This window comes from Vigna unguiculata, chromosome 8 (genome assembly GCF_037176805.1).
Source record: "Vigna unguiculata cultivar grain cowpea cultivar isolate G323 ecotype 2 chromosome 8, ASM3717680v1, whole genome shotgun sequence".
Lineage (NCBI taxonomy): Eukaryota > Viridiplantae > Streptophyta > Magnoliopsida > Fabales > Fabaceae > Vigna > Vigna unguiculata.
This window is the reverse complement of record NC_140799.1, coordinates 31,883,059-31,951,778: the sequence shown is the minus strand read 5'-3', so window position 1 is coordinate 31,951,778 and position 68,720 is coordinate 31,883,059. Positions and strand designations below refer to the sequence as shown.

General features: G+C 30.7%; 3 protein-coding genes, 1 long non-coding RNA gene and 1 other non-coding gene across 5 annotated transcripts; 2 read left to right on the top strand and 3 right to left on the bottom strand.

Moving 5' to 3' along the window:
- The first annotated feature begins 19,231 nt into the window (after positions 1 to 19,231).
- On the top strand, positions 19,232 to 22,213 carry LOC114193186 (glutamyl-tRNA reductase 1, chloroplastic-like). Its single transcript, XM_028082901.2, has 3 exons — positions 19,232 to 19,606; positions 20,322 to 20,563; positions 20,767 to 22,213. Exons 1-3 carry the CDS (start codon positions 19,360 to 19,362, stop codon positions 21,892 to 21,894), a joined length of 1,617 nt encoding a protein of 538 aa, XP_027938702.1. The 5' UTR covers positions 19,232 to 19,359; the 3' UTR covers positions 21,895 to 22,213.
- A 7,137-nt stretch (positions 22,214 to 29,350) lies between these two features.
- LOC114193461 (E3 ubiquitin-protein ligase WAV3-like) lies at positions 29,351 to 31,622 on the bottom strand. The gene is made up of 2 exons (XM_028083272.2): positions 31,431 to 31,622; positions 29,351 to 31,351 (listed from the first exon to the last, which is right to left on the bottom strand). The coding sequence occupies exons 1-2, from the start codon at positions 31,620 to 31,622 to the stop codon at positions 29,606 to 29,608; spliced, it is 1,938 nt and encodes a 645-aa protein (XP_027939073.2). The 3' UTR covers positions 29,351 to 29,605.
- LOC146884403 (uncharacterized) lies at positions 31,393 to 33,249 on the top strand. The gene is made up of 2 exons (XR_014983973.1): positions 31,393 to 31,640; positions 32,790 to 33,249. It is a non-coding gene; the product is annotated as an uncharacterized LOC146884403 (long non-coding RNA).
- An 18,366-nt stretch (positions 33,250 to 51,615) lies between these two features.
- Positions 51,616 to 51,688, bottom strand: TRNAK-CUU (transfer RNA lysine (anticodon CUU)). The gene has a single exon. It is a non-coding gene; the product is annotated as a tRNA-Lys (tRNA).
- An 8,029-nt stretch (positions 51,689 to 59,717) lies between these two features.
- Positions 59,718 to 60,864, bottom strand: LOC114193878 (uncharacterized protein At5g65660-like). Its single transcript, XM_028083847.2, has 2 exons — positions 60,567 to 60,864; positions 59,718 to 60,328 (listed from the first exon to the last, which is right to left on the bottom strand). The coding sequence occupies exons 1-2, from the start codon at positions 60,798 to 60,800 to the stop codon at positions 60,167 to 60,169; spliced, it is 396 nt and encodes a 131-aa protein (XP_027939648.1). The 5' UTR covers positions 60,801 to 60,864; the 3' UTR covers positions 59,718 to 60,166.
- Positions 60,865 to 68,720: the final 7,856 nt, after the last annotated feature.

Here is a 68,720-nt window from a genome sequence, read left to right as displayed (position 1 = left end):
TAATTCTTTTACTCTTTTTTCATACTACCGATGATACTGGTACTCTTGTCAGAAATTCAATATTGAACATATGAGTATCAAGTTCAAGGATTTTCGAAAATGAAAATTTGTATTGTTCAGATTTTAGAAAGTTTGTATTTCATGTGTTATGTTGTCTAAATTTTGGACATTTGTGTGATATATATTGCGTCAAGTGTATTTTATTTTCTCATTTGAGATTTGATATATGTTTTCCTTTGTATAAAAACAAGAGGAACAGATATTAACAATCATTGTATAAATCTCTGAACAATTTGTAAATATTAATCACTTTTTAATATATTAATCACTATTTAATCAATTTTTCATATATTTAAGAAAAAATCATTTGAACCCATTCGGCATTGATCTTTAATCTTTGATTGCATATTTGATTTCACTTCTTTCATTACATTCTACCTAAAGACTTATATGAAATATTGATAAAATTTTGTCAAATATAAGAAATGTTGATTTAAATTTATGCACTAAAGTCAAGAAAAATTGGTTCAATTCAAGTAAAATCAATAAAAAATGTGAGAATGAAGTTCAAGAGTTTCTACAATTTTCTGGACAGAATGTGACAAATACTAATGTTTATATACACGTTATTCACTAGTACAATAAGGGCTTTTTGCCCCGGTTATTTTCCTCATTTTACTTCGGGTTTGGAACCGAGGCATATTGGGGTGACGCCAAAAGGTACTCCTTTTTGGCCTCGGTTGTTACCCGGAGCCGTAGAGTTCTTTTTCTGCCTCAGGTCCACGAGAATCGAAGCCATATGGTAAAAATTTTTTTTAATTAAATTTTTTGCAGCACACTCCTCTGTAACCTGCTTCCTCGCGCACCACTCATGGAAGCAGCAGCACCATGCTCGAGCAAGCCGCCACCATCACAAAGCAACCTGCACGCGGACCAAACTCTCTGGCCACCATAGATTCGGGCAGCCACCATGCTTGCAACTCGCCTGAACCAGCGCATCCACTGCGACGAACGACGGAAACGATTTCTTCATCTCAGCGGCGACGATCTGGAGGTTCGCCGGAACCAGAACATGGTGAAGGTGACGCATTTCGACGCCGTTTCGACTCTCAGCTTGGGCAAGGAGGAAGGGTTGCTGTACTCCGAGTCATGGGACAAGACGGTGAAGGTGTGGCGCGTGGCAGATTTCAAGTGCTTGGAGTCGATCAACGCGCACGACGATGCAGTGAACGCGGTGGTGGCGATGTTCGGAGGGTGCATGTTGACGGGGTCCGCGGATGGGACGGTGAAGATGTGGAGAAGGGTGATTGATGAGAAGGGGAAGAAGCTGAAGCATGTGTTGGACTGGGTTTTGCTGAAGCAGGAGAGGATGCAGCGGTGCGCGAGGAAGAAGTAGAGGGGTTCACGTTTTTTTGCCCTAATTAAACTATATGGCCTCGGTTCAATTAATAACCGAGGCATATAGCCCTATTTGGCCCCAGTTCAGTGCCACCCGAGGCCAAAGACGTAATGGCTAGTGGCATTTTTGAAATTTTTAGCCACATTTTTGGCTTCAGGTCTGTTCAACCGAAGCATATAAGCACCTTTTGGCACCGATTTTTTTTTAACCGAAGCCTATAACCCCTTTTGGCTTCGGGTTTTTCTTGAACCGAGACATAAAAGTTGCCTGGAATTGCAAAAATGCCACCGCGCCATTATATGCTTCGGTTCCTTGCCAACCGAGGCCTATAAGGTGAGGTAAAAATGCAATTCTGCACTAGTGATTGTTTGAATGTGTTAGGATCGAGCGTTTATCAATAGGCTAATAGGCAAAAAGCTATACACCTATTAGTCAGGGCGTAACTCTTTTTACTTAAGAGTGTAACACAAGCCCAAGCGCCACGATTTATTTGATTGTGACCCAGTCCACTTGGCCTCTGTCACGGGATAATTGTGCAACCCTCGAACTCGTGACCTTAACTCTGATACCGATTGTAAAGATCGAGTGTTTATCACTAGGTCAAAAGCTATAGCTATTAGTTAGGAGGACGCAACTTTTTTTACTTAAGAGTGTAACACAAGTCCAAACACCACAATTTATTCGATTGTGACCCGACCCACTTGCCCTCTGTCATTGGATAATTGATGCCACTTGCAACAGAATGAAAGAAGTTTAGTTTGAGTTTATACATGAATATTTTATATGTGGTGATTTCCGAAAGAGTTACATAATGTGTGAACTTAACATGGTGAATTATTAAACATTTCAAGTGTGTCCCTGTACTAACATTTTTGTGAGGTTAGACATTAGAATTTTCAATATACACATCTATATTATACCTTAATAAATGATTCGGAGAAGCATTTGAACTATAAAATTTTCACATGTTTGTCAACAGTATTAAGATTTATTAACATTTAAGGAAAAAATAGGTGGAATGATAAATGTATTATCCACCCATCACTGTGAAGTTGAATGGAAGAAGATATTGTGTTTGATAGGTATGAAATCGAGAAAATATATGTTATTCCTAATGGGTTCATATTATACAAAATACATTTCCAAGCAATGCACAAGTGTCCAACATGGTGGTATCATCTATAACTATATATAAAGGGGATTCCCTCTTTTGTGTCCACATTTCATAATTCCAACTTTACCCTTTATAATTTAATTATTTATTAAATTTTTAAAAATTAACGGTTACTTTTACAAGTTTTTATAAAATTATTTACTTATCTCCTTTTTCTTTTTTTCTCTTACTATTCATCAACAATTATTTTTCTCTTATTTTCTCCGTACATTTTATTTTATTTTTTATAAATATACTTTTATTTTGTTTATTAAATTAATAACATTACAATATCATCAATTATTAATATAATTCAAAAAATGCGTACACACAGGCGCGATAGCGCCTGTGTTTACACTAGTGATACTTAATGTCATTTTGAATTCAAAAGATCTAAGTTTTCTATAAAATTTCGCGTACACCACAATCTAGCGGATATATATATATATATATATATATATATATATATATATATATATATATATATATATATATATATATATATATATATATATATATATATATATATATATATATATATATATATATATATATATATAACAAAATGTAACATATAAAATATTTTTAATATCAATTTTGATTTTCTAACTCTAAAATAATAACTAATTTCTAAAATTCAATGATATTTCTAAAAATAAAAATATATCCTAAAAACTAATTTAAATAAAAAAATATTAAGTAAATATTTTCAACAATGAGTCCAATAAGAAATTTTAGAAGAGATCGAGCAAACCATTGAAACGGGTGTGAACGAAGTTGAAGTTGATCATCATGATGTTATCTTAAAATCACTAGAAAGTGTTATCAACCTTGATTTCAATATGAGCGAGTTGAATTCTCCGTATTTATCATTGGATCAGTTAAATCAAACTCAATGTACGCTCTTCACGCTTTGTCTCATCTCATATTACAAAATGGTCAATCGATAATCACACGCGAACGAATCGAAAATAATCATCAAATGACTTACGTGATTTTCTTATGAAAATAAAGTCTCAAAATTATTGATCCGATAATTTTTCCTTTTCAAATACAGATTTAAATGAGATACAAACTTAAATAAGTGCGACTTAAGCAAATGTCTAATATATATATATATATATATATATATATATATATATATATATATATATATATATATATATATATATATATATATATATATATATATATATATATATATATATATATATATATATATATATCATTTTCAATATTTTTTATAAACAAACTAATTTGCATATTTTAGAATTGAAACACAAGTAGAGATTGAAAATAAAAAGAATTGGAAATGAAAGATTAATTTACAGATTTAAGATTAAAACAATTTCTATTGTCATAGTTCTCTTAAGATTCAAATCTATGTTTTAAAAGTTAATTGGTTTAGTAAGTCAATTTAATAAAACAAACGTCATTGAACCAAAAATATAAATTAAATCAAAATATCATCAATCTAGTATGTGTCCAATTATTAAATTAAGATTTAATTTTTTTCTAATTTAAATTCTAAAATTAAAAAATCAAATTGAAATCATAAAATAAAAATTCAAAATTAGAGAGAAGAAGAAAAAAACTTAAGTGTAAACAATGAGAATAAAACTCAATTTTGATTCCATGATATTAATTAAATATAAACACGGTATACAGTAATCCAACACTCAATTAAGCCAACTACAAGAAGATTGTCATCATTCATTTGAACCAAGCTCTATGATTAAAGTCCTACCTTCTCTTTCAATGCTATGATAATCATATATGGTGAAATTAAATATTACAATCAAATGTTCAAAATTCTCATTTTGATATGCTAATCTGCTTCACTTAATATAATTAAAAAGAAATTATTCGGGAAAAAAGATAAATTAATTGTTAAATTAAACGAAATGTGAAAATTCATATGATCACTTTACTACATACAAAAAATCATCATTATTTATTAATTTAGGTTGGACTTACTAAATTACGATTTAATTTCATAATTATTTTTCCTTGAATGAATGATGTATGTCACTTTTAACTCATTTTAAATTTTGAATTTATTTTAATTTAATTGTGTATACATATTTTTATAACTTTTAATTACTATGTTTTTGGAGCATGTTTTGGAGAGGTTTTTTATTTATTTATTAATTTCAGTTGCTTTATATATAAAAAAAATGTATATTCACTAAGTCAATTTTTTCTGGACATATGTGAACTTTGGTTTTAAAAAAAAAAAAAAATTGTTTTATGATTATGAAGATTTGTAACTTATCATTATTTTTCATTATTTTTTCCCTTTCACTTTCTTACGTGTTCTTTTTCATATACACAAGATTTTTTTTTTTGTTTAAAATAAAAAATCTTAAACTAATTTCCCTTGACAACTTATCTATCACTTGAGTTATTAACTATTAACAAATTTTAATGCTATTAGGATATTGTTTTGAAAAAGAACGTTTCTGATGAAAATAAATTGAGAAAGTAATAAAAATGCAATTTTTTTTTTCATTTTAATAAATAAAAATATCTTATCCCTGTCTTTACTTACTATAGCATATTTCTTCTTTTTGCAAGTAATTCTCATATGGATATTTATATTCCTATATTCTCATGGTCTGAAATTTGGCTAGAAGTTTCAACTCTTACTAACTGAAAAAGGAAAGTTGTTAAGACCCAGCAGCCTCACTAAGCCCAATTTACTAGTAAACGGGCTACAGGCTTTTCTTTCTACACCCCATAACTTCTAATTATACCCCATAATTTCCAAATCGCAAGTCTTTGGAAAAGTGACTCCTGGATTATCTGATTTGAAAATCTTTCGGAACATGGTTAGAGGAACACATGAAATGTATTCTGAAACAAGTTTTCTTGAACTTTTAAAATATCTTACGGAATAAAATTTTTAGTATAAAATTTTCGAAACAAAGTTTGTTAAAAACATTTAATACATTTCAAAACAAGTTTAGTTTATTGAAAGTATAGCTTTTACTAAATTGGATTTTTGTTATGAGTGCAACCAAATCAAAGTGGTCAAAAGAGTATTACAATAATGTTTTTCACCCTTTTAACGATAATTATGAATTCATCATTATATCATTTGGTTATTTAATGGTCTTTCACCTCCCATGCAACTATGAATAATTTACTTAGGTCTCACCTTTAGTGTTGGCTTCTTTTTTTTAATGAGATCTTAATCGATAGTAATGGAGAATTATTGGACAGAGTAGCATATTTTGGAAGACCTTAACAATAGTGAATAACAATAACATGTTGATTCTCTTTATATGCAAGAAACACATTTAACTTATCAACATAGTGACCAAATAAAGTATACTTCACTTGAAAACTATTGTACAAAAATTGCACTGGTTGGAAATTTACAATAACAATTACAATAACAAATTAGAACAAAGGAAAACAATTATCTTACCTATCAGCTTCTATAGAAATAACATTTTTCTTGGTCTTCTTACGAGCTTTTTTAAGTTCTCTTTCAATTTCAACATTAGTCAAAATTCCAATTATATCTACATAAAAAGGTAAACAATTACACATTTGACATTTGATATTATATAATATTTAATGTAAATTGAATATTAAAGGGTAATAGTTATACTTATCAACTAAATAGTCGGTGTCAAATTTGGGAGCATTGATGGTAGAAAAATGAATGTATTTAGCATTTGTTTTGGGAACTAAGTTATAACTAGCTAAAACGAACTTTCGCTCCAATTTGAAAATTTATTTGACAACTGTGATTGATTGTTTTATAAGAACCATCAATACATGAAATAATGAATGATTGAATGGAGTAAACCTTAACCTCACTAATTTTAGATTGAAATTTATATATCAGTGTGCGACTTATAGAAGCATGGATTAAGAAACTTTGCATTAACATTTTCATATATCATATTCTAAGTTATAACAATTTTGAAGACTAAATATTTTTTGAACAATTTGTATTGTACTACCTCTTTGTCTTGAAGAACAATTTTATTGTACTACCTTTTAGTGTAATCTTAAACAAACCATAACCTCACAACTCGGACAATGATATTTCAGTTTTCTTTCTTCGGGTTCTCTTTTGCTATGGAATAAAATTACTTATGTAAAATATACATTGTGAATTAGTGAATGTAACATGTTAAACTTTAAAATAGAAGACGTCCACAATATATATATATATATATATATATATATATATATATATATATATATATATATATATAAATGATGTAGAAAAGATTAACACAGTGGCCAGGTAGATTGATCCTTTGAATTTGAATATGATTTTTGAATTCCTATATGCCTTGTTTAGTCAACGATTTGTCGAAAAAATAACAAAATTAGGCATGTCAACAATACATTAACAAACTTCTTAATATGTATATATTAGTTAAAAAGAAAAAATATAACTCAAAATACAAATTCGACAATGAAGACAACATAAAATGCAGATTTCATTATAGTATAAAGCAACGAGCATACAATGCAGCAAGATATACTGAGTAATTTCTTGAAAATAGAAACAACATGTAGAGATTAATAAAGTAAAAATATAAATGTGAACAAAAAAAATGTAAAACCCTTTTCTCATTACATTACACATGCAGAGATGTTTCGTAAAAAAGGTAAAAGTTGCTGAGAGTAGAATAAACTGAAACCCTAATAAACGTAACCCAAAGAAAAAACAAAGTGCGAGAAAAGTTAAAAAGAAACAGACTAGACATAGAGTTAGAACACAAATCTAAGGTTAAATGTGAGTGGAAGAGAGGAAGAACTCCAAATATGATAATAAGTCAGATTTCAGATAAAAAGGAAGAATTTTTTTTAGAGAGGAAGAAAAAAAAAGTGCAGAGAGCTCAACCATACTTTATGATTTTAATATGTATCTATTACTAAACATACTTTATGATTTTTTTGAATTAGTATGTTTTTTATTAAATAAATATAGTTATTAATTTTTTACAATGATATATTTATTGACTTTAAGTATATATTTTTAAAATTTTGAGTTGTTTATCTATTGTTTTAAAAGTTAAATGCGTCAACGATACATTTATTTATTTTGTAAGGTCCACTTATATTCTGTTTCTTTTATTTAAGGGTTGCCCCAATATATTGGGTCTAAGGGCTGGTCCAAAGGGGGAATTCAAACCTAATCAGCCTTAATCCTAACCATTCTGCTCACTTCCCAAAAAAACAGATTTCCCTTGTTCCTCCCTTGAGCTGCTGCCATCCCTCTGCTAGGGTTTGCACTATCTTGATCAAGCAAGCTCAACCTCATTCTCGTACTCCACGTAAGTCAACCTCGAGCTCATGTATCACCTCTCTAGGCATATTTCCGTTTTTACCGTTAGGGTTTCGTAGTAACTCGTTCTTATTCTGTTTTACCGATTATTTTCAGCTCTTTAGCCCATCCTTAGAATAGTTGTGCTCATTGTGTGTGTACTGGAGTATTCCGCTAGCTTATTTTCCAAGTAAGGGAAGCTAGGGTTTCTCACATTTTATAATTTGTGGCCAATTTTTGATCTATCTCGAGTTGGTATGAAGTGTGTACTGTTGTGATTGCATAAAAATGCTTTGCTTTATGTTTTGAACTTGAATGTATGGCTGCTGTAGGTACGAATAGTGGCGAGAACTGATAGTCTCGCCCAAGCGAGCTAGCATCGCCTAAGCGAGACTGGCAAAGGCTCGCCCAGACCTTCTATGCGAGCTGTCGCTCAAGCGGGCCATCTTTGTTTTGGGCGAGAGAATGCCTCGCTCAGGCGAGGAGCTCTCGCCTAAGCGAGCTAGCGTGAATGGCCACTGTTCCAGATTGTTGAGCTCTCGCCTAGGCGAAGGGAGCTCGCCTGAGCGAGAGTCCCTCTCGCCTGAGCGAGACCCTTCAGCCTGAGCAAGGAGCTGGGCAAAGGTACTGTAATTTTTGTTGTTTTCTCTGTTCTTTGATGATTGGCAATTGTTTGAATTGACTTGTTATATTAAAAGCATGAGGAGAATGATTATGCATGAGTGGTATGATGCATGGGTTGTAAATGGTAGGTGTGGTATGATCTTGGCATGTGATTTTATATGAGATGGTTAGTAATTAAAGTGGCACGGTATTGACATGACCTACAATTCTATACTCATGGTTTGGGAAGGATGAGTTGGTATGGATTCAACATGGAAAATGAATGAGGACTGGTTATAAAGGTTGGCATGTGATTTACGTGCATGATAAATATGACTTGATTGATTGAGTATGTTTGGCATGTGGTCAGTACGTAATTCCTTGAAATCTCTAGGTGAGATTTCAGGGTGGTGCTTCAGTGGTCGGGACGTAATTCCATGACCCCTGTTAGTGGGAGTTCATGGTGGTGCCCCATCTATATAATTTGGTAAGGATTCAAGGTAAGGTTGCATCCTGACGCTCTAAGGAGTCAGTTAGTCTCACATAGAGCGGACTGACTCTTGTGGTGTGAGTAGCAGGAGGCCTGAAACTCATTAAGGGCTAACCTTGTGTGTGGGGGATTGAGACATTGTAACACTTGTAACACTTAGCTCGGGGGTGAGCAAGGTAATTCACCACAAGTGCAAGCATCCGTTGAATTTGACTAAATTATATGTAATCCAGATAAGTCGAGTCTGAGTCCAGTGTATATTTTGAGAAGTCATAACATGATTGGTTGATATATATACTGTTTGGATAGTGTAATAGTATGTGATTGCATGATAAACTATTTTCTACTCTAGCTTACCCTTTTGTTTGTTTGTTATATGTTCTGTTGTGTGGTTTTCTCTTTTTGCAATGATCATCAACTTGTTGATGTGAGCATATGTGAGAACTCCCTGTAATCATTAGGGTGATGGAGGTTCCGCTGCATAGTCTGCTTGGGTTGGATTTAAGTTTATTTGGGCTTTTCTTTAGGGCTATGACCCATGTACTCCTTGTTTTTGGGCTTTAATTCTAAATATTGTTGATTTATATCTTTATACTTTGTAATCGGCATCGTGGTGTGCCCCTTTCCTATTCGAGTTTCTCTTGGATAATTGTGAGGAGTAGTGTCTACACTCCAGGACTTTGTTTCTAATCCTATTCCGCATGACATTCCTTTAATTAGCATTATTAATTAAATGAGGTATTACATATTTTATTTGTAGATAAATTATTTTAATCATAGTTTTTAATTTCTATTATTATATTTTTCATGTTGCGATTAATTTTATTTTATATCGTAGTTTCAATTGAATTTAAATTTGCCTACAAAAAATGAATAGTAAAATATATTTGAGACATTTGTTATATTAACACTACAAGAACATATTAGCTTCAAAAAATATAGTTGGTCATTGTAACTGTAAGGCCCATTTATTCTGCTCCTTTATTTTAAGGGCTGTCCTACAACAGTTGGGCCTAAAGGCTGGCCCATAGGATAAAAGCCATTTCGTGTTGCCCTAGTTCACACTTCTACTTTTTTTTCAGAAAAACCTAGAACTATGTCGTCCCCCTCCGCTGCCGTAAAGAGCTTTGCTAGGGTTTGCTTTCCCGTCTCGAACGAGTCCGCTCAAAGCTCTAGTAGTGATTTCTGCTCCATGTAAGTGATTCTAAACTTACTATAGTTACTCTCTAAAGCTTTTCTTCGTATTCCACCGTTTAGGGTTTGAAAATAATCATATTTTCCTACTGTTCCGTTGTTCTGCCAGTTTGCAAGTCCATCGCTCAAGCTGTTGTGCTTCGAGGTCCCGTGTCGAAGCCTCGTGTAACCATTTCCAGGTAGGGAAGCTAAGACCTTGCTCATATGTCCCGTTTTCCTTGTTGTTTGGCTGTGTTTCGAGTTTGTGTGGTTGGTATGATGCTATGTTGGTTTTGGACACATGAAACTGTTGTATGAATTTGTTATGTGGGCTGGTGTGAGGGACTGTTGCAGGAAAACAGTGGCGAGACCTGCTAATCTCGCCCAAGCGAGCCAGTCTCGCCTAGGCGAGATGAACAGGGACTCGCCCAAACCCTCCTTACGCGAAAGGTCGCCCAGGCGACCCACTCTTTATTTTGAGCGAGCGAGTATCTCGCTCAGGCGAGAGGGGTCTCGCCTAAGCGAGATCCCGCGTGGGTTTCCTGATGTTCTTTTGAGCCCTCGCATAGGCAGTGCGCTGTTTGGAGGCTTGTTTGTCCTTGGATGATTGGTATTTATTTGGGTATAAATTTTATGATGTGAAACATGTATATAATGGACTGTTATGTATGCGTGGCATGAATCATGGTTTGTAGATGATGGGTTTGGTGTGAAAATTGGCATGTGAACTAAATGAGATGGGTATTATTAATGTGGCATGATAATGAGATGAGTTGAATCCTATGCGCATGGATGGGGTATGATGATCTGGAATGGGCTAGATCTGGAAACGTGAAAGGTATTGGCTTTAAAGGTCGACATAATGAATATATCCTTGCATGGTGAATACTATTTGACTGTGTGATCGTGTGTGGTCTGTGTCAGTGTATAATTCCTTGGGGTCTCTAGGTGAGACTTTCAGGGTCGCGCTTCAGTGGTTGGGACGTAATTTCATGGCCCCTGTTAGTGGGTGTCCATGGTGGTGTCCCATCTATATAACTAGGTAAGGATTCAAGGTAAGGTTGCATTCTGACACTCTAAGGAGTCAGTTAGTCTCACCTAGAGCGGACTGACTCTTGTGGTGAGGGTAGCAGGAGGCCTGAAATTCTCTAAGGGCTAACCTTATGGTGAGGGAAATTGATTTATTGTAACACTGTAACACATAGCTCGGGGGTAACAGCTCGGGGGTGAGCAGAGGTATCCACCACAAGTGCAAGCATCCGCTGAATCCGACTAAGTTATACGTATCTGGATGAGTCGAGTCGTGTCATAGTGTATTGTCTAAGAAGTCATAACATGCTTGGTTGATATGAGTGTATGATGGTGCAAATATAACTGAACGTATGGATGAAATCTTTTGTTCTCTAGCTTACCCTACTTTCTTTGTTGTGTGTTCTGCTGTGTGGTACTCTCTTTTGCGATGATCATCAACTTGTTGGTGTGAGCAGATGCGAGGAACACCCGTGGGCAACAGGGAGGTGGTGATTCCGCTGCATAGTCCGCGTGGACTGGTTTATATTTCCGTTATGAGTTTCTTTAGGGCAATGACACATGTATTTACGTATGCTTCATTACCCTATTCTCATCTGTTGGATATCTTTTATCTGGTTTTTCATTGGCATCGTGGTGTGCGTAGTTTTGTAGGGGTTGTGTTAAGAACCCTAGGATTGCGTTGTTTGTAGTATCTTTGTGTGACGTTTCTTTTAGTTTCGCTTAATGATTAAATGGGACGTTACAGTAACGACGCTCATAGCATTAGCTAAAGCGAATCAAAGTGGGACAATAGCAAAATTTGTATTGGCCTGGCCAATGCAACAAGAGAAAAAGAATTAAAAATGAAATATATCTCTTAAGTAATAATGTGAAGTTAGTTGGTAAGCGACTGAACTCCAAGCTTCCATTGTTGATTAATGTGAATTAATAAACCCCATTGATGGACTATTATTTTTAATGGGTACTGTTGAAGGTTTTTTGTTAGTAGACTTGTTGGTTGATGGTGAAGATTCTTTCGTGGAGTTGAAGCCTTGAATGGAAATGTGAGTTACTTATTTTAATAAATCTAAAACTTTTATATTATTTGATTTTGGTTTTTCATCTTTGTTTTATGCTTGAAATCAGTTCTTCCCGTGATTGGAATTGGTGAGTATTGGGGTGAAGCAGAGACAATTGGACTAGACGTGAAACTTGTGTTGGCAGTACACTAAAGGTAAGTTTTTATGTTCGGATTAATAGTCAAAAATGGTTTTTGAATGGTATAATTTGTTTTGAATGTGTTATTTCTTGTTGTCTAAAATAGGTTTTGAATGTGTTGTTTCTTGGTTCTCTGGAACGTTTTTGCTATTGTTTTATGTATAAGGTAAAAGAAAGGATTGAGTTTGACTCTATGAGAGTGTCATTTGAGAATGATATAGGAATGAAGTATAAGGATAGTGGTATAAGAAACTCTATAACACATGTTTGTGTATGAGATTGTAATTCTCTTAGATGAGGTGTGAAATGAAGGAAGGGGTTGTGCTAAGATTGGTGTAGTTGTATGCATATTGTTGGAGAATAAGGATATAAGGATTATAACATATACACATGTATTCAAATATGTTGGTATATGTCATTCATGTCTATGAAATGAAAATTATAAACATATATCTATGGAGATGAAAATTGAGAATGAAAATTATAAATATATATATAAACAATTCTTGAATGTTGGAAATAAGTTGGTGGAGGAAGAGTTGATGTCGAGTTTATGGCATTGGTGACTTAGTTGCCAACATTCAATATGGTGTCACATATCTTACCCAACCTTCCTTATTAGCCCACACAGTTTAACAAACAGAGGAACATGCGCATCATATTGAAAGGCTTCTAGAAGAGGTAAGACAAGTCAATCTGAAAGTTGAAGCAAATGCAGAGGACTTGGCTAAAACAAAAAGAAAATATGCCATGATGGAAGACAAATGAAGTTGATGCCCCAACAATTAGCCTTCGTCTTGGAAAGACAAGCTACAAATACTTTCACAAGTACCCATCAAGTGCATCCTCGTTAAGATGAAGACTTGGATGATCAGTCATTTCCTTGAACATGACTTCTGTTTATAAGGTATCATGTAGAGATGGCAAATAAACTCGTCCCCGTGGATATTGTCCGAACCCGTCCCCGTTTTGACGGGGAATCCCCGCATTGACTGTGTATGGGTATGGGGAATCCCCGATTTTTTCAATTGGGTATGGGGATGGGGATGGGGATGAATATATCCCCGCCATAATACTCGTCCCCGCCATATTTCCATCATCGTTTAAATTATTAAAATATTCATAATTAATTAAGTAACCCTATATATTCTTTTTATTTTTTATTTCTTCTAAATATTTGGTTGGTCATGAAACTCATTCGCATCTCCAATATATTTTTTATCTTATCATAATCTTTATGTAATTATGTTAAAATGATGTATGTCAATTAAAAAAAAAATTATGTCTAACATTTGAATATTTCTATTATTTTTTAATATTTTTATTTATTGTATATTTTCCTTTCACATGAGAATGTTTAATACTCTTAATTTAAGTGTTTAATAGCATAAACATTTCATTTACTTGGTAATATAAAAAAAATCTTTACTTATTATTATTAATTTTTATTTCATTTCAAGAACTCTTTTATTTCACTAAAACAATTTTTGTTATTTCTCAACCATTGAGTATATATGTTGATATTTGAAAAGTCTTCTTAGATCTCTAAGATATTTTTCGTCTTATCATACCCTTAATTATACATTTGTTTTTCTTTGTGCAATTCTTTCCAATAGTCTCCAAATTGTTTATAAGACACACATTTGTTAATTTTTTATTATTTTTATTTTTGTTTATTTTCATCATGTAGAATACTATTTCGATAATTTTTATCTAATTATTTTTTATTTTCTAACTCATTACAATCATACTTTAATTTTTTCACTATAATTGTATAAATAATTTTTATTTACTACAATATAAAAATTTAATGTAATTGTCATGAATATTTTTTTATCACCATCCAACATATATTGGAGTTTAAAAGATACAATATCTATGATAAAATTTTATTATGTTTATTATTTGTTCTTTGCGTCATTGTTTTAATCAACCATTGAGTATATATGTTGATATTTGAAAAGTTTTCTTACATCTTTAAGATATTTTTCATCTTATCATACCCATAATTATATATTTGTTTTCTTTTGTGTGATTCCTTCCAATAGTCTCCAAATTGTTTATAAGACACACATTTGTTAATTTTTTAATAATTTTTTTTGTTTATTTTCATCATGTAGAATACTATTTCGATAAATTTTATCTAATTATTTTTTATTTTCTAACTCATTACAATCATACTTTAAGTTTTTCACTATAATTGTATAAATAATTTTTATTTACTACAATATAAAAATTTAATGTAATTGTCATGAATATTTTTTATCACCATCCAACATATATTGAAGTTTAAAAGATACAAGATCTATTATAAAATTTTATTATGTTTATTATTTGTTCTTTGCGTTGTTTCTTTATCAACCATTGAGTATATACGTTGATATTTGAAAAGTTTTCTTAGATCTCTAAGATATTTTTCATCTTATACCCTTAATTATATATTTGTTTCTTTTTGTGTGATTCCTTCCAATAGTCTCCAAATTGTTTATAAGACACACATTTGATAATTTCTTAATATTTTTATTTTTTGTTTATTTTCATCATGTAGAATACTATTTTGATAAATTTTATCTAATTATTTTTTATTTTTTAACTAATTACAATCATACTTTAATTTTTTCAATATAATTGTATAAATAATTTTTATTTACTATAATATAAAAATTTAATGTAATTGCCATGAATATTTTTTTACCACCATCCAACATATATTGTGGTTCAAAAGATACAAGATCTATGTTAAAATTTTATTATTATGTTTATTATTTGTTCTTTACGTCATTTTGATCAAGTGATGTATTATAACTTTTATTAGTGTATAAAATATAGATTCATTATAATTTAAAAAATTGAAGTAAACAAACATTTAAAAAATATTTTAATTTAAATATTTTTTCCTTTTATATTTTTTTAAAAATATTTTTTCCTTTTATAGTTTTTTTAAAAAATATTTTTAAAGTTTATCAACTAGGTTTCATTAATATTTGCAAATTTAATAAATGTTTTTGTTCTCATTAAATTTTATTTGGTATTCTAATCTAAAATGTAAACAATTATAATTTATTTCAAAGTATTTGATATCAAAGAAACAACTATACTCCTAATATTGAATATTTGATAATATTATGTTTCCTTTACCGTAATTTTTATTATTTTATAAAAATTAGTTAAAATTAATATTAAAGTAGTAAGTAAATGGGTACGGGTATGGGTACGAGATTATACCCGTTACCCGGTGGGGATGGGGATGAGACAAAAGTTTGATACCCGTTGGATTTAGATATGGAGATGAGGATGAATTTTTTTTACAAGGATGGGTATGGGATAGTGAAATCTGTCCCGTCTTATCTCGTTGTCATCCCTAGTATCATGAGACGTCACCACCGACGACCAGAACGACACTACTGCTTTAATTTTTTATTTTATTATATTTTATATTACAGTTGATCTTAACGAGGATTGAGCTGACTCTAAATTAAACATTATTTTGTTGTATAATCGGTGTTATAAATGGTTGAACTAACGCTATTGGTGTCTGTATCTAGTCGATTATCATTTTCATAACTTCCATAGATTTTCGCTTCGAAAAGAGTTGCAATGCTGCTTAAAATTCCTTCTTGACTTCCTCTAATTTATTGTTTTCTTAAAATGTAATTAGAATGCTACTTAGAAATAAGTAGTTAAACATAAACATGTTAAAAAAATATAGCAAAAAATGTATTCTTTTTAATTTTTTTAGAGTATAATATTTAATTAATAAAGTAAGTTTGAAAAATATGACAGAGAAAAAAAGTACAATATAAAATTCAAAATAAATAAATATGAAAAAAAAAATTTATGTTAAAACATTTGAGAAAATTTGCTCAATATTAGACATGCAACAAAAATTTCATATGCAAAAGTTTACAGTTCTTGTACTTAAACTAAAAACATTTTCCACTCAAATTATAGATATAGTTTTAAAATATTGTCTGCAAATCGTACTCATCATTCCCTTACTTCATCAGCACATTGGAAAACGCAACTTACGTTAGTTAATGACATTCAAATTTTGTATTACGTTCAAAATTTAAGTAAGAGTCAAAATTTTACATTGAATAAAAAGTAAAAGAAATTAAATATTATATAAAAGTTAAAATTTATAAATTTATTGTTTTAAAATTTTATATTAAAGAAAATATTATCTTAAAATTTTAAATTAAGAATGATATCGATCTTTTAATGCCTACAAATCCATTGCAAAAAGTCCCAACACTCTTTTATAGTCATAATTTTTTTTTCCTTTGATAAATTGTCGTTGTCATCAGTCATGCAGAAGAGAATGAAAGAAAATACAGGAGAAAAAGAAAACTCGTTTCCAGAAGATATTATTTGAATTTCAGAGAGTTTATTTTAGAAATTCATTTCATAATGGTTTTTGAAAATTCTCATTACACAACTTTCTTTTTCTTTTTTTTTTTAAGAATTTTGTTCCTAAAATACCATTTCAGAAATCTTGTTATTCAAATTTTGGAAAACTTGTTTCAAAAATTTCAGAAAGTTTCCAGAACATATATTACGAAAATATTTTTTCAAACAATAAAATATCATTTTAAAATTTTAAGGGAGTGCACGAAGAAATTGTGGATTGGAAGAAGTAAAAGCCTTCTGCTTTTTTCCAAATTTACTGTTTTAAAAATGACCATATTGAAACTTACTGTTTTACCTTTTCGTCGATGTCATATCTCCAATTGTTATAACAACAGATATTTAATTAATGTTATCCTAAAAAAATAATTAATGTGAACTAAAATTTAAATTTATTTCAAAAGTAAAATAATTCTTTTTTCAATTTAAATTTTTTAAATATATTTATTCAAAATTATAAATAAAAGAAAACGATTTGTTTTGACATTTATAAAAATGGTAAAAAAAAAGAATTAATTTGTTTGTGAGATCCGAGGGATGTGTAATTTAATCACTATATTTTTTATATAAATATTTTTTTATAGATAATCAAATAATTCTATTTTCTTTTTTGGTGTATACATCTAATATTCTTATTTTTCTTTTAATTATATATTTTAAAAGAAAAGTGAAATTATAACAATATATAAAATACAGATTTAATATTTTTATTTTACCCTTAATTATATTTTAAAATTAAAAAAATAAAAAATAAACTATCCAACTACTAAAAGGTCTACCATGTGACCATTCATTATTAATTTCCATTATTAATATTTTTCGTGTATATGTAATTTTTTTTTCAATGACTTTTTTTAGTTCAAAGTAAATGATGTGATATAAAGTTTCTTTCACTATTAAATGAATAATAATATTTATAGAATAATTTTAAAAATTATTTATCTATGAGTATATCTTTTAATTACATAATATTATTTTTAAGGATATAAAAGAGGAATAATATAAAAAGAAAAACTTGAATGTGAGACTAAGAGATATAATAAGATATATTATCTATGACAATCGAGATCGACCAATACCAGTTTTAGAAAACTTTAAAATTTCTATGAAACTTACTAACACTAACCAATCACCTATTAATATGAGAGAAACCGTATTTGGATTTTTTTTAAGTCAAATTTTGTAAATCTATTATCTGTTGAAAATCTATATATTATTTATTGAAAATGATATTTTACATTACTTTCATAAAAATGTATAGATGAATTATTTTGTAATTTAATTTAAAAATAAAATATAATTTTATAATACTTTAAGAAAAAAAAAACATTTGATAAAAAGATATAAACACATTTATTCTACCATGTGTGAAATATGTGAAACATTATTAGTAATATCTTACATGAAGAAATAATCGACATTGCTAGCCACCAATTTGAGACCAAAGTTGTGGCAAACACAAACCTGAAATCTAAGGAACCAATTCCTGCCACATAACCACTTACCCTTATCTCTTCTCTCTTCAAACATTTCCCAAATCATTGTTCAGAATATTCCCTTGTCCTCTCAAACACTCATGCACAATTATTATTATTACTGTTACCAAACCAACATCAAATTTCTTAACTTCCTCAAATATGCATGTAATACGTAATTTTCATTTCACGTCAATTTCAAAAATATCATTAAATTAAACCGCATCTTAAAAAACTAAACCATATCGAATAACTTTTTCATCGCTTTACGCAAACTAAAAGACCACAACCCTTGATTTGCACCAGGAGAATGGGTCACAAGATTCAAATCAAATAGTTTTTTTTTTTTTTTTCATTTTTAATTATGTTCATCAAGTTCTCAATTTCTTTTTCCATGCATTATTTTGTTGTTTCACTCGAAATTTATAAGTGATTCTTTGAATTTCAACTTAAAATATTAGTGAGCAAGTACGATATAGAGTGGATTGAGAATTCTAACATAAATTTAAATTTTACATCGAGTAAAAATAAAAATATTAAATATCATATAATAATGAAAAGACCAATAATTTACCGAAGATTCAAATATAAATTTTTTACATTCATTATTTTAATATATTATCTAACGTCCAAGTCTTTTAATAACATTTATTGTTATTAATGATTGAATTTAGGAAAATTCATAAACTTTGTAAGATTATTCTACTTCTTTTATAAGTTTATACTTTTTAATATGTTTTAATGAAACATAAAACATGCATTAAAGATTTTACAAGTTGGTAACCTAATTACTGCGCTGAAAATGTTGAAAAAATGAGTCAACTTGAAAGATCCCATTAAACCTAAAGATGAAACTTTTGAACTAAAAATCAAAATAAGGCAAAGAGGTTTGAGAGGGTGAGATTAGAAGGGAGTGTGGATAAAACGTGTGTTGTATGAGCCAATCAGAACTCAGAGAAATCACTCCTTCAAATCCTTCCAAATCCTTTTCCTTCTTCCACATCTCTTGCATCATTTCCACATAGGCCAAACCCAAAACCATAATACACACAAAAAAGGAGAGGTTTTTCTTTCACCAACAACTAACTCCACCTAACTTCTCTCTTGGAACTTCATTTTCTACTCACAGTTTCAATGGCTGTTTCAACCAGTTTCTCCGGTGCAAAGTTGGAAACTTTGCTGCTAAAATGCACTTCCTCCAATGCCACCACCACCATCTCCACCACCCATTTCTCACTTGCCAAAAACAGAAAGACTCTTGTTCAGACTCACAGAGGGGCCATTCGGTGTGAGGTTTCTGCTTCTGATGTTTCTGTTGATCCCACTAGCAAACCTTCCACTCTCTCTGCTCTTGAGCAACTTAAAACCTCTGCAGCTGATAGTGAGTTACTTAAAACCTCTGCATATATTCATTCTCGAAATCATGGTCATATGTTTTCTTAAGAATGCTGTTATAGAAATAAACAAATGTGTTATACTCTGATTGTTCCGTTGCATAGTCTTTCTTTTCTTAATTAAACCATGTTTCTGTTATGTGGTTAAACGGTAAGGGTGCTATGTTTTTCCCTTATCCAACATTCTTATTCTAAACTACAATTTGTTCCTTTTTCTGTTAATTTATTATTGGTTTGTCTTCCTACCTTGATATGATGAGTTCAATACGATGATGGGAATAACCAAAGTAATGAATTTTGTTTTCAACAGTAATATGTAGTATTTGAATGATATAAGCAACATATCTTTTACCTATAAAGTGTGAGAAAAGTCTAATGAAATGAGTCAGAATATGACAGGTTCAATTTCTGACTAGTCGAATTAAGAAACTCATAGGAAAATGAAATTGTCCCTTAATTATTACTATACTTCTTCGAAGAATCAATTTCTCAACTTTTGGTTCGGTAAATCAATCATTTGATATATGAATTATGAACTCCGGATTATTCCAATCCCAAGTAAATAAAGAAAGAAGATTGGTTTGTTTTAGGAAAAATGAGGAATGGCTCATTGGTCTTTCGTGGCTATGATCATGTGAAACTAGCAACTTTAGAACAGTTTATGTGATTAATTGAAGTGATTTATGCAAATAATTTGAACAGGGTATACAAAGGAAAAGAGCAGCATCATGGTCATTGGACTGAGTGTGCATACTACACCAGTGGAAATGCGCGAAAAGCTTGCCATACCAGAAGCAGAATGGCCTAGAGCCATAGCAGAACTTTGCAGTCTGAATCATATTGAAGAAGCAGCTGTTCTGAGCACCTGCAACAGAATGGAGATATATGTTGTTGCTCTGTCCAAGCACCGTGGAGTCAAAGAAGTCACCGAATGGATGTCCAAAGTAGGTCTTCTCTCAACTTTTATTCCATTTGTAAAACATTTTACTTCTCAATCTAAACTTCACTTTAGTCCTTCAATATGGAAAATGTCATTTATGTTTGTTCTTCTCTTCACTTCCTTTTCCACTATCATTAAGATACATGAATGTTCTTTTAATGTCAGTTATTAAGATCATGATTGGATGAATTTTGTGTCCTTTTGCAGACAAGTGGGATCCCAGTTGCAGATCTTAGCCAGCATCAGTTTCTGCTTTACAACAAAGATGCCACACAGCACATTTTCGAAGTATCTGCAGGTCTTGATTCGCTTGTGTTGGGAGAAGGTCAAATTCTTGCTCAGGTGAAGCAAGTTGTGAAGGTTGGACAAGGAGTGAATGGCTTTGGGAGGAACATCAGTGGGCTATTCAAGCATGCAATCACTGTAGGAAAGAGGGTTAGAACTGAGACAAACATTGCTGCTGGTGCAGTTTCTGTGAGCTCAGCAGCTGTTGAACTGGCCCTGATGAAGCTACCAGAAGCCTCTCATGCAAATGCAAGGATGTTGATCATTGGAGCAGGGAAAATGGGAAAGCTAGTGATCAAGCATTTGGTGGCAAAAGGGTGCACAAAGATGGTAGTTGTGAATAGAAGTGAGGAGAGAGTTGCGGCAATCCGAGAAGAACTGAAGGATATTGAGATAATCTATAAACCACTCTCAGAAATGATGGCATGTATTGGTGAGGCAGATGTAGCTTTCACCAGCACAGCATCAGAGACTCCATTGTTCTTGAAGGATGATGTTAAGGATCTTCCTCCTGCCACTGATGAAGTTGGAGGCCGTAGATTTTTCATTGATATCTCAGTTCCTAGGAATGTTGGGTCATGTGTCTCAGACCTTGAGTTTGTGAGAGTGTTCAATGTTGATGACCTTAAGGAGGTTGTGGCGGCTAATAAAGAAGACAGGCTAAGAAAAGCCATGGAAGCTCAAGCAATCATCAGTGAAGAATCTAAGCAATTTGAGGCTTGGAGGGACTCATTGGAAACTGTTCCTACCATTAAAAAGTTGAGGGCATATGCTGAGAGAATAAGAATGGCTGAGCTTGAAAAGTGCCTTGGTAAGATGGGTGATGATATCCCCAAGAAGACACAAAGAGCAGTGGATGATCTTAGCAGAGGCATAGTGAATAAGATGCTTCATGGACCAATGCAACATTTGAGGTGTGATGGTAGTGATAGCAGAACTCTAAATGAGACCCTTGAGAACATGCATGCTTTGAATAGAATGTTCAACCTTGAGACTGAAGTATCAGTTTTGGAGCAGAAGATTCGAGCCAAGGTGGAGCAAAAGCCATAGATATAGTGTGCGAGATCTTGTACCTATTTTTCATTCACAACACTCATTTATTTACCATATTTAGGATTAAGAATCGTGCAATCTACGTTGCATGATGTTGAAAAGCAAAAAAGTCTTGTGTCTCAGTGTCCGTGTCTACTTGACCCAACTCCTGTTTCAACGTTGAGGTCGGTGTTTACAAGGTTTTCTTCATAGTTCTTTGCCTCTGTGCCTAAAATCTGTTCATTACACATAATAGAGGGATTGTGTACTATATTATTATGTTGAGCTTTGTATCTATCACGAATAATTTAAGACTAAAATTTGTCTTCTGTTATTATTCTTCTGTCTTTACATAACGCAAGATTGATTTTTGCTGTTCTTTATGCTAGTTTTTTTTCTGAACTCTGCTTGGTCTAATTCGTGTGTTTTCTAGATCAAGATTGGATAAAAATGTTTATCTCTACTGTATTAACGAGTCTAAATTGTTTGGAACGTATAATATATGTCACAAATTTCTTAAATTCTTATAAGGAAGATAATTTAACTTTTCTCAGTTTTCTTTACTAGTGTTTATGATCAATTTCCTCCTCACAACCCTAAATGTATAATATTATAGTAGATTGAGTATTTTTACGAAATCAGAAGCTCATAGACCTCTTGGGCCTGTCAATATTAGAGGTATTTTTCTTCTGCACCCGTCTTATTACTAAATGCACCCCTATATTAACTGAAAAAGACTAAAATATCCTCTCTCACTTCATTACACTATCGCTGTCACTGTCGTCATCACCAATGCACCATTTTGCAAAAGATCAAGTTGAGAGGGAGAATTACAAAAAAAATAAGAAGGAGAGGAAGAACACGTTGGTGAAAAATCGTTTTGAAAAACTTGTTTGAGAAAGCTCTCTCTGAAAAACTTGTTCTAAAAGGTATTACATTCATTCTAGAAAGCTTGTTTCCGGACATGCCATTTTGAAAATTCCATTCTAAAAGTCATCTAAAATTTAAAAAAAAAAATTATTCTGAAAAATTTACAAAATAGAGAATCACTTTTACAAAAAGTAAAATGATATTTTGAATAGGGTTAAATATGTTTTTCTCCTTTAACTTTAAGTGAATTTTTGAATTAGTTCATTTTGAAACTTTGGACCGATTTAGTTTTTTATTTTTCGAAATACGTGAATTTAGTCATTTTAATTAAATTTTAACATTTCAAGCACGTTTCATATAGTATTTGAGTTAATATCAAAGCAAAAATGTGTCAAACAGTACAAACAACTCAAATACAATCATAAAATGTGTACAAAACATCAAATAAACCTACCAAAATTTGATTAAAAGGACTAAATCCACGTATTTCAAAAGATGAATGACTAAATTGGTCCAAAGTTTCGAAATGAACTAAATCAAAAATTCACTGAAAGTTAAGGGACCAAAAACATATTTAACCCTTTTGAATATTATTAGAGTGCACCAAGAAATTATAGGGGTGCAGGAAGAAAGAGCCAGTGGTCTTGTGCATCTTAATCCCGATATATAGGTACAAGTCTCACTATCATTTCCTTGGTAGAAGAGTTAAGTCCATGAAAATGTTAAACTTTGTTATGGTAAAAAGTGTCTTATTGACCTATTCCATGAAAAGAGCTCATTTTAAAGAGGAAGGTGCATACTATGTTTGATAGTTCGTACATGGAAAGATGTCTCTTAAGGTATTTATTTAATCTTAATTATGTTTAGTGTACTAAATGATTTCATCTTATCTATCATTTCATATTGTTCTTCTTAAATTAAACATTTTTAACTGATATTGTCGATATTCATCAAGAAATAATTCTATGCTTACATTATAACAAAATGTCTCATTAACAACCAAGTGACAAAAAATTGTTACTCACTGTATCTTATATGGTTGCTTACATTATAAGAAAATGTCTCATTAACAACCAATTTTAATGACTAAAAGTTGTTACTCACTATAGTGAGCAATTTAGATACTAATTTACAAAATAAAAAATTATAGGTTACTAAAATAGTCACTATTATGAATAAAAAATTATAATTGATCGCTAAATTGTTTATTTATTAATTAGAGACTAATTTAGAAACCAATTCTTTTTATAGAAAAATCATAGTAGTGCTTTCTATCACGATTACAAAATGAATGTATATGATAATAGTCCCATTTCACCCTAGGTTCAAGGTTATCCGTAAAGAAAGTTATTCAAGTTGCATGAACCATTACTTGAGTGAATGATCTAGTGTATTCTGTCATGCATAATTCCATTTTTATTTTCCCAATTGATTAGAGAACCTAGAAGAATAATAAGACCCACCTTTAAAAATAATAAACCCACAAAGAACATAAACAAGTAGGAATGCAAAGAAACCAAATGTGTTTGCCACAACCAATGTTCTCCCAAGAGTAGCAATGAATCAGAAAAGTGAGATACCCATTTGCAACGAACCTGACACGAACTATGAATACATGAACTTGGAACTACGAACACATGAACTACGAACTATAAATACACGAACTATGAATACATAAACTTGGAACTACGAACACATGAACTACGAACTATAAATGCACGAACTACGAAAACACAAACTTGCAACACACAAACGAGAGCCACTAAACCTACAATTGCACAACACATAACATATTTGGATGAAAGAGGAAAAGTGGGAAATTAACATGAAAGTGAAAAAAAAAATGATAGCCATTACCAATTTGAAGTTGCAATTGATCGATGAAGATTAAAAGGAGAAATGGAAGCAAACAAAATTAGGAGCTACGGTTGAGCAGTTGAGAGATTGGGAAACTGGAAACCAACGAAAGATTTTTTGTTGAGATTAAGAGAAGGCAAACCAAAAATTTTTAACTAAGACCAAGAAATGAAGTAGAATAAAGTAGAGATGAAGCAGAAAGTGTGTATTATGTTAGGTTGCGAGCATGAGATGAGAATGGGCTTTATCAGTGAGAAAACATGGACTGTGAAAAAGTCATTCAGAAATAAAATTTTCAATGGTTCATTCAGAAAATCTATGACACTTATTAAGGTTTAAAAGAACTCTATAAATTACTTGAGGTTATTCTAACCTCTCTTAATGAATCTCGATTAAAATTTAGAATTTTTGTAGTTTAGTAATTTGATCTTAATATATTTGTCCTCCCTAATTATATGAGCACAAGTATTTTAAAATTCAATATATATATAATTTTTTTTATTTTATCAACAAATTCAAACAAAATATGTTTTTTTTTACTACAACTTAAAAAAAAATATTAAAGAGAAAGTTGTGATAAAAAAATTATTTTCAATTTACTAAGATTTAGAAAATTTGTTTTGATTTACATCAAGTTTTTTAATTTATTTTTAATTTCTTGCTAGACTCATTTTTGTTTCTTCACTAAGGTTATCTACCATTCGCAATCTTAGAACTACATATGTTATTAGTTACATCTTAAATATCATGACATGAAACCAATTACTCTCTAAATAGAAGTTTTTAATAACGATAATGATAATATGACTTTTATTTTTTGACTTCTATTTTTTATTTTCTGATGTAGTTTAGTGTGACTCATTGATTAATGTACCACTATTTTTTCCTCTAAAAGAATCAATGGTCCACACTAAACCATATCAAAGAATAAAGAATGAGAGTCAAAAAATGGGAATCATATTATAATTTTCTTTTAAATAACTCAATTTCACATATAGAACATTGTCCCAACTAATTACAAGAAAATGAAAAAAAAACTAGAGATTTTGAAGGGAAAGTGATGGTTTTGTTGGATTATTGATAATATCTAATAGTCAGTTGTGACAAGAATGAACAAAGGAAAAAATAAAACTTTTCTTTTTTTAATTTTCAAAAAATGTCTTATCTATTAAAACAGTTTAAGAGAAACATTTTAAACTTCAATAAACTATACCAACGTCATTTTCCATTTTTATTTAAGTAACGTCAAAACAAACATCCCTTGAAATAAATAGATATCCAAATCCTAAAGTATATAACAATTTATTTTTAATAATTTGAAATAAAAAAAAATAGAGTAAAATATCTTTGGAAAAAAAAGTTACGAGAATGTCCAAAGGTGGATCCAAAATTTATAGGTCTAGGAATTGAGCCTAATGTTATTTGCTTTTAAGATTTTATTCTTTAAACTCTTTAAGAGGACGGATAAGGATGAATGAGATTAGAGCTTATTTATGCAGATGAATTTGAGTGAAATGTTCTCATCCTTTCATAGATGAAGAGACGAAGAGGGAAAAATAGCTTAGCAATACACATTTATCTATAAATATCCTCAAATTTTTTTAAATTCAACCTTAGTAAGTATGCTTTTACTTATTAATAATAATAATAATAATAATAATAATAATAATAATAGTAATATTAATTATATTAATAATAATGATGATAATAATATAATAATAATATTAAAACTAATAATAATATTAATAATAATAATAGTAATAATAATAATACTAAAACTAATAAAAATAATAATTATTATTATTACATTTTATTTTATTTTATATTAATTTTAACCATGGGGTAAAATTGTAATTTACTAATTTTATCTATTAAAACATTATTTTATATTTATCACATTTATCAAATCACTCACAAACTTTATCTTCAAATCTCTTCACTCTCACCTCTCCATCTTTTAAAACAAACTACCTCACTTTTTTTTTCAACATCCCTTCAAATCCATCCATCCGCTCTCTCTCAATTCCATCTTTGGAAACAAGCACACCCTAATGTTGTGTTCGTTTCTACCGATTTGTTTGGAATGATTAAGAACGACAAATATGTGAGTGTATATCATGTTCGCTTCAACAAATTTGGGAGAGAGAAAGAGAGAGCGCGAATTTGCATGATACACTCCTCATTCCATCTCACCAATGTAGAGGATATTTGGATATTTGTGAGAATAAATTGATTTTTTACCATAATGTCCTTGCATGTATTTATAGGAGAAACTCAATTCCATACATTAATTAACATGATTAACAAGGAGGCATCGATTACATAAGTGGTCCTTGATTTCTATATATATAAGTTAACATGGAACCGGTTACTCTTAGTTTCTAATAATAATCTCATACTTTGAAGTGGTGTTGTTCTTACTCAAAGATTTGAAAAGTTATACCAAAAGCTATGGATTCTTTGTTTTATGGGTGTTTATGATACTTCAATCATGCATTTAAGATGGGCCCCTCATTCTCTCACTAAGGATGAGAATTAACCTTAATTTTTTTCTAGACTAATATATATATATATATATATATATATATATATATATATATATATATATATGAAAATGATATTTTAATTCACTTTATTTTATCCATTTATATATATATATATATATATATATATATATATATATATATATATATATATATATATATATATATGAAAATGATATTTTAATCCACTTTTTTTGATCCATTTTTAATTTACTACTTCAATCACCATTAGATAATCTATTTTGATTCTTTTTAGTGATGTGATGTGATGATCTAATGATGATTGAAGTGGTAGGTTAAAAGTGGATAAAATAAAATGGGTTAAAGTATCATTGTCATATATATATATATTGTCATATATATATAATTCTAAATAATAATAATTATTACAACAACAATAATAATATATTAATTTTTTAAATATAAGGGAAAATAGTAATTTTAAATTTTAATTCATTAAATTCTTTATATATATCATATCAATCAAATCACTTACAAACTTCATCTTAAAATTCACCCATTTTCAGTTCTAAATCTATTCAAAGAAATAACAAATTCATCCATATCGATTTAAATAAACACAACCTTAGTCTTATAAGAAATATGATTTAATTAACTGAGCTTGTAATCTAGAAGATATATATTTTAGTAAAAAATAAAAAGAAATATATTTTAATTTGTAACTGAAATATTATATTCTTATTTGTAATATACATGATTTATTGACCAGTTTAGGACACTCTATATTTGTTTATTTACTATCAAAACAAACACCCCTTTTATATTTATTGACCAGTTTAGCGCACACTCTATATTTTGTTTATTTACCGTCAAAACAAACATCCCTTGAAAAGATGTCAAAACCCTAAAGTATACAATGGTTTATTTGTAAGAATTTGAAATTAGGAAAGGAACTCAAATATCTTAAGAACAAACCTTTTCTATGAAATAACTTGTCTCAGCCACATGAATCAAACCTTTATTATATTGTCAAAAATTGTAAAATGCAAATCATTTGTGGCACATAGTTTCTTTTTAGCACACATGAAACTCTCTATTTGATACAATAAAGCGGTGGCCACATACTATATGACTCCAATTAGAGTACATATTTGCAGAGGGATGGCCAGCCAGCTAGCATAGAAGATACATGCTTATGCTAACAGATTTTGATGGATTGGACAACTGAGACATTGCTGTGTTGGGTTCCACATCTCTGAAAATCATGCATAGCTACTTCTTATCACCTTCCAATTATATAACTTTCTCTTTTTCTATCTATCTATAATTATTTCTTATTCAACACCATCTTTACACAAACGTGGGCATCAACAAGTTAAAGATTATTATTACATATGTTGGTGTTAGGTTTTAAGAAGGGTTTCATTCGGAAAAAACAAAATAAATAAGATTTGAGATGAACCACATAAGACATTAACACTATTCTTAATCCAAAATTTTAAGATAATAAATTTATAAATTTATAAATTTTTATTTTTATATAATATTTTACTTTTTCATCTTTAATTAATTAATGTAAAACTTAAATTCATATTTAAATTCCTAATCGCTGATGACAGAGGCCGGTGGAAGAGAACGTTTTTGAATTGAATTGTGATGACATATGATATCAATAATCAAGAATAACCCTTTAGACTCAATTTCTCGATTTTTCATCAAATTTAGCTATATATCTATGTGACCATGTCAATTGTGAGGGATTTTGCTGTTATATACGTCAGAATTAACATAGAACTAACATATCTAGAGTGGTTTTTTCAATGGCTTTTTTCTTCAACATATTTGGCTAAGACATTAAATAGACTAAAGATCAAAGTAAAAATCAAAAAGAGGAGAATGTTAAACTGGGCCAGCTGTGGAATTCTACTTCCCAATTATGTCTAATGATTGCAATGTAATTTTTAATCGAAAATGGTTGAGATAAGGAGTTTCACAAAAAAAGTTTGGAAAAGCATCCAATTATTATCATTATCATTATTCAATGTAATCATTTGTTCATCATTATTCGTCCAACCCTCTTCATTTTATGTGCTCATTTTATGTGCTGTCCTACACAATATTATTATTCAACCAAAAAATCAATTTAAGCTTTTTAGTCCGATTCTTCATCATTAGCCCCACTACAAAAATGTTCATTCCCCAAAATCCTAACTCTTACTCCCCTCATAAAAAAAAAAAAAAAATAGGACAACAGAAAACATTATCTTGTTCCAGCATTTACATGTCAATTCACATGTCTATACGAGTGTGCTAGCTTCAGAGTTTCGTAACATGTGCTTGCTATAAACTACACATACTAGATTCCACACCCTTTCTTTTGCAATGCATGGAAAGGGTAACACCCTATGTTACATAATTCTAGTAAAAGCTACACTTATTACACAAACTTAACTTTATTTTGTACATTTTCAGGGACCAACGTTATCTGGCATTGTTTATTAAAACCTAGCATTCTCGAAGCCGTGCAAGTCGCTAACTTTGTTCAACGATTTCTTCATCCTAGCCATTTTAGCCAGCTTCTCAGCGGCTCTCCAAGCCGATGTCGGCGTCAACATTTCGCCTCCGTCATCCACCAACCTTACCTCCCTCTCGCTCTCTCCACTCCGCCCCGTCCCCACCGTCTCCCGGTGCTGTCTTCTCCACTGAAGCTCTACAAGCTCCGCGTCCAAGCCGCGCACGTACTCCTCAGCGGAGCCGAACTGCACTAGAAGCGCGCGAGCCGAAGCAAGCAAATGATGAGCGCTCGAAAACTCATTATGTTTCACCATCCTCCTTGACTCGGCTACGGCTCGGTTCGTTATAAACACGTTCCTCAGCCGCTCAACCCTGCCGCCGCAGGGAGAAGAACTCTTCGGCGGCACCACCGTAAATGGGTGTTCTGCACTGTGCACGAATTTTTGAGACGCTGGGTCTTTGCTGAAACACCGCACTGTCAACACGTGATGGTTTCCTAATGCTGACGTTGGCACTCTGACCTCCACCAACAACTCCTTCTCTTCTTCGCCGTATAAATCACCAAGCCGGGTTGAGTTTACGCTTAGCGCGGTGGGTCCTCCGCTGCATGAATAAACGGCTCGAATTTCAGCCGGCGCAGAGAAGCCAAGCTGAATTCTTAAATCCTGCACCGCCAAACTCAATGTTCTGTTAATGTATTCGATAAAATCATCCTCAAACGGTTCGGGTGTTAAACCGGTCTTTTTTATGTCGAACCCAAACGAATAAACCGGAACTTCAACACAATCGAACCCGAGAGAGGACACGTAGTTCAAGCATCTCCGTTGATTACTGTTCTTGCAGTTGTCATTACCGTTAGATAGATGCAAAATCCTCGCTAGAGGATTTTTCTCTCTGCGATCTTCGAGAACCTTCCCCGCTTTCTTAAGCACTTCTTCACGACCTGATCCTTGGCCACACACGACCTCGACCTGATCCACCACGCGCCGAGCCGTGCGTTGTCCCTGAGCCGTCATTCTGCGCAGAGGTAACAACCGCTCCGAATCAGCCGACGAAGCCACGACGGCAAGCCGGTCAGCCGCCCCGAGAGAGGATATCACCAGTCGCATCACGCGCTTTAACACGTGAAGCTTTGCCCCGTTCATACCGTTGCCAACGTCAAGCACCGCCACGAGATCCATCGCCTGCCGTCGTCGCAACGGCGGCGACGGTGCCGGAGCCTTGACTCGTAAAACCAAAGCACGAGTTTCGAAGCTTTGCGAAACTGATATGACCGCGCACTCCTGCATGAGCTTGACTCGTACAGTTTTTGTCTCAGCGTAGTGTCGCAACGAGGATTGAGGTTTCGGAAGGACAGAAAAGCCAGGGAAGTCTGGTACATCGTCGTTTTCTTCTTCATCCTGGTGCGTGCTTTCATCGGCTTCAGGAATTGGAAGGATTTGCGTGAAGCACGTGAGAGAAGAAGGTAGAGGCTCGTCGTCGTCGTAGGAAGGTAGCGATTTGGAGGAAAGAGGAGCGAGTTGTTTGTGGTTTGGGGTTCGAACGGTGGGAAGGACGGCGTCGTTTTGGTGGAGCGGAACGTCGTTCCACGTGGCATGACAGACGGGGCAGACGTGGGAGCGTGCATGGGAAAGAACGCAAGGGAAATGAAACGCGTGACCGCACTCTGCAGTGTAAATGGCAGTTCCCTGTCCCGTCTTCACGCTATTCGAACAGATTCCGCAATTACTCTGTTATCTCAAGGTAACAGTAATTAGTGTTAGAAATGAAAAGGAAAAGAGCGGAAGATAAATAAAGAAGGATCCTTACTCTGAATTTGAAGGTGTTTTTGAAGAGGGAGAGAGGGGAAGAGGGAGGGTGGTGGTGCAATGACGGCGAGGAGAGGAAGTTGAATCTGGCGCAGGTTCCGGGAGAAGGAGAGGGGCTGTGGGTGGTGCTTTTGGAGTGTAGTGTGGATTCTGAGTGGCTAGTGCAAAAGGCTCTTCTCCAAGCGGTTCCCATGTTTATGCGAGATCCAAGGTACAATGCTCTTTGCTCGGCCTTTCTTCACTTGCCTTCCATTTCTGTCTATGCCTTTTTATATTTTAAAATGGACAATGATTTATTTATTTTTTTATTTTCATCCTTTATCCTTTATTATAATTTTTCTTGTAAAATATTCTTTGCATATATTTTTATTTGGCATTTTTTATTAAAATTAAATTAGTATGGGCATATTTTAAAAAATGATAACTTTTAGATATATAAAATTGTTAAAGTCAATCCGATTGATTCAAATGGTTGGTTCATTATGATAACTTTTGGATTAACTTAAATTATATTTTGTTTTTTTAATTTAATTTATATAATTATTAGAAATTTCATTTATATAATTAAAATATTTACTTACTTTATTAAATATTATTATAAAGAGTATATTCTAAAATTAAATAATCATTTTATAATTTGATAAATGAATTAAAAATATTATTAAATAATTAATCTATAATTTATAATAATGTATAAAGAGAATTCTCTCTTTTGTGTTCATATTTAAAAATATCAATTTTACCTTTTAAAATATAATTATTTTATTAAATTTTTGAAAATTGACTGTTATTTTTACAAGTTTTTATAAAATTGTTTATTTCTCTTTTTTATTTATCAACGGTTATTCTTCTTTTTCTGATATATTTCACTTTATTTTTAATAAATATAATTTTATTTTATATATTAACTTAATAACATTACAATATCATTCCCTACTGATGTAATTATACATATTTAAAAAATACATATACACATACATGATAGCGTCTGTATTTATGCTAGTAAAAGTTAAACTCTTTTTTTCAACTCAACTTAATTTAAATTCGTGCTAAGTTATTTTGACTTATGAATTGAAATCATTTAGATGAAATCTCCTCTTACCAACAAGATTTTTTAGAAGAATTTGTGTTCCATGTATGAAATTGTTTACAAAAACACATAACTTTCGAATTATCTTAGTGAAAATTAGAAAACAATTTCCTGATAAATTACTGGAATTGTTAGAGAGACACATAGCTTTCAATTTATCTTAGTCAAAATTGGAAGTTTGAGAGATGCATAACTTTACTTTAAGCAAATTTCATTGAAGTCAAGGAAGGAGAATGTCAATTTTTATTTATTTATTTTTTTAAATTGAAGGGTGGATACTTGCAGGCACTTCGATACTCAAGTCAGTAATACTTCTAGTTTAGGTGTGAGTAAAAGATGAATGCAAAGATAGGTTCCTTACCTTGGACACTGAACCTTTTTTTATATTACCTGAGTCTAATCTTGACTTCATTAACTTTGTAATATTCCTTTTGTAAATACTAATAAACTCCATGAATGACCTACCATAACAATTATTGTCGTTACATTCCCTTATGCTGCCAATATTCTTGAATGCACTCTTATAGTTCTATATTTCATTTGTGATGTACGCTTGTATGCCTGAGTCCATATGAACTAGGATGTACGTATGTATGCCTAAGTTCATATGTATTAGGATGTACATCTGTGTGCCTGAATCCATATGTACTAGGATGTTTGTATGCTTGAGCTCATATGTATTGGGATGTACGTTTGTATGTCTTAGTCAATATGTAATGGGATTTACGCCTGTATGTCTAAGCCCATATTTACTTACACATGACTTAGGCTGAGATGTATGTTTGTGTGCTTGAGGGATATACGCTATGAAGCCTAGACACGGACACGGACACGAGAAAATGTCTAAATTAAAAAAAAATGTAGAACATGGACACGGTTCATTGATAACCATAAAATTGATAAGAGGTCTTCTTTGAGGGTCGCTCCACCCATCGCTAACAATTGTCACACCTTTTTGCTTCCATGAATTTTCTACATGAGCTCTATTTCTTTTTCAAGTAATGGACCTCTCAATTTATTATATGATGGTGGTACATATCCACTAAGGTTAGAAGTATTGGCAACGTAAGAAAAGATATTCCTATAATAAGGACTTCTTGCGAGATAAAAGGCTAATCTTGAAGAATAAAACATCCTTGCAATTTACAATCAAGAGCATCTCTAGCTTGAATGTTAAAAGAAGCTTCTAAAGGACCTTTGAGTTTTTGGTGAACACCACCACTGCTTGTTTACTTTCTTTCCTCGAATACAGGTGGTAGAGATACCTTTTTCTTCTTTGAATTTTCTATTTTCAAATTTGCTTCATTATCCAATCTTTTAAGCTCAATAAGTTTTGACAGATTCACCTTTGGATAAACTCTAACTCCTCTTCCCTTAATTTTTAAGAGATGAGCTCTCACTCGAGTGTAAGATCCATTAAATTCAAAATCACACAAACTAGAATTGACCATATAGTTTCCACCACCAAGAGTTTTTCTTATCTTTGCAAAATATCTCCAAAGAGGTTTTGTTTCATCTTCTTATCCAATAGCTTGATTAGGTCTACCCATCTTAATTTCCTATAATAAAATAAATTGAAAATAAAAAATTTACTTAATATTTATAATTAAAAATAAAACAAAAATATAATTTAAATAATTTTTATACATAATATATTTATAAAATTAAATTCAAAATATAAAACTTATAATTTTATGTTCATAATTTAAATTATAAAATAAATTAAATTTATGTAACGCATGTGTATGTATTGTAATCTAAAATTTAAAACTAATAAAGTATCATGTATAATCTAATAATAAATATAAAATATAATTATTTATAATAGAATATATTTTTAAAATAATGTTAAATTATTAAATTATTTTATATTGTAAAAAGAACAAGGAACGTAGTACCCTCACATGTATAAGTTATAGCAATATGATGGATGCATAGAATATGACATTAAGTATTAAAAAGTTAAATTATTAACATTTAACATATAGATTTAATAAGTAGAAGGAAAAGAGGGTGTGGATAGCATGTAATAGATAAAAAGAAAGAAAAGAATTTAATAGATAGAAAGAGAAGAGACGTAAAGACTATTTACCTTTTTCTACACACTTTTTTTTCTTCAATATTTACTTCTTTTTTCTGCTCAAAATATATCTCTTCTTATTCTTCTATCCGAGCTTCTTCCTTCTTCCTCCAAGATCTTTTTTTGCAATGATTATATGTTTTGCTCACTAAATCTCAACGTTTCTTTCTTTTTCCTCTAATTGATTTCTTTTTTCTTTGTATATTTTGTAAGTCTCTTTATGTATTTATAGGACATGTATACGGTTTTTATTATTAAAAGATGAGATATAAAGATATTCAAATAGATATATTTGAAGATTATTTTGTTAAAATTTTTAGTTTTAATTCTATATATTTGTTAAGATTTTTAGTTAAGATTATTTATGTATTGGCTTAAATACCTTTTTGGTCATCATTTTCGCAGTGTTTGTTGCGGATGGTCCTCATTTTGATAGAATGTTTAAAATGATCCTCATTTTTACCGAATGTTTACAATGGTCCTCATTTTTGCAATTCATATTTGGTCCTTTTCTGTGACGTCGTTTAAATCATTAACGGAGCATTGTACAGTACACATAACACACCCTAGTACAAACCGTGTCACGTGTACAATGTTCTATTAATGATTTAAACGGCGTCACAGAAAAGGACCAAATAAAACACGAATTGCGAAAATGAGGACCATTTTAAATATTCGATAAAAATGATGATCATTTTAAACATTCTGTCAAAATGAGGACCATCCTCAACAAACACTACGAAAATAAGGAACAAAAAGGTATTTAAGCCTTTATGTATTTATTTTTATTTTTATTTTTTATATAAAAAATTTATTTATATTTATTTGAAATACAGGACATATATCTAGTAAAATATATTAATTATATAATCATATAAATTAATGTAATAGAAATGAAATTAAAACAAATTTATTATATAAAATAACTAAATTATTAAATTAATAAGAATATGATTAGGTTTTGTTTTCATATTTTTTTTTCTTTCACCTAACTTTTCTTTTCCTATCTTCTCTTCTCCATGGAATCTCTATTTTTTCCTGCAAAGATAAACGGTGGCAACTCTGCAACGGCGTCCGCGTTCCACCTCTTTACAGCACCGCAAACGTGTCTTTTCCGTGTGTCCAGAGAGAAGGCGAGAAGGCCATGTCCGGCCCAAATAACAGCGTCTGACACCGCGTCGTGTGCGCTTCCGCAGGTGTCGGTGTCCGGTGCGCCTCCAAAACGGGGAAGTGTGGCTCCAACGCCGTGTCGGAGCTTCCTAGGATATACCTAGGTCCATATGTACTTACCCAGAACTAAGGCCGAGATGTACATTTGTATGTCTGAGGAATATACGTCTGTATACCTGGGTCCATATGTTCTTACCTATGACTTAGGCTGAGATGTACATCTGTATACTTGAGTGATGTACATTTGTATGCCTGAACCCATATGTATTTATCCATGAATTAGGCCAAAATATATTTATCCCTTGAACTGAGATGATCTCGTTTCTCAATACAGATTGTATCTGTGAGAATGCGGAAGCCGCACTCGTATAAAGATGTGATTATGACGACATGGATGTAGTTCATGCATTTGTGAAAGAAATGGTATAAAAGATGTGATTATGACTCTCCATTTCTTTTTATCTCTTTCAATCCTTGAGAAAAGTTATATCTTTTTATACTTATCTTTCAAATTTTGAGAACACACATATATTATTATTATAACTTTGTTCTTTAGGATTATCTTTCCTTGACTTTTCCCTGAATTCTTCGAGCGACAACTTCTGAAAAACAACGTTAATAGTCTTGAGCGACATGAAATATTAGAATAATAAAAGTAAGAGAGAATTGACTTTCAAAATATGATATCATAATTTTGAAAAGTGAATGCTAATGAATTAATTCTCAAATTATTTAACAGTTAATGTCCATTTGTTATTATCAGTGTGAGTTTTTGACCGATATTAATTTCCCTGTACTGACACTAGTGTTCTCCTTTCTTTTCTTTTCTTCCAAGTTGAAACCATCCATGTCGTCGTTTACAATTTCTTGGAACCTTTTATACTTTTAGTTCCTTAAATTTTATTTTCGTGATGAATGGAACAAGGACACGAATACGATTCATGGACTAATCTACTTTATCATGCACAGAAAAAGAAAATCTACACCTAACATATGGACTAATAACTGTGTTTATGCAACTTAAATAAAGTCACTTTAGAAAAAAAAATGTCCTTCATAAAATTTCGGTTTCTTCAGAAGTCTGGAATTTTGGATGTAACAGAATTGAGTTCACTTTCTCTGGACGGTGACTCTATCGAATCTCTGTCTCTTATAGATGAAGTTTTGATAGAATAACCTACATCAATTTTGTTGATATTGCCTAGCAGAATGTTTAAGCGTTTGGACAAAAATCAAGAGGAGGGTGAATTGGGTTCTTAATAAAAATTGTGCTTTTAAAAATTTCCCTTTTAATATCAAAGATCAATTAAAATTATTTCCTTTATTTTGATAAACACAATAAAATAAAAAGAGTAGAGAAGAGAAAATTACGCAAAGTATTTATACTGGTTCAGATCAAAAGACCATACGTCCAGTTGTTAATCTCTCAAAAACGAGATTAACTCAATCACTAAAATAAACAAAACTTATAATCAATGATAAGAAAAATTAGGGTTTAGAAAACACCTCTCTTGAATCACACAAGAGATGAAGACACCTCCCTTGAAATTCACAAGGGATGAAAACATCTTCCTTGAATCACACAAGGAATGAACACCTCCTTTGAATCACACAAAGGATGACCGGCTTCTCCTAGCAACAGCAGCAACACTCAATCACTCAAGATCCCACTTGATGAAAGTTATCGCTCTACCCACACTAGGTTTTTCAAAGTCTTCCCACAGAGAGTTCTCAAGTACTCAGACTTCTCTAACTTCTGTATTTTGATAATGAAAGCCTACCACTCTATTTATAGAAGCCTATTTAGAAATTAGGTTAAAAATATGAAAAGTTATGTCGCAACTGCCATAGATAATCGATTATCATAATCGATTATCACAGAAACTTTTATGAAAATATTTTTCTTGCTGTGATAATCTATTATCAGTCAGGATAATCTATTATCAGTAGGTGATAATCGATTATCAGCAATGATAATCGATTTTCCAGAGGCTTTTCTCAAAAATCAGTTTTAATTGAGATAATCGATTATCACTAAGAATAATCGATTATTCCAGTGAGTTTTGCAAATAAATAAAATTCTCTTAGTGCTCTGGTACATGGGTTTTGCCTTTTGACTCTTGACATACTAATTTAACTATTTCAAATAACATACACATATTACAAAACCTAAATAACTAAACCCATAAGTCTTCAATGTATCTTTTAAATTGAAGTATTCTTTTAAGTCTTCAACATTTTTCCATGCATCATCATCAAATCTTCCATACTTCTTCATAAGTCATCATTATCATCATCATCATCAAAACTCCTTATTGGAGGAAAATGTTCATCTTCTTCTTTTTGTCAATAAATTTGAAACAAAATAAGAACGTATACTAACAAGTTTAAATATTGCTTGTACTATTAATTAATACACAGAAAACAAAAACATTTTTTTATAACTTTTTAAAGTCATATATATAATTTATGATTGAATAATAATACACAGCTAATTTTTAGGTTTTTTACACTAAACAGGCTTTAGGTTTAGGGTTTAAAATGTAAGGTTTAGGATTCATGAGTTAGGGTTTTATTATGATTTTGTAATTTGAAGTTGTTACGTTACATTAATCTCTAAAATTATTTTATAAATGAAAGTATATGTATGTGTATAAAGGTTAGAGTATCACAAATATCTTATTATTTAAATATATATATATATATATATATATATATATATATATATATATATATATATATATATATATATATACTTTTGCCGACAAAAAAAGTTTATAAATGAAAATTATCTTTTCTTTATACACATCATTTCATCAATAATCTCCAACAGAGATTATTAGGAAAAAACAGTGGCTATCATGTCTTTGAGTTGCACATGAATGTTGCAGGTACATCTCACCTAATGCTTAGGAAATTAGGTACGATATGATAAACAAAAGTATTTCATGCTCATCATTAGTGGTTGATGAATTTACGAGAAGATATGAACTCATTTGATTAGTTCTGCTACTTGTAACAACACTTTATTTGGTGGAGTCAAGTCCCCATTGAAAAAAGTGACAGAAACATATAACAATGGTTGCATTTGAAATCATTCATGTGTTTAATCTTTTCTAGTTCGTTATAATGACGTTAATTGGTGGTGGAGATAGAAGAAGTCACACTCGTTTGTAGTACAAGGAATTCGGGTTTTGAATTAAAGAATTTCGGAAAGGAAATTTTTTTTTAAATTTGTATCCACTTATATATTATGAAATTATCTTATTTATAATTAATGTGAAATTTTCGAAAAAACATTGATGCAGATAAGAGATTGGATTTGTCTTAGAATTGTTGATTTTAAGATGTTCTTGCAATCTTGGAAAATTATTTCAAGGTGTTGTTTTTTTGGCATACGCTGTTAAATTTAACACCACACATGAATTTGTTTCAATTTCAGAAAACTATAATTATATAGAAAATAATTTAATGAAATAAATTTGATCGAAGGTATAGTTTCTGATGTATTTGCATGCATTTGGGTACACAAGGCTTTTAATATTTATTAATGTACTTTTTTTTTATCAGCAAAGAATAAAATTAAATTAGCAGAGCACTTGAGGGGTGCTCTAAAACCTGTATGATTTGATGCATTAGCTTAGTATCATAACATCACCAATCACAACCCAACCAAAACACTTGGTTACAGTCTATATATAAGTATTATGATCCACAACCAAAAGGACCATAAGTGAGCATCTATATCAGATCACCTAACATAATATATACCAAACGCTAACAAAAACCAATTCTTCTTTTTGATGTAGAATAATATTGCAGATGGTATATAACGCTGAAAGCATGAGCTTTGGATTCCCTGGCCAAAAAATATATGCGGAAGTTTAGCCTTGACGGAAGTCTTGCTAGTGTCCTGGTCTGTCTGTTTTCATCCTCTCACACAGCATCCATCGGCTTTCCTTCAAGTTGTTTTATGGCTTCTTCCATCTTGTTTACTGATTTGCCTTTTTACTTTAGTTTATGTAGTCTTCCTTCTATCCTTCACTTAAGAATCCTGGCTCTCTTAAACACATATCCTTCATCTGTTTTCCTAAAGCACTTAAACACACAACAATTATCATATCAAAAAGATTTTAAGCAAGTATAAGGGGATAGACACCAATCACTATATGAGAATTTTACAGATGAAAATTTGTGTTTCATCCATACCCATGCATTTACCTGTGCAAGACCAAATATCTCAACAGGGTCTACTTTATATTGCTTGAAAATAACCCCATTCCTTTGTTTCCAGATTTCTCCTATGATTTCTAACCACATTCCTTTCCAAACAAGATTTTGCTGCCTATTAAGGTTAACAATGTTAAAATGTTGAAAGTTGTTCCTTACCATAATATGAGATACAGTGCTTAAACCTAGCCACTTATAACACATGTTCCACACTTTTTGGGATTCTTTACATGAGATAAATAGGTGCTCTTTAGTCTCTTCACATTCTAAACAAAACTCGCAAAGACTATGTTGTAAGTAAGTCCCCCTCGCTAATAATTTAGTCTTTGTTGGAAGCTTGTCCAAAAACAGTCTCCAACCTAGTACTTGTACCTTCGGCGGAACTCTCATTTTCCACAAATTTTCAAACACTCTATTCTCTCCCCCATCATGGGTTCCTTGCAGTCTATTATAAGTAGACCTAACTGAGTATATACCTTCCCCATCTTCCTTCCATTTCCATATATCTGGATTCCCTTTAGTTAGGCTTCGGTTGATGAGTATTTGAAGGAGTTGTTCCTCCAACACTGTCTCCCATAATAGTCTCCGTCTCCTCCAAGTTAGATCCCAAATCCATTCATTCTCTTCCCAATGTCCTACCTCTTGTAGTGATTTTCCTTTACATTCTGATATAGAGTACAGTCTAGGGAACTTATGACAAAGTGATTCTTCCCCTATCCATTTATCTTCCCAAAGTTTGACCTTTTTTCCTTCACCATCACCCACTCTATGTAGTTGTCAAACCAATGCCACTCTCAGTATTTCCACACACTTTGTGGATGTCTTTCCACCACTTTGAGGCTGTCCTAGAGGTATTAGCTTCATTGAGTACCCTCCATGAACCATACTTTGAATCCAAGATCTGTTTCCATACTCCATGATCTTCCACTTCCATTTGGCTAGGAGCGCTATGTTAAAGTTCCCAATATCTCTAATGCCTAAACCCATCATCTCCTTTGGCTTACAAATATTTTCCCAACTTACCCATGCTATTTTCCTAGCTTCAGATCCCCAACCCCAGAGAAAATTTCTTTGTATTTTGATGAGTTCCTTTTCGACACTCTTCGGCATTTTAAAGAAAGACATATAGTATAACGGGAGAGCAGAAATTACCGATTTTATGAAGCACACCCGTCCAGCTACGGAAATTAGTTTTCCTTTCCAACTAGAAAGCCTATTTCTAACTTTATTTATCACTGGTTGCCAGAATTGACTCTTCCTTGGGTTTCCACCAATTGGCATTCCAAGATACATGAATGGGATTTTCATATGTTTACAATTTAAAATATTGGAGAATTGTTTAAGTAATGTTGCCTCCAAACCCACTCCTCCAATTTTAGTTTTGAAGAAATTAACTCTAAGTCCTGAGGCCAGTTCAAAACTTCTCAATATAGATTTTATGACCCAAGCATTTTGAATCTTTGCTTCACACATAAAAAGGGTGTCATCTGCAAATTGTAGTAGTCCCACGTTGATAGTCTTAGATCCCACATGTACTCCATAATACAAATTTTTCTTTACAGCTTGTTTGACCATCCCTGCTAGACCCTCTGCTACTATAAGGAAAAGGAAAGGTGCCATAGGGTCTCACTGTCTAAGCCCTTTTTTAGGACAGAACTCCTTAGTAGGGCTCCCATTAACCAAAATGGACATTGTCGATGATTCTATACATTCCTTTATCCATCCAATCCACCTAGCACAAAACCCCAGTCTAACCATCATATAGTATAGAAACTCCCAACTCACTGAGTCGTAGGCTTTTTCATAATCCACTTTGATTATTGCCAGCCTCTTGTTCTTAGCTCTATATTCGTCCACCACCTCATTGGCTACCAAAATGCTATCTAGTAGTCCTCTTCCTTTAATAAATGCTGATTGAGAGTAATCTATTATCTTAGGTAATACACTCTTTAGCCTATTTGCAAGGATCTTAGATATAATCTTATACACACAACCAACTAAAGATATAGGTCTGTAATCCTCCATACCTAGCGGGTTTCGTTTTTTTGGAACAAGTGCTATGAAAGAAGCGTTACACCCTTTTGGAATTTTCCCTTCAGTCTGGAACCATCTTATCGCTTGACAAACGCCCATCTTTATTGTGGCCCAATTATGTTTTATGAATGAGAAATTGAAACCATTCGGGCCTGGGCTTTTATTTCCTTCACATTCATTTATGGCTTCCTCTATTTCATTGTCGCTTATATCCTTCGTTAAATGCCTATTGTCATTCTCTGAAAGGTTTGGGAATTCAAAATTGTGTAAATTAATGCTCAGGCTCTTGGGTTCAGAAAAACGTTTTTCAAAGGTTTTTCTTACCTCCTCTCTTACCTTAGTTGGATCCTCACACCACACTCCATCCATATCCACTCCTTTTAACTCATTCATGCTTCTTTGCCATCTAATCTTAGAGTGAAAATATTTAGAGTTTATATCCCCTTGTTCAAGCCATTTAACCTTTGCCTTTTGATTTAACAGAGAGCTTTCCTTCTGTAGGAGTAATTTTAACTCACTTAGAAGGTGCATTCGTCTTGATCTATCACCTTCATCTAAATTACTTTCATCATCCTTCTGATCTAGCTTCCCTATTTCCGAACTGAGGCTTTGTATCTTTTGTCCTATTATTCCAAATACCTCTTTGTTCTAGACCTTTAAATCATGTTTAAGCTTTTTTAGCTTTTCTTTTAAAGTTATCATTGGATTTCCTATCCCAAAATAAGACTCCCAAGACTATTTGACCGTGTTCTTAAAGGATGGATCCGAAAACCATATATTTAAAGATTTGAGTGGCTTAGGTCCTCAATCCATTGTAACCGATTTAAGCAGAAGTGCACAGTGATCAGATACTTGTCTACCTTTGATATATTGTTTGCTATCAGGCCAATACTCTAACCACTCTGGGGAAATCAATACTCTATCTATTCTACTCTTCGCCATACCGTTATCCCTATACCATGTATATTTTCCTCCAATTAGTAGGACGTCTAGCAAGTCTGTCGTTTCTATAAAATTATTAAACCCTTCCACTTCTCTCATTGCAGTACTACCTCTATAATTTTGGCCTCTTCTTTCACTGGTTTGTCTTACCGCACATTAAAGTCACCCAACACACACCATTGTTTACATTCTTCCCCCATCTTTATATTTACTAATTCCTCCCACAAGCTTATTTTTTCATTGAATTCACAAGAGGAATATACATTAAATATGGCTACGGGAATTGGATTGACATTATTACTGCTGTAGACATGTCCTATCACCCCTATGTACCTATCTCGTACTATTTGCTTTACGCATTTGAATTTTTTCTTATGCCACATTGTTAGAATGCCCCCTGAATTTCCCATTGCTTGTTTACTCACCCATTCTACGTTGTTATGTCCCCACATATTATAGCAGTTGGATTGTTTCAGAACTTGTATCTTTGTTTCTTGGATACATATCATGTCTACTTCCTCCTTTCTTAAAAGTCCTTTTAAGTACTTCAACTTGTAACCCCCTCCTAAACCTCTGATATTAATACTAATTATTTTCATGTGAGACCTTACATACCCCAACACTCATCTTCCCCTGTTTTCTATCTCTACGCTCTAAATTTTCTTGTTCCTTTATTATTCCTTCCTTATCACCTGAAAATGTAACACCTAGTGCTTTTGCTATATCCCACACTCTAGCACTGTCCGACCCTCCCGAAACATTATTATTTTGCCAAAATAGTCTATTACAATTAATAATGTTATCATCAGATAAAGAATTACGTATAGAGTGAATTACTGACCTAAGAAGCTTCCTTTTCTTTATCCTCCCACCTTCTTTCACTTTGTTTTTCAATGAATGTTGCTTCTTCTTGTTGGACTCGCCGATCCAGAATTGGCGTCGGGCCAAGAATTCCTCTGGGTCCATATTAGTTTCATTAACCAAAATCATGTGATTTGTTAGACTTTCTTACCTCACACTCTTGCTGTTGTGACGCAATTACGGAATCCGTGCAAGGAATAGTTTCGTTTGTGTAGTCCAGACTTTCTCTAATTTGGTCGCCACTGTTGTCCACCTTACTCGAGAATTTCATGTGGTCTTCAACCCCTTTGCTACCTTGCTCCCGTTGTGATGATCGTGACCTGCAAAATAAAGAATTTCGTTCCAGCCCTAATTGTTTTTGGTTGCAATCCTTGGTCGCATAAGGAAACATTCTTTTTGTGAGCACCGCATTAGAGGAGTCTAGTATTGTATTTACTGGGCCCGCTGCCATTTGATTATCAACTTGGTTATCTATTGACAAATTTTGTGCGCACCCCCTTGTTGATGTTGGGCTCTTTTTTCGTTTGGCCACCTTTCAAGCTGCATTCATCACTCATTAATTGTTTGCAGAGTGGGTTGTCTTTGGCATTACTGTCATCGTGAGTTGTTTCTGATTTCCCATACTTTGCACGATTTTGGCATTCTACACCTATTACTGATTGTGCACCTCCTAGGTTAGATTCAGGCACTGCATTAATTGTTTGCAATCCCCAACGGTCAAAAAATGAGTCGTTGCCATCACCATCAAGCTTCTCCGATGATTCATGGATTTTCCGATCACCATAGACTGTCGGCGTTTGCATTGTGCGCTCCTCATTCTCCAATTCATTTCCATTTCTCAACAGGATTTCATTTTCATTCCATTCAGATATTGAACTGGATATGTTCATCCCTTCACATAAAGAATTGCTTTCTGAGGAGGAATTACACTCATTTACACAACAACAAGATGGTCGTGATTCTACAGTGGATTCTACTTCCAGAGCCAAATTGTAAACTTTCCCATTTATCTTCATTCTTTTCTCTGCCCAGACATTGCAACCAATCGAAACTTTAACAAGTAGTCTTGCATATTCTAAACATTCCCAAGATATAGTTTTCTCATCCACGGATATCAAGGTCCCTAGTGTAGCCACTACTTTGCCAAAGCATTGTTGTGACCATAGATTAAGTGGTAGACCCCTGCATTTTACCTAGACAATCTTATGTTGTAATATTTGTGCAGAGTTCCATTGAGAGATTGATTCAAAATTTAATTCCCACCATTCCTTGTTTTCTTCGATAAGCTTCTCTAATTGTGTTCCATCCTTGCCCTGAATCAATATTGCATTGTCCCCCATGTATTTTACGCTTAATTGGCCCAACCCTCCCTGCATCATTTCCTCCATGACTGTCTTGGTTTTTATATAGTTATTCACCCTACCAATGTAGCACCCTTCAAGCCATTTGACATTTGCTTCTTCAGTTTCAAAAGAAATTCCTTTCCATTGTTGTTGCTTATTTGTGGGATTACTCTGAGAGGTTTTTACAGCTTGTGCGTACGTTTGATGGCGTTTTACTTCCCTCCAAACAGGCCTTGTTTTTTCTGTTGTATTAATCCGCGTAGAAGGAGATGGTTGAACCTTTTTATGTTTCTCTTCCCTATCAAATCTAGGCTTATTAACATGCAACTTTGTTGATCCAATCATGATGGAATCCAGATCGCGTTGAAGCCTTTGCACATCCCTCACATCATAAAACCTTACGAATCCATACCTATGCCCCCACCTATCTAATCTTCTGGAAATACTTTAACAACTCTTCCCCAATAACTCTTCCCAGCGTTGAAACACTTTCCACGTATCATATTCACCATAACTATAAGGAAAGTGGGAAAAGAAGTACGTAGAGATATTTCTTTCCCTGTCCATTAGAAATGTTTTAACTCTTACCTCACAGTGATTGTCGTTTCAGAATTTCAGGAGCAGAACCGTTGAAGATGCAGAGCATGCAATCACCACGATTAGTAGCGAACGTGAGTACGACGAAGACGCAAGGAATGCAACAAGAGGGAGAAAGCCATCCATTTTGTTTAGTTGAGGTGTCATTATTTATTAATGTACTATATTTGTGTAATTATAAATTCTCTTCGTAATTTGAAATGCACGGAAAATTAATGCATACTATGAATAATTATTTTCAATCTTTTATATGTTTTTATTAGTGGACAATAATATAATGTTATATTAGATATGCAGGTACCTAGTTGGCCAACCCTCCTCCTTTAAATATATCTTATATCAAATCTCATAAAACATAATAATAATTACGATTTTTATTTTATTTTCCTGATTAAATTATTAATTATTAATTGAAATTAGTATTATTAGTATTTTTAATAATTAGTAATATATAATTTAGTTTTAATCTATAACAGAAAGGTAGTTTAAATTTAGTTTACTAAGTCCTAAACTCAAAATTCTAAATCTTAAACCCTTACTAAACATTTTTAATTCAATTTTTCAACTTTAAATTATTTTTCTAGTTAACTATTCTATTTTAACTACATTTACTATTTTCATTTTAGATCCTGCTTAAATTATTAATTATTAATTGAAATTATTATTATAGTAGTATAATTAATAATTGGTAATATATAAATTAGTTTTAATCTATAAAAAAATTAGTTAATTCAGTTATTTAATCCTAGACCCTAAATTCTTATTATAGATTTTTAATCTAGTTTTTCAACTTTATATTAGTTTTCTAGTTAACTATTATATTTTAACTATATTTATCATTTTTATTGTATCTCCTGCATAAATTATTAATTGAAATTATTATTATTAATTCAATTAATAATTAATAATATAATAAATCTATAATTAAAATATTTATGTACGTAATTAATATCTCATGGAATCTAATGTAATATAATATATAATATACAGTAATGTAGAAAGAGTTGCTCTTGTACCACTTGTGAGAAAACCCTAGACCCTTACTATAAACATTTTTAATCCAGTTTTTCAATTTAAAATTATTTCTCTAATTAATTATTCTATTTTAACTATATTTATGATTTTTATTTTATTTTCTGGTTAAATTATTAATTAATAATTGAAATTATTATTATTAGTATAATTAATAATCAGTAATATATATAAATTAGTTTTAATCTATAATAGGAAATTACTTTTAATCCAATTTTAGTAAGTCGTAAACCCTAAAACTTAAATATTTAATACATATTTTTGATCCAGATTTACAACTTTAAATTAGTTTTCTAGTTAAGTATTCTATTTTAACTATATTTATGATTTTCATTTTTAGTTAATGCTTAAATTTTAATTATTAACTGAAACTACTATTATTAGTAATATAAATAACAATTAATGATATAATAAATATTGTATTTTATATAATTTTATTATATAAAATTATTATTCTCTATTTTATTATTATTGTGGATTAACATTAATTAATAAATTATATTATTTGTAAATATCAGTTATATTGCACAATTGTTATTAATATATGGATAATATATATTGGGTTTCTGATGAACGATCCGTGATGGATTGGATTGTTCAATGAACGGTTTGTGATGGACTTAAGTATTCAGGAACTTGTTGAGAGGTCTCTGATCTCTGCTGGTAAGGTTATAAAACTGATACCCATTAATCAGTTTTAATGACTATGTTAAATTATACTCAGATACGTTTTGTATCACCTACCAGAAAGAGAACATTATAGTCTCAACACACTTATGAAAGATGGATTTTTTATTGATTTTATGTGTTCTACAAGTGCTAATCTTTCACCTACTCTTTCAATAACGAGATACGCTTCCGTAATTTGTTTGTTTAAATATTGAGAATTGTTTAATTGATTTAGGGTTTATGGTTTATATGATTGATCTTTGTGATTCATAATCTAACAATAAATTCATAATGTATACAAATCTATACAATATTTACGTGTAAAAATGTAGAAATGAGTTATTCTTGAGTAACGTGTAAAAAAAAGAAAGTAGATAATCATTTTGCTGAAATTCTAGAGTTTCACATAGAGAAGTTGTTTCTTTTTTTAGGTAATTGAAATTATGTTTTTCTTTTGAGATTTTTGTGAGAATCCACGAAGGAGTTTTTTGTTGTAGCTATCTTTCCAGTATGAGTGACAGTTTAGTGACTCCTACATGCATTTGAAAGCCTAATAACAATCATTAAATCAGCACTGAAATAAATAAAAAGTCAAGTTATTAGACAGCATCTATATATAATATTAATGAGTATGAAGTTGAGTAATGAAAGCTAAATGATATATACTTTCGTCATCGCTAATAATTGATTAGTTTGCTTGCTACTGTTTTTCTTCCATGGATTTTCTAGGGCATTCAAAAGATTCTGCATGAGACAAAAGTAACGCATTCATAACATTCAATTGGTTGTTTATGTCCAATCATATGCCTACTTATTCTTTAAATGTCTACTTATCCTTTAAATAAGTAGAACAAGAAAATAGTGAATGATGAGTTTCGTTGTTTGTTTGATACAAAACAATACATTTTTCCAGTGTTTTCAAGCTTTCTAATACAAGTTCGTCTTTGAAAGTGGAAAGAAGTATGTTATGCCACCTTTTGAAGAAAAGGAATATATTCACGTTTAGGACACAAATGCCAACAATCATGTTCTTAATGTTTTAGCTTCGATGGTCGATACTCTGAAAGCTTTGATGGAAAAATTCTTGTTATTCTGTCGAGAAGTTCGTTCTGATTGGGTTTGCTGTTGTTAATTTTTTGTTGGGTGTGAACCTTTATCCTTTCTTCTGTGTTTGTTTTACGAGTGTTGTTTTGACTCTGTTGTTGTATATACTAGCATCTTTTCTTTTTCTTTTTCTATTGTATAAGGGTTGGGACAACCTTATTGTCCTTTTTTCTATTCATATTTTTTATTGCTAATAAAAAAAATTCAATTATATAAAATGCTATTTGTTTATTTATAATCATATTATTATGCAACATTTTAATAAGTGATTGGATGTATAGCTACAATGATGCATGCATTATCAAGTTTGACTTGAAGAGCCTCAAAATGTTGCCTCCATTCTGCAGCAATACTGAAACCACGTGGGATGATTGCCAAAAACTCAACATTCAATTGGTTATGAGAACATGTGCAGTTAAACAATACCCAATTATAGGACTATCGAATGCTTATCTCAATTGTTTCTTTTCTTCATGTGTTTCAATGAGTATTCTCTTTTGGTTTCATTGGTTTTTAGAACATTAATGCCATTCACTTTTGTCTTTCTCTTAAAATACCTAAAAATATATAAGTGATAAACTTGCTTACTGGTCAAGGGATCATGTCATGGTCCCATTCACATGATTATTTTTCTTCAAGAACAATGCAAATAAATTGAACCTACCTATGTTTCTCTTATAAGGGTCTCACTTTTATGATTTCATATTGATTATGCTTTTGAATGGAGAAATGTTAAGATTTTTGCCATGATTCTTTTTGTTCTTTAGATGATAAAAATTTAATTTTCAGAAACAAATATTATTTCTTACTGCGATTTTAAATTTATATAACACCAAGGAAATATTTATGATACCGATTGTTTTTGTCATTTTGTTATTTCTTATTGCGATTTTAAATTTATATAACACCAAGGAAATATTTATGATACCGATTGTTTTTGTCATTTTGTTTCGGTTGTACAACTGAGACATATTTAAACAAGATAAAAAAAATGTGGTTTTGGGGGATTAGGGTTTGCGTGCTTCAATAAGGACAAAGATTTGACAATGGTGGTGTTGTAAAATAAACGTTATAACATTTCAAAAGTTTTTTTTTTACGTTATTATAGTCATAAAATCTTTGCATTTTCAATTTGGATATGGCCATTTATTCACAAACTGTTTTGATTTGGTTTTAAGTTTGTTGTTGTTGCTTTTGCAACTGGCCATGGGTTTTGTACAATTAGTAGGCTCCTCTTTCATCTATAAATAGATGTCATTTGCCTCCTCCAAAACACACCACTCTAAATTTTCATTCTTCTCTTCTATATTTTCTAGCTCTTCTTTCCTCTCTTTATTATGGGTCTAATTATTCACTCTTCTAGGAGTACTATGCTAGTTATGATATCCTCGGGAAAAATCCACGAAGTTCCTGTTGTATCCTAGGGCGCAATACATGTCTTAGGAAGTGCTCTTGTTCGTGATTTGTCAAGATTTACAACAATCTTAAGGACCCACTTGCAAACAAACAAGTGATGGTAACCCAACCTTTGTGATTGGAGATCCTATGAATAAGGTTCATATGAATAAAAACAAGTCACTTGTTAATTTTTATAGCACTAAATTCATTTTTAAATTAATTATGTTCATTCTTATGGTGTATGCGAAAGTGCTAGAGAATGCATTATTGAGAGGTTAAACTTTATAACTTAAAATTCGATGTGGTGTAAGAATTTTAGTTTAAACAAAGTTTTAATGATTTTTGTGTATGATTTGCAACATATACTTAATGAAATCACTGATACTAAATGCAGTTAATATAAATTTCATAACCTTTTTCTGATTTTTTTGATAGGCGACAACTAAAAAGAAATATTTTTTCAATTTTTGTTATAGTTGTTGCAGCCGTTGAAGCAGCTATCGGATCACCTATTGTTTTCTCAATATATCGTAATAGAAAATCAACCCGTATCAATCAATCAAATTTGTTGAATAAATAGTATTATTCATAAAAAAAAGTCTAATTTTGAATAATGTGTACTATATAATCCATTCAAATTAGCATAAATTATATATCCTTTTTAATCATGTTTGCGAAAACAAAGATAAGAAATCAAAGTATCTTGGTTTTATTCTCTTATTAGTTATTAATCTATAAATATATTTTTAGTAGCAAAATTCTTATAAATCATTGATTCATCTGGTATATAATATATATATATATATATATATATATATATATATATATATATATATATATATAATTGGTTTACCAATTTACTAGATTGAAAATGTTAAATTTTTTATGTTCAAGGATTATGTTCTAATGTCACATTCAGTAAAGATTTATGATACATGTATAGGATGTACTCAATGTGTACGAGCCTGCCCAACAGATGTATTAGAAATGATACCTTAGGATGGATGTAAAGCTAAACAAATTGCTTCTACCCCAAGAACAGAGGACTGTGTTGGTTGTAAGAGGTATGAATCCGCTTGTCCGACGAATTTCTTAAGTGTTAGAGTTTATTTATAGCATGAAACAACTCAAAGCATGGGTCTAGCTTATTGGTACGTTTCAAAAAGAACCACATACAAGTACTTTTTGTACTGGCAATAACCCGAGCTCAAAATAAAAAAATATTTTGAGGTCGGGTTTTTGTAGTCTAAGTATATCTTATTTTTATCACGAATTATTTTCCTTGATTAACAATAGTTGTAGCTTTACCAATAGTCGGAGGTTCTTTAATTATCTTATTTCCTTTATTTCCTCATAAAGGAAATAAGACAATTAAATGGTATACTTATTGTATATGTTTCATAGATCTCCTTCTAATAACCTATGTATTTTGTTATCATCTCGAATTGGATGATTCACTAATCTAATTGACAGAAAATTTTCTTGACTTTTACTGGAGATTCGGAATAGATGGACTTTATAAAAAACAAAACTCATAACTTTTACTGGAGATTCGGAATAGATGGACTCTATAAAAAACAAAACTCATAACGAGATTCGAAATAGATGGACTCTATAAAAAAACAAAACTCATAAACGCCCACCATAGGACTCAAACCCACGACCATAACGTTAAGAGCCTTACGCTCTACCAACTAAGCTAGACAGGCCAATTAAAATTTTACCTTTTGGCTATCATGAAACAGGTTTGAAATGTTAAATAAACTTAACAAAATTTGATTAAAATAACTAAATTTATGCATTTCTAAATTTTTGAGAATAAATTGGACTAAAGTTACGAAGAAATACTATTTTCAATTTTCACTAAAAATTAATAAGGCAAAACATATTTAACCCTTCTAATTATTCTTGATGCATTAAAAGAACATATATTTACATATAAATATTTAAGTTAAATAGAAATTAAAATGATATACAAACTACTAAATCAACAAATTTACATATATAATTGGCATTGATACATAACATTCATTAATATTATTTATTGAATAAGTATAACAATTGAATTATATGTTGTCTTGTCGCGATTCTTGACGAATTTTGAAATTGAGTTTGATTTTCAAGATACCTCTTATAGAAAAGATTATGTGTGTTTTTGCTTTCATATATATAAACTATTTCGAATTTGTGTATATTATATTCTTTTTATTTTTTTAAGAGAACCATATTTTTTTTAAATTGTTTAAAACTGTGAACGTATTACTTAATTATGTTAATCATTATTCAAGTTATGTATTTATAGATAATCTATTAATTCATATCATAATCCATTAACATAACTGATATAATCAATTATCCTAATAATCAATATTACATGAAATTTGCTTTAAATAAATTTCATTGATAATAAATTATTTACTAAATTAATTAATTAATTTATTTATATTGAGTTTTTAGATTCAATAATTAACCATGCATATAATTAATTATCTTGAAAAACAATTTTATTAGATTAGTGTTGTATAATTTTACATAAAAAGGGGGGAAAAAACTTCTCTAAAATTCAAATACAACTTTGAATCAATTTCAATGAAGTTCTCTATCTTCCAAGAATCCTTCAAGTTTTCATATAAAGGAAACTGGTGATATGATATCATTGCATAATCTTTTTGTTTTATTATGTTAGAATATTCATAACAAGAGGGGATATATTTCAATGTCTTTTGTAATATAAAATTATATGTCAGATTTTGTGTTTTTTTTTTTTTGTATAATAGATTTTTATATGGTTTTGTAGTTTTCTTAAGATATTTTCAATAAACTTGTGTATTTTTTATTATTGCATTTGTCTACACGACAATTGTTGTAATAGTACTTTTAAGATAGTGAAACAATCTCACTCATACTGTGGTAATTTAAATTAGACGTAAACTTGGTTATAATTGAATCATGAAGAAAATTGTTTCTTTCTTCTTCTTTTTTTACTTTTTCTATTTTGAATTCTTTGCATTTTATTAGTTTGTTTATGGTATTCTTTTTTGTACTCTTAATTCGTTGGACAAAGTTTTAGAAGAAAGTGTTTCTAAGAATTTATTAATCAATCAAAAGTTTTATAAACACCAATTTGTCCAACTCTTAGCAATGTGTAACCTTTTTTTTTTATAATATCATATGATTATTTATGTTTATTTTTTAAAATTTATTTTTTTATAAAATAACTAATCAAACGGTTGATATTTCTTTTTTTTTTTTTTGAATGCTATTTTTTTTTCTATGGACTGAGACTAGGCCATTCTAACAAACCCATCCATTAACAAACCCACCTATTCTGAGGCTATTTAAGTATTTCTTTCTATACCCCACAAATTTCTTCACCACCTCCCAGTCATTTAGGAATGGGCTTTAACTGGGTTCTCTAGAAATGTCGAGCCGAAACCAAAGTGGCATCCAACGGTCAATAACTAAGGAAGGAAGTCTTCAAAAATTTTCCAAGCGAAAAATTAGAAGAAAACAAAATAAATTAAACTTATCTATAAGTTCGAAATAGTTTATAAACAAACTGAAAGAAAATAAATTTTTAGATAAAATATGTAAGAGAGTTTCTACAAATCAACTTAGACATAAACTAATTTTATAATTTATTTAAAATCTCATTTTACCTTTCTTATTTTTTTCTATTCTTAAAAAGGTTTATCTAAACATACCTCTACTAACATATTTACTTAAAGATATTTTATTAATATAAATGTGCCTATAAAAATATATATGTTCAAATGTAATTTTACTTAAGGTTCACATTTATGCTTACAAACATGGGGTTTAATAAAAGGTACAAATTTTTAAAAAAATACTTTGAAGGTTTACATTTTTTTTTTCCTTGATGTTGGGTTTGAAATGAATTTATCTTATATATTATATTGGGCTGAGCATGTTTTTCCTTTAAATATATTATAGTTGCTATTTGCACTTCCTTTTATTAATAATAAACCCACATTTGTATTTTCACTATTCTAAAGAATAATTAAAAAAAATATATTTTCTTAAATCAAAAGGGCTATTTTAGTTTCTATCAAATTGTTTTAGTCAATCTACTTTTTCTTTTCTTCACCAATCTCTCTCAATCAATTCTTTCCTTTACCATTTAGCTTTCAAATCTCTTCTTCACGTCTCTTTTTTTTTTTCAAGTACGAGATTTTTCATTGTGTAATGATTTTTGGCAAAATCATGTTTGAATTCATTGTTGTATTATTAGGTTAATTAGTATGGTTGCATAAACTTTTATATTACAATATTAATTCAAAACCTGACTAATTACTTCACAAATAACCTTCTTTTTGATTTCTTTTTCTCTTCCTCAACATCTCCATTCATCCTTTTTTTTCCTTCTTTCTACGTGAAAAGCCTTTGTTTTCTACAGTTAATTTCAAATACAAATAAATTAACTGATGATGCGCTTTTTACAAAAAGTGATATCATTTGGTTGGATTTTTTCATAGTATGTTTTTTTTATTATAGCTTAGTCTAATCTTTCCACAATTAATTTTTTATTGTTAGAGAAACACCTTTCTTTACTGAAGTTGCAAAGAGAATTTTGATGGAAGAATAATTGTGAACGTCGTGTTGATGCGATGAATTGGTAGAATATGATTGTTGGTGTAAACATTGAAGATGTCTATTTTAATCATGATGGAGATTGTTGAGTATGATCAAAATTATGCATCTTGAGAAGTCCCATATCAACTAAAATATGTAAGGGAGTGGGTGTTGGTGATTATATAATGGATTCTAAGTCAATGGTTTTAGTTGCCTCAAGTTAATAATAATTTAAGCTTGTATTTAACTTTTGTTGTACTCTTGTAGTAGAGTATTGTAAGGTTTGGATAAATTCTTACTTTGAAGAGTGTGGGTATACTTGGGGTCATAGATTGGTCTATGTCTTGTACAAATTTTCACATAGTGCTATTTTGTAGTTGCCTTTAGAAAATGATCATAATTTATCTCCGGTTTTAGGGTTTTCATGTTATATCTTTTTCTATCCTTATTTTTATTTTAATGTTCTTAATAGGGATGACAATGCGGGTTGGCCCGACCCGCATAAGGCCCGCACATTGCGGACTGGCCCACCCTGCCCCGCACAATTTATGCAGGCTATAATCACTAGCTTGCTCCGCCCCGCACTTGGCCTACGGGCAGGCCCGCTTTTTTTTATTTTATTTTTAAATTATTTTTTAAATTTTTATGATAAAACTTTAAATGTTTAAAATTTGAGAAACTTTAAGAAATTCACAAAATTAAGTAAAGACTTTGGGGAGTTGGATGATAAATTGATAATTCAACATTTTCATCATATTCATACTATGACATACACAATGTATTCTTTAAATTTTAGCACATTAAAAAATACATAATACTTGTCTTTTCCAGTTATACAAGAATTAATATACACAAGTGAAAGTTTTTTTATTTATTTATGCGGGCTTGCGAGATGGCCCGCCCGGGCTGCGAGCTTATGCGGGCCTGCGAGCTCACTACCCTGACCCGCCCCGCATTTTTTTCATGGGCCTACGGGCTGGCCCGATAGGCCAGACCCTAATTGCCACCCCTAGTTCTTAATTGATAATACAAGAGTGGCTCAAAAGTTTAGGAGACCTAAAACAAACTTAACAAATTAGGCTTTTTATTTAAAATTTATTTTTTGATGCAAAATTATTTATTAAATTATCATAATTAATTTTATTTAACAATTCTTTTACCATAAATGATAAGGTTAATCCATTTAATCTTTCTTGAGACATGATTGATCTTAAATAAGTTTTATTATCTTTATTATCCATTTAATCTTTTTGACACTCAAATTGTTAACATTATTCTATAAGCTATATATGCATTTGGAGAAGAATTTATTTTTTTATATACAATTAAGAATGTCAATTGATTTATCATTTTCCAAACCTATAATTTCCCTTAACATATTTAATTATGAAAATAAATCAATATCTAACAAATTATCATGTTTTAAAGATTTTTTTAAGATTTAAGCATTTTTCTTTCAAAAAATGTACAATCTAGTGACTTTAATTTTTTAACACTAAATAAAAAAATTAAAAATATCTTCATATATTTTAAATTGTTCAAATCTACTTTGAAGTGTGATTATTGTTTATCTACAATATAAAAAAGTAATCGATTCTAAATAATTTCTTATATATATTTTTTTAAAATTTATTCATTGTTCCTTTTTGTGATAAAATTAAAACTTTAATTCTTCTCTTCTTTTGGATTTTTGACTAGCCTGTTTCAAAATTTTCAATTGACATATCTATATATTTTTGTATGAAATAAAAAATTATAATATAGAAAACACTACAAAAGATAAGTATATAATAAAACGAATGAATTAAAGCAATAAAATTTGGTTCTGGTTATCAAAAAAGTAAACTCGATAGTAGACTTGTAATATCTTGAAGTTAGAAAGTCTCTTCCTCCTTCTCAAGTCTCAATTTTTTCACTTTTCACTAACCTAGAGAGTATATTTTAAGATTAATCATTAATAACAATAATTAAAAAATATTGTTTTCTCAACTCGATAGTAAGTCTTTTTTTTCTAAACTTGAATTATCTTTCTACATAAAACTCAACTTTGAATTATAATCCAATTAATCTATTATCTACCAAAAAATTAATTCATAATCTAATTAATAGTGTTGTAGGAAAATTTCAGTTCCTCGTCAAGATATATTACAAAAAAAACTCTCGAAATTCGTAAATTGAAAATTATTGAAAAACAAAACTGAGCAAAAGAAACACATTTCTAATTCTAATACAAATCCAAAATAGAATAAAAATAGCAACAACACAAATAAAAAAAATATACTAACCAGAAATGATGATGAAAAAATTGGTACACATGGATAAATGAGATTCAAAGAATGTAATCTGTCAAAACCCTAAAAAAAGAATCTTAGAAAAGAAGAAAGCGAGGAGAGACAAAAGAACTTGTAGGGAGATAAAAGAAGAAAATATAATCCAAATTCATTATAATAGAATAAAGATAACTATAACTATAACTTACTAAGAAAATGTTTTAACTAATTAATTATCATTTTTAATACCAATTAAGATTAACATACATTAATAATAATTTAATTAAATTTTATTCTCAAACATAAACTTATAATTAATTTAATAGAGCTATATTAGTAATAAACTATTTTTTAAAGCATTTTTTTTCTTAAACATAATTTTATAATTAATTTAATAAAAAAATATTGATTATAATTTTTTTTTTAAATCTTCTTTTTCTGAATGCCTAAAGTAGTGTTTTGAGCCTGTTGTTCATAATGTTTCCCAACAGAAACAAACAAAATGCACCATAAGTTCCATGACTTGGGTTTTTGTAATAGCTATTACACTCATTGTACACAAATCACACATGCATATATGGGATGCATAGTGTGGTTGACTTAAAAGTAATGAAAAAATTAAATAATATTAACTTGCTAGTAGAGGGAACGAGCATAGAACAAAAACAAGACCCTATTGTTGGAAATTAGTTGCAGACAACGTGATAATGGAGATAAACCTTTTGTGAAAGAAAAACTAAGATGGTCACTTGGATGGAAAGAAATCATTGTTGCAAAAGGAATTGAGACCTAAGTCCAACCACATAAGAAATTGACATCACTTTCAACTCAAAAACTGAAGAAAATAGATTTATGAGTCTTTTATCTTTATATAGTGCTCTACTTTCTCTTTTCTAACCAAAGTGGTACTTAGATTCACACTTGGATTCCTAACATAATAATAATCGTATACTAATCCTCACTTATAAATGTCTATTTTTCAACAACGTTTCGATATATAACTATTGTTATTTACACTTCCATACACAATTGAAGTTGTAAATAAAATTCATCCACTTTTACAAAACAATAACCCTAGATTTCTCAAGGACATTCGATATATAACTATGACATTTTCAAAGCATAGTGTGTTATACCAAACATTCATCATGGACCATTTCGACACATGTTTAATTACATAACAGAAACTAATTTTGGCAAACCTAATCATGTTTTCACAAAAGTTTGCTTTTAGGCGAAATATAAAAGTATGCAAACATAATATTAAAAATAGTCAAGCATGTAATATTGCAAACAATGAATTCAATCATGAATGAGTTTGGGCAACCAAATAACGTGTAACTCTTTCAATTAAGTAACTCTTTTTTCAAAAGCAGCTTTTCTAAAGCAATTATGTATTTCATTTCTTGAAAAGAAAATATAAAATTAGGAGTGAAGAAAAAGCTCATTGTTTTGAAGTACAATGTAATGATGATGGAAAAAAGTGAATTGAAAATAGGTAGTGCCTTCTAGTTTTGATTAGTTTTGATTGCTTTCTTTGTCTTCTCTTCAAAACTTATTTGGTACCTTTGCTTAGATTTGTAAGGATGAACTTTTCCATGGTGTCATAATCTTTACTCCTTCAATCTCACCAACTCAGAAAAAAAAAATGTTAATTAGCCATATTTCATCACATAATGGGTGAAAGTCTAAAGATTTCATAATAACAAGCTTTTATAATGTGAGAATTTATTCTATAAATTATACTATAAAACTAAAATTTATAATTATATATGATTTTTGTAGTCATTTTTATGAAAATTTATATTCATACACTTTGTTCTTCTCTTTATTTAATTTGCCATGCTTCCAACTGTGTTACCCCTCCTGAATTTTTAAATTTAAATGTGTTCAAATGCATGTGAGTATTGATTATATATTATAATTTTGACAATTATGGATTTTATGGGCTCTATTATTGAAAAATAAATTGAATTTCATTACTAATAAAGCTAACCATAATATATATATAAAACCTATCCAAAAGTGGAAATTGCAAGGCAACATTCCAAAAGTCTAGAAGTATTTGTAATTGAAGTCTCTATTAATAGAGTCTGGTTTTTCTGCTGAATTTTTTGTTGTTGTCTTTTGCTGAGTATTAAAAACACATATACATTATTTTGATACTTTAAATATAATTTTAATATATTTTAAAATTTTAAAATTAATGACCATAAGTGTATTTTGAAGACATAACAGAAAAACAACATAGAACAACCAATAGAGAATCCAAACTTCTATTATTAATATAATGTAACTTGGGCATGAACTTATATAATTTATTACATGGCAATCTAAATAAAGGTTATTTTTTGAAGCTACATATATAAAAATGACTTGGCATGGAGTGCTTTTGACTACTTTTTAAGTAACTTTTATTGAAATGCAAATGTGATTTGGGTATTTCATAATTCATGATATTATTGGATACACTCCTCTAAAAAGTAAGTGGTGTTTTCAACAAAAAAAAATTAAAAAAAGCGTTGTAAGTTAATAAATCCTCTCTCTATATAATCCATATTGATATTCCAAAAATCTGTATATATTTATTTCACTTATATATATATATATATATATATATATATATATATATAAATATATAAATAGATTTAATTCTCCATTCTATTAAGTGTCCTAGTAATTTATTATAACAAGTTATTTCATTTTTAAACATTATTTCCTTATAGTTGTTGTATTTATAATTTTACATCTTCATTTTATAACTACCAACCATACATTGCATAGTATGAAGCTCTAATGAGATTTTTTTTTTAAGATACCATGCCAATAAGTTAAAGGAGATCATTTAAATGAATTTCAGTGAAAAACATTAAAATAATTAGAAACTCATAAAATCACATATTATCATTCCAATAAACTCCACGTTCAAAACTTTAGTTTGAACTTGAAAAGAGTAGGAAAAAAAAAAAAAGCATCCTTCAATCAGCTTTTTTTTTTTTTTTTGTAAAAGAAAAAGAGACAGGTTGATGATTCATCCCTTTTCTTCCCATTCTGAAAAAAAAAATCAAATGGGTTTTAGACTCTGTATCTTACAGCACCTTCAGTCTTCATGGTGTATCAGTATCACCCCACTCAGCACAAAGTTATCAAATAATTTCATGGCACCTTCTTGCATGCTTCTTCCAACATCTCACTCCTCACAAAGCTTTGTGTGAGAAGTTCCAACATATATTATATATATATATATGTTCTTATTTATATATATATATATTCCACCCTGAATTGTTCAAGGTTTTGGCTTGAAAGTTGAAACCAGAAACTGTATCAGTTGCCACTGCAAAATTCAGTGGATGGTTCCTTCTGCACATGGATTGTGATCCTTTCATCTCTTGGAGGCTGACATGGACATGCTGTGGCAATGAATTTTGGAACAGCATCCCCCGGCATCAGCACAGGCAAACTCTCTGCATAATTCTGCTTCATCATCTGCATACCATTAAATTCAATGTCAGAAAACTTATTGTTAACAACTATACAACTTCTGCATACAAATTTAAGAATTCAATTGAAATACTAACGGTATAACATGAATTTAAATCTAAGATGAAGTTTGTATCCATTTATATACTCTAAATTTGCCTTATTTCTAGTCGATGTAGTAAAATTTATCGGTAAGTTGATGAATTTTTTGTATTGAAGAGTTAGGAAGAGTGATGATGATTACCACAACTGGAAAAGCTGGTTTGTGGTAGGGGGAAGCAAGCTCTGATTGCATTTGAGTCTGTTGCAAAGATTGAATGTTGATGATGCCATGAGAGTGAAGAAAAGATTGAAGCTTGCTCCAATGTAAGCAGCAGCAGAAAAATCCACAAATGAAGAGTAAACAGACAAAGAGAAGGGCTAGTCCGAGAGGAAATCCAATTGATACACGAGTTGCAGCAGTGTCTTGAAGCTCCATTTCTGCAGTGTAGTGTAGTGTGTTGGGGTGTGTGTGTCTGTTCTCATGAATGAGTGAAAAAGAAGAGAATGTTTAGGTTAAATAAGAAAAGAAGTGAAGTGAAGCACCTTTGCTTTAGGTTAGGTAGTTGATGGTGGTGGGGTGTAGTTCTTAGTGGGAGAACTGTGGAGAGTGACATGTTTATTATTGAGCTTCATGTGAAGAGTGAGTGGTGACACTTTTCATTCTGTACAGGAACAAAATGATTCTGTTTATGGAAAGACCAAGAAATTCTTGTGTTCTTGGTGTGTGTTTGTGTTTAACAATTTCTTCAAACTGTATATGATTTGAGTTTTGTGAAATTGATTTTGAGTGAAATGAGTTGAAATGAGAGTGAGTTAATAAGTTTTCAAATGCCTTGATTTGAAAAATTGTGAGCAGTGAAACTCACTTTGTTTCAAGTTTTTTTTCTTCTGATCCTGAATTTTGGTGAAGTCATGTTGTGAGAGTTTTAGGGACCATGCTATGTATGAAGAATGGTCACGATTTTTAGACTGCATGGTCCACTTTTTCCTAAAAGGTACCTTTCACCAAATTGTGATGGACAAAGCAAAAACCTCTATATGGAAAGTCTAGTTTTCAAAACCACCTTATGCCCTGATTCCTAAATTTGAGTGTTCAAGTGTCAAGAGAAGTCACAGCTATTAAAGAGCTTGAAGTAAAAAAAGAAAAAAACAAGTGAAATTGTTTAAGTCAATTTTTAATCCAAAAGAAATAAGTGTGAAATTCTAATGTAAATATATCATTGACCATACTTGAATAAACTAGTATAGATTTGTTTCTTGACTAAATTAAAAGTTTGGAACACTAGTGCAATTTAGTGATTTTATATCGCCTTCCAGGCTTTCGGTGTTATAACCAAAGCCTATAAGGATGTAATGATATTTTTGCAATTATTTTGAACTTTTTTGCCTCGGTCCACCTCACAACCGAAGCAGTAAAGGGTTTTCTGTTTCGGTCACAATGTGACCAAAGCCTATAAGGCATCAGAGTTCCTCAAAATTTCAAAAATGCATTGGCATGCAGAGTTTTTTATCTCGGGTGGAACAGGACAGAGGTAGTGTCTACTTTAGACCTCGATTATTAATTGAATCGATGTCATATATCTTATTTAGGTCCTCCCAAACTGTGAATTGCAACACTATTCTTCTTCGTCCCTAAATTGAACCTTTGTTGCGCGATTCAGAACCACCATAACGTCTTCGTCGTGCGTTCCTACTGCAGTTTCATGTTTTTTGACGTTGACGAAAGTAGATGCGTGGAGTAGTTCGTGATGAAGTCGTGGTTGATTCGTGAACATGAGAGGAGCGACGTTGGACTCATAGTGGTTCTGTTGTGCGTTTTGCTCCGATGATGCGTCGCTGGTTTCTTTTCTCATTGCAGGGGCTTGGTGGAATGATTAGGGTTTTTATGAGCGTCAAGATGATGTTTCAAGGTGCAAGCGATTTCAAATGTAGCTCACGGTGAGGCTGAACTTGCGGTGCAGGCGCTGGAATGTTCATTCTCGTGACGATGTTTTTCGATCTGCTCGTGTTGTAGAGGTGGTGTGTCACGACGTTCGAGACTGCAATGGTGGTGCGAGGCTATGCCCATTTCGCAAGGAAAAAGGTGTTGTGCGTGGGTTTGTATTCGCGGTGCTCCAACGAGGCTGCGATGGTCGACTGATCTGCATGTGGCGGTAGCATGAAGAAGATGGTAGCTAGGGTTCAAAATCTACAGGTCGTGCTTTTGCTTTGGTTTGCACACCCGAGGCCAAATGCTGACCTTTTTTTATCTCGGTCTTATATGCTTCGGTTATAGAACTGGGACAGAATGTCAAAAATAACTGCAGTCAAATCCTCTTCTTATACTAGTGGAATTTAAATTTTATCTGATTAAAACAACATTGTTATTTTTTTAATAATATTGTGATATATTCAATATATATTTTTTAAATAATATTGTGATTTATTCAATAGTTTTACATTATTTAAGAATCAAAATTAAAGATGATATAAATATAACTTTATTTACTTATCTTTTAAATAGTTTTTTAGGACAAATCCGTAACGAAAAATTTTAACTCCAAAATAAAAATTAACTTCAATAATATTATCTTTATGGACTTGTGGTTGATCAATTACATATATATATTTTTTATAAAAAGGAAAATGATTTTTTAACAACTAATTTTGATAATTTTCTCTTACAAGTTGAGATGACATCTTATAAGTGGCTTCCCATTTTTTATTTCTTCATTTCTGTATAGTCCAAAACCAATTAAAAAATATCAGCTCAGAAAAGTTATCAAAAATAATTATTAAAAAATTATTTTTCTTAAAAAAATATCCTTATATAACTTTCTTTAAATTAAAAAAAAAATATACGGTGACACATTTGCATTCATTTAACACGTATTCCAAAGATAAAATATTCATAAGAAAATAATTTTTTGCATTTTTAAAAGAAAAAAATAAAAGGTAATAAAGGATATTGTCAATTGAATTTAAAAATTTGTGTGTTAAAGTACCACATCATAAAAAAGTGACGAATAATTTTGAGAGATCACCAACATCATTACAACCCACATGTTTAGTTAATTAAATTACATGTAATTCATTAATATTTTCATGAAAGTTTTAGATTTGTTGGATCTAAGTAATTTATTATTATTATTAGATTACACTATACTACTTATATGTGTTGGTTTGCATTAAGCAAGACCATGGTGTTTCCTCACTATGGGAAAATAATGAAGCATACTTTTAAATATCATTTCAAAGTTCCTTCTAGTGATTTTTGTATGAGGGGAGGTACCTTAATGTAATGGACTAGCTTTCCTTAATGTTGAAGATTCTAGAATAATGGGACCCACAAGGATCCAAGAGGGACCAAAGACATTAACACAAATCGGTGTGCCTCTCAAATGGGCTACCCATGGTCAAAAATATATCCAAATCCACTTCTTAAAAAATAAAGCAAAAAAGTTTTAATTGATGTTGCCATGTATCTTTTCATTATGGGACATTCTTGTTTATTATTTTATTATCTCATTTTTATAACTATGCAGAGAAGTGTTCTGCTTTTTTTTTTTCTTTTACAAATTCTATCTTAAATATTAACCTTTTTTTTTTTACATTAAACCCACTTAAAAACTCTCTCAACTATCAAATTAAAATGTAAAATTCAGTTTATTTGTTTCTCTTAAAACCTCTTAAATTGTGTTGTGTGTTTTTCTTTTAACAAAAAAGAGTGCACTTTATGTTGTGATTATTTTGTTTAAAAACTAGGTATTTCGTGCTTAAATTCTTGTTGCAGAAGATTGGTTTGTCTTGAATTTTTCAAAACCTAATTTTTTAACAAAGTTGTCACACTTTATATGAAGCAATGTCCTATTCAACTCAATCTATATTATTCAGGTGTCTTATATATGTGATATTTCAATACCACTAGTTGTGGACCAAAATATATGTAATGTACAAATGTTTGGTTTGTGAAAACTGATATGCAGAAGAACTTATTTGGGAATGATCCAATGGACTATCAAAAATAATATATATAAAAAATACATCAGACTGAGACTACACTTGTAAAATTATGTCATATATAAAAATTAGCAAAATTTCTTGAACAATGTTAAAAATTTAAAGTTTATAAATTTTATTGTTTTTTAAAAGTTTAGCAGAGAAAGAGTTGATGTAAAATTGTTAGTTCTGAACACAGCCTTCCAAAATTTAATTTTAAAAAATGATGTCTCCTTGCAATAATATATTTTCATTTTTTTTTTCTTTTGTCTGGTTTTATTTATTTATTTTTTAATCCTCATGACAAATAGGTTGTCAAGGTCACAAATTTATTAGACCATGCTAATTTAATTAAGAAAATGAGAAAGAGATGTTTTCTTATGGGTTATTAGCTATTAATTATTATACTACCTCTCATATATTTTGTTCTTTTGGTTGTTTAGTTAGATATCTATTGAGGTATTTTTTTTATTATTCATCTTGTTGGTGAAAAAAAGTATTTTTTTAGTTGATCCTGGAGGTTCCAAGAGAATTTATTATTAGTTGAAGTTTTGACTGAATTATGTTTTTTTTTAGTTTTTCTTTCATGTTGAAGCTTTTTCACGTTAAAATTATTTTGTGTTTGTTGGTTTTTTTTTTTTTTTCATTTGTTACATCTCATTGTTTTGCATATTATTTTTCTTTAATTTTGTTATCTTTCCAACAATTGATATCAGAACTCTAGTTAGAAGTTTTGGTTTGTACTTTAAAGATGAGAGATAGTGGTGGTTTTGGAACTATAATTAAATTGGATTCTATCAATTATTTAATATGAAAATCTTCGGTGTAAGATTTGTTATTTTGCAAAGAATTTTATGAACTTATCGAGGAATAAGGTGTTAAAGTAGCATATAAATTTGAGGAAGATTGGAAGAAGAAAAATAGGAAGACTATTGGTGTGATTAGGCAATGGATAAATCAATTTGTTTTTTATCATGTATCAGGTGACACTCTAGCTTACAACATATGGAAGAGATTAAGCTAATTGTTGGAGTCTAAAAATTACTTAAACAAGGCATTCCTTATTAGGATGTTAGTAAATTGGAAATACAAGGATGATTTCTCAATGGTTGAATATGTGAGTAGTTTTCAAAATATGGTGAATTAGTTAAGTTAATCACTATGGAGATTATATTAGATGATGAACTACTAACATTTTTGTTGCTTAGCTCATTGCTAAACAATTGAGAGACATTAATGGTATATCTGAGAAACTCTACTTCTAATTGGAAATTAACTTTTGACATGGTTAAGGATAACCTTTTAAATGAAGAAATTAGGAGGAACGGTAATAGTAAGGTTATTTCCTCAACTCCAAATGAAGTTTATAGTTATGGAATCAAGAAGAAGAAATATGTATAGAAATTCTCAGAGATTTAACGATCGTATCAAGTCAAGAGGGAAGTTATGACTAAAGAAAGACATCAAATGTTTCTATTGTGATAAATCAGGACAGGTGATTAAAGAGTACAAGATTCTGAAGCAAGAGAGATCAAGGGATAAAGGAGATGATAACAAAAGATAAACATAAAACTACTACTGCAATTATATCTTATGGTGAAATTGTCATTGTTTATGAAGATGACTTTGTTAATCTTAGTAGCCATGAGTATCACTGGGTTATTGATTTTGTTGCCTCATTTGATGTTACACCACACCATGATTATTTCACATCTTACACTATTAGAAATTTCGGGCCCGTGATGGTGGGAGACCAAGAGGTAAGTAAGGTTGTTAGAATTAGAGAAATTTGGTTGGAGACTAATGTCGATTGCAAGCCGCATCTGAAGAACATTAGACACCTCCATGATATTTGCCTCATCACGATCTCTATATAGGTACTTAAAGAAGATTGTTATTATAATTCCTTTGGTGATGGAAAATGGGAGTGCATTAAAGGGAAATTGGTGGTAGAAAAGGGAGAAAAGTGAAATACTCTTTATTGGACATCAACAATGTTTTCTATACCCAAGTGAATGCAATTGAGGATTGTTCCATATACCTTAGCTTGGTCACATGAGTGATAAAGGCATTGCTACACTTGCAAGACAAGTGTTTCTTTATGTTAGAGGTACATCTCTTGAAAGTTGTTTTGATTGTCTATTGGTAAGTAATATAGAGTTTCTTTTTACATTTATCCTCCATGTAGAAAACCACATATCTTGACTTTAATACACATTGATGTTTGCACTATGCATGCTAAATCAATTAATGGTTGCTCTTATTTTTGTTACTTTTATTGATGACCATTCTAGAAATATTTGAGCTTTTGTTTTGAAATCCAAAAACCACGAACTTTATGTGCTCCAACATTTACGTGCGAGTGTTGAAAGAGAAATAGCAGTCTATTGAAATGTGTTAGAGTGGATAATGGTGGTGAATATAAAGGTCCTATTGAGAAATAATGCAAGGAGGATGACATGAAGCTTGAGAAGATAGTTTCAAAGACACCTCAATACAATGGGATTGCAAAGAGAATGCATCACACAATTAATGATAGGATTAGATAAATGCTACCAAGAAGATATTCCTAAAGCTTTCTAGGATTAGACATTGAGAATTGTAGCGGTCTTGATTAACCTCTCTCATTCTATTCCTCTTGATGGTGATGTCCCTTAGAGGGTGTAAAAAGGAAAAAATGTTTTCTATAGTCATTTGAGAGTGTTAGTTGTAAAACATTTGTTCACATTCCCAAAGATGAAATATCTAAGTTTGATGGGAAGTATAAATAGTATATATATTCCTTGATTATGGTCGTGATGATTTTGGTTACATATTTAAGGATCTAGTTGATAAAAAGCTTGGTAGAAGAGAGATGTTAGTTTGGGTTAACTAAGTTTTTAGTCTTTAAACTATAATGTGATTTTGATTTTAGTCCCTATTTCAAAGTTTGACCATGTTAGGTCCCTATACTTATGAAATGCATGAATTTAGTCTTTATTGTCCAACGATGTTATGTGGATTCTAGGAAGTTTATTTCTATTTATATGATGACTTTTGTAGGAGGAGTGGTATCATGGAAATCCAAACTACAAAAATGTGTTGCTTTATATTTTACAAAGGAAAAATATAGTCATTATAGAAGCTACTAAGGAGCTCTTGTGGATGCAAAAATTCCTACAAAAATTAGGATTATCTCAAGAAACTTATGTTTTAGTATTGTGATAGTTAAAGTACAATCCATCTCAATAAGAATCTGACCTTTCATTCAAGGTTAAAGCATACCGAGGTTCAATACCATTGGATAAGGGATGCATTAGATATGAAGCAATTATCATTAGAGAAAATCAATAATGACGAGAATGACTCAGATATGATGACAAAAATCTTACTTGCAGAAAAAATTGCTATCTACAAAGCAAGTGAGTTTAGTTAAATATGTACCTAATTAATTAGTGATGGGGAGATTTGCCAAGTAGGTTACCAATTTATTGGGCCCATAATAACTTAATTAACAAAAAAAAAATGAATTTTCTTTATAGGCTACCAACCCATTATACAACTTAAAAGAATGCAACCCTTGGCATTAGGATTGTTAAAGGGAGATAAACAGACAAATGAAAAAAAAAAACATGATTAAAATATTAACATATTGATTTTGAGTGAGTTATTTTTTTATCAATTAGTTTTAAAAAAAATTATTTCTTTGTAAATTATCATTCAACACTATTTAAATGAGTTATTTGGACTTTGTTTAAAATTTATGAATGTTATGTATTGTATTTTATTTGAATTTACGATTAAAATATGTTGTTAAATATTTATTTTTATTTTTTTGTAAAACCGCGGGTACTCGTGGATATTAAAAAATTATGTGAGTACTCGCATAACGAATACCCAACGGATATGAATATGGGTACGAGACAAATATTTATCCAGCGAGTAGGGTATATGAGAGCTATTACTCATACCCTACCCGTTTCGTTGACATCTCTAGTGACAAATCATCACCAATTCAACTTCAACTTACCTAACAAAATATAGACTTAAGTTAATTTTTAAAAACAAAGTAATTTTAAATATTTTACATAAAATTTCATCATAGTCCAATTGGAGTTTATGTGATATATATATATATATATATATATATATATATATATATATATATATATATATATATATATATATATATTAATTAGTATATAATTTAAAATATATTTTTTGAATTTTAATATATTTTATATATTTGAGACTCGAAATACATATACACAAAAATCTTAACATCTTCAAAATATATGTTGAAAATCCGCATATATCCAGCAATATATTACAATTTAACTGTACTTTTAATCAACACAAGATATATTAGTTAACTTATTAAAAGGAATCTATATGAAAT

Bases quoted from the DNA above. Each gene is read 5' to 3' on its own strand.
- LOC114193878 (XM_028083847.2), bottom strand. From the start codon at position 60,800: ATGGAGCTTCAAGACACTGCTGCAACTCGTGTATCAATTGGATTTCCT. The intron at 60,329-60,566 runs GTAATCATCATC...AATGGTATGCAG, and splicing joins AACCAGCTTTTCCAGTTGTG to ATGATGAAGCAGAATTATGC.
- LOC114193186 (XM_028082901.2), top strand. From the start codon at position 19,360: ATGGCTGTTTCAACCAGTTTCTCCGGTGCAAAGTTGGAAACTTTGCTG. The intron at 19,607-20,321 runs GTGAGTTACTTA...TAATTTGAACAG, and splicing joins TAAAACCTCTGCAGCTGATA to GGTATACAAAGGAAAAGAGC. The intron at 20,564-20,766 runs GTAGGTCTTCTC...GTCCTTTTGCAG, and splicing joins TCACCGAATGGATGTCCAAA to ACAAGTGGGATCCCAGTTGC.
- LOC114193461 (XM_028083272.2), bottom strand. From the start codon at position 31,622: ATGGGAACCGCTTGGAGAAGAGCCTTTTGCACTAGCCACTCAGAATCC. The intron at 31,352-31,430 runs GTAAGGATCCTT...TTGAGATAACAG, and splicing joins AAAACACCTTCAAATTCAGA to AGTAATTGCGGAATCTGTTC.